At 42.6% G+C, this 72,089-nt stretch overlaps 4 protein-coding genes across 4 annotated transcripts; all 4 read left to right on the forward strand.

Moving 5' to 3' along the window:
* Window positions 1-4,568: 4,568 nt before the first annotated feature.
* On the forward strand, window positions 4,569-11,208 carry LOC146176513 (uncharacterized). The gene is made up of 3 exons (XM_084580989.1): window positions 4,569-4,644; window positions 9,315-9,397; window positions 10,559-11,208. The coding sequence occupies exons 2-3, from the start codon at window positions 9,337-9,339 to the stop codon at window positions 11,131-11,133; spliced, it is 636 nt and encodes a 211-aa protein (XP_084437115.1). The 5' UTR covers window positions 4,569-4,644; window positions 9,315-9,336; the 3' UTR covers window positions 11,134-11,208.
* Window positions 11,209-18,187: 6,979 nt separating this feature from the next.
* On the forward strand, window positions 18,188-21,428 carry LOC146176514 (uncharacterized). Its single transcript, XM_084580990.1, has 2 exons — window positions 18,188-18,269; window positions 20,812-21,428. The coding sequence occupies exons 1-2, from the start codon at window positions 18,194-18,196 to the stop codon at window positions 21,348-21,350; spliced, it is 615 nt and encodes a 204-aa protein (XP_084437116.1). The 5' UTR covers window positions 18,188-18,193; the 3' UTR covers window positions 21,351-21,428.
* Window positions 21,429-31,415: 9,987 nt separating this feature from the next.
* On the forward strand, window positions 31,416-33,321 carry LOC146176515 (uncharacterized). The gene is made up of 2 exons (XM_084581310.1): window positions 31,416-31,488; window positions 32,583-33,321. Exons 1-2 carry the CDS (start codon window positions 31,416-31,418, stop codon window positions 33,131-33,133), a joined length of 624 nt encoding a protein of 207 aa, XP_084437436.1. The 3' UTR covers window positions 33,134-33,321.
* Window positions 33,322-38,436: 5,115 nt separating this feature from the next.
* LOC146176516 (uncharacterized) lies at window positions 38,437-47,972 on the forward strand. The gene is made up of 4 exons (XM_084580991.1): window positions 38,437-38,544; window positions 45,136-45,250; window positions 46,245-46,447; window positions 47,577-47,972. The coding sequence occupies exons 2-4, from the start codon at window positions 45,178-45,180 to the stop codon at window positions 47,922-47,924; spliced, it is 624 nt and encodes a 207-aa protein (XP_084437117.1). The 5' UTR covers window positions 38,437-38,544; window positions 45,136-45,177; the 3' UTR covers window positions 47,925-47,972.
* Window positions 47,973-72,089: the final 24,117 nt, after the last annotated feature.

Below are 72,089 nucleotides of genomic sequence, written 5' to 3' on the forward strand. Positions count from 1 at the left end.
GGTCCACCGTCCGAAACTGTTGGAATAAAATAGATAATCGGTAAAGTTGTGTGACACCCTGTTTGAATTTAACTCTGGCCCATTAGTAACAAGCAATCCATGTCTATATATATATATATATGTATAATTGGTTCACAGGAAGGGAAAGGCGCAGTATCTGTCACGCTTGCTCTGTGGACACCTGATAAGAGATTTATTAATTTATAGGAAGGGAAAAGCGCGGTAAATGTCTCACTTGTTTTCTGTGCACACCGCAACCGCGCCGTAAGAGAAGGGAGGAAGGTGGGAGTGAAAGTGGAAAAAGAGAAAGGGTAGCCGTAGTGGAACCGCGCCGTAAGGAAGGGTTGAGGGTTGGAGTGAAAGTGGAAGGAGAGAAAGGGGAGCCGTAGTGGAGGGATACTTTCGACCACCTGGGGATATTTAACGTGCGCTGACATCGCACAGCACACGGACGCCCCTTCGTTTCGCCTCCATCAAAACGAAGCCGCCGTGGCCGGGTTCGAACCCGGGAACTCCGGACAGTAGTCGGGCGTCTTTCCACTGCAACACCCCGGCGGGGCAACTTTATGGTCAAGAATACGAAGATCGTGGGCGACTGAATCTCAGTGTGGCCCATACAAGGGGTGACCTCCAAAAACCAGTTAACAAGAGCTTATTTTGTTCTTTTCTCCTTCAGCAGAAGTTGTTTCCAGCTTTGTTTCAAGGGACCTGGCAGGAGCATGACAGGTGCTGGCTTGACTTGACACTTCGTAAGATGTGATCTTGGTTGACCAGCTTCTGGCAGTTTAGGCATGCTGGGATACGCCACCCGTTCTGAATAAGTGGCAACCTGTTGGGGCTTATGATGAATCTAGTCTAGATCCTGCTTATGAGCATGGCCTGTTCTTTGCCAAGCTCTGCATGCAGAGACGAATAAATCAGTCGTCTATATTTATCGCAGTTATATCATGGTATCATGGTACTTAGAGGAAGTATTCAGAGACTTGGAATGGGAGCAGTTAGGGATAAGGGCAGATGCAGATTACCTCAGTAATCTGCGATTTACTGATGACATTGCCTTGCTAAGCAACTCGGGGGATGAACTGGAAATAATGATTGATGATCTAGACAGCAGAAGTAGAAAGGTAGGCTTGAAAATCAATATGCAGAAGACTAAGGTAATGTTCAACAGCCTCGGGAAGGAACCGGAGTTCAAAATAGGTATGAAACAGTGTAAGGGGTAAGCAAATATATCTACTTAGGACAGGTAGTAACCGCAGATCCGGACCATGAAAAGGAAATAAGTAGGAGAATAAGATTGGGATGGAGCGCATTTGGATAGTATTCGTAAATTATGACAAGCATCTTACCGGTAGCGCTCAAGAGGAAAGTATATAAAAGCTGCATCATACCTGTACTGGCCTATGGGGCTGAAACGTGGAGTGTAACGAAAAAGTTTCTAATTAAGTAGAGTACAACCCAGAGGGCTAAGGAACGAAAAAAGGTAGGTACGTGTAATGTTACGTAATAGGAAGCGCGCCGAGTGGGTTAGAGAAATAACTCGAATTAATGACATTGTAGTGGAAACCAACAAGAAAAAATCGGCATGGGTCAGAAATGTAGTGCGTAGAGAGTAAACCCGATGGAAGCTTAGGGTAAAAATCTGTTTTCCATGAAATGAAAGCGCAGCAGGGAGCGGCAGAAAGTTAGGTGGGCGGATGAGGCTAATCAGTTAACAGCGGTAAACTGGATGCAGCTAGCACAGGACCGGGTTAATTGGAGGAGTATGTGAGAGGCCTTCGAATGTGCGAGTGTCTCGGTCCTCGCAGTCTTAGAGCCATATAGCGTAAGAGGACTCCAGTACAGCTTCCGACCTTCCTGTCGATCACGTTCCGCGTGACGCTGGTGGTAACCCAGGACATTTCACGTCCTCCGCCTATATAGCTTCGGGCAAGAAATGTCCGTGAGGGTGGTACTGGTGGCTGCGCTCATGGTTCAGTTACAAATAACCCAAGAAAGTACAAAGTTGGACAGCCATCAATGTAGCAAAATTTTGTTGCACCACTGGGTTCGAGGATCGAAGGCCGTAGGTTCGGTTCCAACTATCAGAGCGCTGTTACTCCCCCTTGTATTTAACTATTTCTCTGTTTAAAATAAATATGGTTTTTGTTATGGTTAAAATAATTAATAATAATTATAAACAAAAATTCGGTCCTATTATTTAGTCGACCTTTTGGCAATTGTCCGCCCTTTAAAAAAACTAAAGGTGCATGGTTTTTGCTTCACTTTTCATAGCACTGGAGATCAGGGTATTGAATCGGAGCCGGAACAAAACCAAAAACCGCAACTGAAACACAATTTTCGCCCAGAACCCGAAGCGAACCGAACCAGAACTCTTTCTGCCATCGCGGAACTGAACCAAAACCACAGGAACAATTCCGAACAGGCTTGTGCACGGTTTCAACCACATTTTGCTGGCAACCTATATTCATTATTGTTTTGTTTATCGCTGCTTGAAAAGCGCTCTTCCCGTTTATTTCCGAACGCCACTAAACACACCGCCAACATCACAACCATTTTGAAAAATCATTCATTGAAAAAGATGACAAGATCGAAGGTAAGCATATTGCCGCATGAATCTTTTGTCTTGGGGCATGTGCTTGGTTTGAGCTTCATTTCATTTCAACGTCATTTAGTTGTGCATGTACTGGTGAAGGTTTACATCTAAAAAAAAAATCACGTGAAGTTTCGCACCTTAAAAGCGCAGCAGGAAACATTTTTCACTTTCTTACGCCACGTGAGAGATTTAGCTATTTATATACCAATGAAAATAATCGTTATTTTCCCAAATCCCAATCGAATTGTCGGTCATTCATTAAAAACATTTTGCTGAGGTCGGTACAAGCAAGTGCAGCCCGTCAGATATGACGACAAAACAATAGACGGACTACTATATTAACTTTGAGCATTTAATATGCGGGAAGAGGAAAGAAAACTTGGTAAATAAATTGTGGAGTAAAAAATACGCCCGAACTTTCTTTTTTTTTAGCCTCTTCGAACTGGTTTGGCTATTGTCGAGCCGGTACGAGCCGGTTCGACAATAGGTTCGACAAACATCTCCTGTCAACTACGTAGCCGAGCCCGTTACGACCTCTGCGGACTTGCGTCGCCGTGGTCGCGAAATAGTTCATGTGGACCGAATCAAGCCATACTACGATCCGTCTGTCCTTTCGGCTCCATGAGTCGCCAGGATGGCTCCGTCTCTACCCGGGGGGAAGCTGTAGTGAGCTAATCTTCATCGTTATTGCCACTGACATGCATCCCGTGCTGGCGCTTTCGAGGACGAAGAAGTTGGTCGCTGTCTTCGTGATTCGGTACGTCTGACGCTCCGCTGCGAATTCATCCTGAGCAGCTGAATCCCTCTGCGTGGACTGAATAAACACACCCCCTACAGTAATATATATATATATATATATATATATATATATATATATATATATATATATATATGTATAAAGAAAGATAAAGTTAAAGAAAGGAAAAGCGCACAGATGGCCCAGCAGTCAGAGACCCTTTCCTGTTACTCCACTCTGGGATATTGTGAAGAGGGACGAAAAAGGAAGGTTTGGGTGCGAATGAAGATTGGTGATGTCAAAATAGAAATAAACTCTTTTGCGGTGATCCAGGTCATAGAGGAGCCCTCGTGTGCACTTGACGACAAATCCATAAACCCCAATTGCCCCTGTATACATTCGGGGCAGCTGCAGAGCAGGCGCTTAAACAGCCGCACAGCGCACTGCGCCAGAAATTGTTGGCACAGTTTCAGTCGACAGTATAAACTCACCAGCACTCTTGCAGAAGTCACATAATTAAGATCGCAGCTTCACAGCGCTAGCCCGAAGGAAGTGTGGGGCGGGTTCTCAAGTGCAGAACTACGCAGTATTAGAAAGCTCAAGAAAGGGAAGGTAGAAGCCGAGGTTATGTAAGCCGGTTTTCACACTCGACTCTTAGGAGCAGACTCCGATGTCCCCGCTAATCTCTGATATTTAAACACCAACTGGTACCGATAGCTACGCCAACACGTTTAGACTCAAAGCTGGGAATCGGAATCAGTGAAGTAGGCAGCTGCACCACTGCCTTGCTCCGAGCATTTTGGCGAAGACGTTCCACGTCAGGCGTGCAGGCAACCCAGTGTAAAACTTGCCCAGGTTCATATTAAGAAAAAATAAAAAACGAGGCATCGGGCTGTGCACCTGCACTATTGTTTTTAAAGGACGGTTAAAGAACGATAGAAGAAAATTTGGTTTCATTTTATGCACAAACACATAGGAGAAAAAAAAGCCACATCCCTAATTGTTTCCACTCTGCGTGGCTGCCTTTGGTGCTTCTTCCAATAACGCTTATACGCTCGAGTGCAGGCATTCAAAGCGGATGTGGCATGTCCGGTACACGTAAAGAGCGCCGGTATCAGAGAGTGGCATGAGAGTTAACAACTACCGGCGGCTTATCGGCGGTACCGTGGGGTCCTCGGCGCTTTATAACCAGCTCACCTCAAACCGTATCCTTACTTTATTACGCGTCATCTGGTGGTCTGGTAGCTATATTTGCTTTCGAAAAACGCACAACAACTTTCCAGCCACTCGCTAGCACTCAGAACTCCAAAACGTAAGTAATTCTACGAGTTATGCTCTGCAGCTATCGCATTCAGGAGAGTTGGTTTATCATGCATGTGGTGCTCGTAATTTTCAATATTTGTGCCAGAACTTCAGTACGACAATGACAAAAAAGGAAGAATTTTATTATTTTATTCTAGTTTATTAATTTATGTGTGCTAGAGATCAGGATTATAGACCATTTTGGTTTACGTGGCCGAATATCTCAACGTTAGGCATATCGACATTCGGCTGTTGTTAACCCGCGAAAACGTCAGCATATCTCGGTGTCATAAAACTGTTGCGAGATTCTCAACATTCCTCTGCTGTATTAGCATAAATAGGGTAAAGTTAATAATGCATTCATTGAAAGGTACTGCAATGCGCAGTGAGGAAAATATTTGAATAGCCCCTCAGTGGATATGCAGTGTTTAGGACTCTAAATTACTGTGCCCGAGGATACGGGATTCAATCCCTGCAGCGGCGGCCGCTTTTTGATGCAGGCGGAAAGCAGCGCACCCGTGTGGTGTGCGATATTAGTGATACAGAACATGTTTTTCGACGAGGCACTAACTGATCAGTGTGCACTGAAAAACAAAATACTCTGCAACTTCGTAAGAAAAATTCTTTCTCTAAAGTTATCTCACCTTTCTCAGAAGCCTCCTATTGCCGGGGCTGTTTATTTTTATGGCGTTCACGTCACCATCTATTTTCTTGAAGACTTAAACCTCTGAATTTGCCAAGTTCTAAAAGATCTTTAATTAAGTCTGTGAAATTACCTATTGAGATATCCAAATGCGGTACGAAATAAATAAAGAATTCCGGCTACCGCTGGCAAAAAGAGCCCTCGTTCGCACTAAAAACGCGAATGGCATGACGTCAGTCGCCGTGCTGTTAGCATCTCAGTTAGCCATTCACACCCTGCTCGCTATCATGTAATGTCCAAGAACAAACTAGGGCTTAAACGTTCCAACCTTCACGCAGCGCGCTTTCCCATGGCTCACATCAATAGATTCCACTCTGGAATAACTTAAAAAGGGTGGCTTTTTGGGCTTGTTGGTGCGTGAACATAGCGAGACTGTAGCGCAAAGCAGACAGGACACACGAGAAGAACGAACAACACGAGCGCTAACTTCCAACAATCTTTATTTCAGACATGCAGCACATTTATACGCCAAAGATAGGAAATCACTTGTGCTGACAGTATCACCGCCGGAGAAAAGCGAGTTCTTTATCGCATAAACTAATAGAAGGAGTGCTAACACAAGTGTCTCCGCAAGCATTTATCTTCTCAGCTTCAATTATCGTTCGCGTGGTCATGTCAAAATTTCTTGCTAGCACAACTGTTTGTTCCAAGTACGGTTTGCAAGTTTTCGATTCACAAGAAAGAATATGATCAACAAGAGTACTACCCTTCCCATTCTTGACGTTACGTGCGTGTTCCATTAATCGCTGATTTAGGCACCGTCCTGTCTGTCCGATGTAGTGGCCACCGCATGATAAAGGTATCTTGTACACAACACCTTCAATGCAACTGACGTAAGGCTTCAGATGACGAGTCGTGCAAGCTCGTGCTCCGTTACTGTTTGATTTGCCAATCTTGCACAAGGAAGCGAGTTTTTTTGGAGCTGAAAATACGACAGTTGTGTTTGCCCTACGTCCAATTCTCTTTAGATTATGTGAAATTCTGTGCATATACGGCATAACAACAAAGCGTTTTCTTCCATCGGACAACGGAGGCTGTTGACACTGATTACTATTGAATTTTCTCAGAAGTTTCTCGGCGACAGATACCTGGACATCGGCAGGGTACCCAGCATTAGTCAACCTTGTGGATTGCTCTTTAAAACTTTCAGTTATCTTGTGGGTACACGACTTTTTCAGAGAGTTCTGGAAACACATGCTGACGATGGCTCTTTTTACGAGTTTTGAATGTGCGGAATGATGCGGCAGTACAGGTTTATTACTTCGAGGCTGGTAGGCCCAGCAAATGCGATTAGGATGGAAGGTGAAGATGAGGTCTAGAAACCTGATAGTGTCATTTACTGGCAATTCAGTGGTTAAAACCAGTGGGTCAAAACATTCCTTCATGACGGTCAAAATGTTGATGGCCTTTGACTCTAATGAGCCAGAGTCACTGTTAACAAGAATTAAGAAATCGTCAACAAATCTAAAGATTTGCAACACGTCCATACCATCAAGGCGACTGATAACAGTCTTGTCAAGTTTAGATAAAAACATGTTGCTTAAAACCGGCGCCAGGCATGGACCGATGCATATACCGTCCTTCTGAAGGTATGGTTTACCTTTCCAGTTGATTAATGTTGATTTCAAGTAAAATGCTAAACGTTCAAGGAAGCTACCCACTGATACACCCGCTGTGTTTTGAAAAGCAACACACCCGAAATCTTCAATGCACTCCTCAACACAGCAGAGTACCTTGTCATTTGGCAACGAGTAATACAAATCCTTTGTGTCAACAGAAAATGCATTAATGTTTCCATCAGGCACGTCTCGGACAAACTATGATTTCGTCAGAATTCTTAACACTGAAAGGGTCGTCATTTCTTAACAGGTTTACTTTTCTTGCAAATATAGGGAAACAGTTTTCTGCCAAGTCCCAGTTTCAGATATGATAACCCTGAACGGCTGTTCAGGTTTATGGGTTTTAACGCTGAAGAAAACGTCTAAGAAATCTTTCTTTGACTCTGCTATTGCCTTGGCAAGCTTACTGAGGTTGAACTGGTTGCACATCTTCTTAGCTTTGGCTTTTACTTTTAGTATAGCCACATCCTCACGCAAGTCAAAAACGGATGGCACAGCCTCATTGGCCTTAGAAGAGTATAGGTCAAAAGAGGAAACGGCAAAACCACCTTCTTTGTCCGATGGAAGCACGGAAATCCATGCTCACGTATGTAATTCTCGACGCGCTTGAGAGGTAGCTTAGAAGAACCCGGCTTAGAGTGCAGCAGCACGTCGACTCCTTCAGATATACACCGGTGTTGTTCTAGTTGCGTAGCATGTTGTGACACTTGATGTGAGAGCACCTTCGGCATTTTCACAGGGACTTGGATCATGATGTATTCATGGTATATTAAAGAAAATAAAAGTAAAACTTAGGAAACGTATGGTCAGACTCCAATGTAGTATGGGACCTGCGGCCATATAATGAAACCATTCGCGTAGAGGATTAAGAAAGCAAAGAACATGAACTCAGACCGATAACCTATTACACACGCGTGCACGTCTCGAATATACGCAGGCCCTAATCGCGCTCCATTATTCAGCTTTGGGATCGAAATACTCTTGATCTTCTGTACTATGCCACTAAACAGTTGGAAGTGTAGACATAAGTGGAAAATAAACGCTGCATTTGCATCTGCAATAGAAAAATAAATTAGTCTCTTTCGACAAAATGCACTTTGTAGGTGGAGTCTAGAAATTTTTACCAATTCCAAATAAAGTAGGTTGTGGGCAACAACCGATGACACTGGAATTTACCAACATGCGCACAACACATGCTTCGTGTAACTCAGTGGTAGCTGCTCCAATGCACTAGGAGGCAAAGACAGGCTGTAGTTCTCATTCAAATGACTGTGAAAGGTAACTGTGGTAGCGTTTTATTCCTGTAATACTACAGGCCGAAGCGATTTATAACGGAAACTGCGGGAACACTGGCGATTTTGCTCAATTTTCATGCGGAACTTTCAGACGATCAAGGTAATCTCTTTACCATAGAGTTTGCCGAATTTTGATATTACAGATGCGCGACCCTTCAACGTTGCATTTTACAGTGGTGTGACTGCACTGCTACAAAAATTGTTTTAATTTGAAATAAATTGTTTAAGTTCTTGGCATTCCTCCTTCTTTATCTTCAAGTTCTCTGAGTTACTTGCGGATCTTCTAAATCCTGAAGAAAAATGCCAGAGGTGAATTTTTATACACATCTATACAAAAATTGTAGCCGTGGATCAATTTATACCCTGTTAATTTTCGTGAGTAAAGGTATCATACTTTTAACAAAGATTTATCTGAAGAGCCATAATATACGAGGAAAAGCGTGTTTAAAAGAATCATATTGTAACGAGTACAAGGCAGCGAACACTGAACGGATCAGTTCCACACACTCAACTCAGGTTCGTCCTCTTCTTGCTCGGTCCCGACAGGCACGCGGAAATATATCTAATCTGAGTAATTTAGCACTATAGTGCCTCAAAGTAACATATTTATGTAAGTACGGAAAGACGGTACAATAAAAATAATGTCTACAAAAACAAAATTAGCATATGAGAGTGGGCGTGATTGCAATAATTTTTAAGTACGGAAATTATTACAGAAAATAAGATAGCATATTCCAGCCGGCAACCAATGTTTGTTTTTTCCGAGATTTTTGAAGAAATGTCTCTTAGTGTGCCTAGTTTAACAAATATGACGGACGCTGGTCATGCGGACGATTGTTCTGCAAAGACAAATTTTCATAAAGAAACGAAGGAACCATGCGCCTATAACCCAAAATTGCGGCATGTTTCTTAATGCCACTAATCAGGCATCATCAGGACCATCAGCACGTCTTTCTGATGTAGATGTTGCCTCTCAAACCAAATTTCCCGCTAGATTTCTTCGAGGCCGCAGCGCGTTTGCTGCTCTCATACGACACTAACAGCAGCGCTTTTCTTCCTGTAGACAACAAGCCAGTATCGCGGCTATGATATTCTTGGCTGCTGCCGTTGTCATCGCTCTAGGCGTTGAAGCCAGTCTACTCCAAGGTGAGTCTGTGCACCACTGTATTCGTCTGCATATATAGAATCAGAAAAGTGTGAAACTTGTTCCAAGCTGTTTCCCGGTATAAATTTAGATGTAATTAGTGGAAATCTATTAGGCAGAAAGATTATGCCTACGTCGAATATCCTCCATACTTCAATGGTGGCGCAGTTATGCTCACTGCTCCGACCATGTTTTCAGCACCTTGTCTTCCATCATTTCTCAGGGACGCTGATTAAGTTTTTGTTTTTAAATATGGACGATGTACAACAATTAGAATACGTGAAGTTTTTAGGTAAAGCATGTGAAATGGTTTCGCTATAGCATTCAGAATAACGTCTTAATAAGAGATTACAAGTTAGATCTCCTCAATACGCCATTGAAGTACAAAGAACCTCATAAGGACATCATTATTACCAAATCTTTAGACCTCCGCTCGTTTCACCCACATGCTGTCGTGAGACATGCGATGCTACGAAGCAACTGTTAACGAGCAGTATAGGCGGTAGCATCGTCTTTTTGCCTTTAACCAACTCAGCCTTTGCTTACTACGTAGCGCTGCTATAGATAACATCAGGGCTGCTTCCCCAGCCCGATGTGATGCACTGGGGAGAAGTCTGAGCGCCTACTTAACTTCATTCAACCATTATATCGATAATTCAAATGCTATCACGAAAGGAGATGTACGCATCGTATTTGTGAGTTTAGGGGCCTATCAAAAACTCATCTGCTATATTTCGTCGATGCAAATAACGGCACAACACAACCAAGCACTTGGTTTGTACAGTCTTTGTCCTGGAGAGAAATTTTTCAAACATTATAGGGACCATCCTCAAGGATGCATTATTGTCCTTATGTCCGTTTAAACAATAACACAACAGTTTGCTATTTTACACGTGGTTCGAATATATTCTTTACGAGATTTGTTGAGTGGGCATTTTACAGAAAGCAAAATGTTATATCTTTGGTTTAAGCAGGTGACAGTTGAAGGCCTGCAAATTCAGTTTCTTGGCATCCACTATTTATGCTTAAAGCCCTGAACACAATTCGACGGGAGCCGTGCATGCTGTTATTTAAAACGACAGCTATAGAATCCTCGGAAAATAAAAGCAATTATTTTAAATGCTCCTTAACTCCTTAACTCCTTAACATGGTGTTATTTCCAGATACACCATGTAACCTACCAGACATCGACCTCGACGAAGAAATTGACAAACTGCTAGAGAAGCTGCCAAAAGCTTTTATTCCGATGGGCTCGCGAGGCTTCGACAATTTACTTCATGGCTTAGAAATCGGACACCTCAACGTGACTGGCATGAACAAGATTCAGCGATATGGGCCAGTGATTCCTTACTGCAGGAAAGGTACAAACATGGTCCAGGTAGATCTCATCAACATTGGAGCAGTCGACCTCACTGTTCTCTGGAGGATTTGTTCTGGACAAGAAGGCACTGCAACCCTACACGCTGAGTACTCGCGCTTCACAGCACATTTTGGCGTTGGTATGAAAGGCAGTCGTGGAATGTTTCTGGGGTTGAGCAGCGAAATTCCGGTGTTTCCTGTCATGACGTACATCGTCGAGTTCATTCTGAAGGGTTTTGGACAAGGTGGCAAAAGTTTGAGCTTTGTGATGAACAAGCTATTCCCAACAATGTTCCAGAGCTTGTGGGTGAATGCTTTCTCTCAGAATTTCGACTCCGCCATGCGAAGTGTGCTACGAGGAGACAATGAGGTGCTTTAGAAACTGTTACCCGGCAAACATGTGAGAGAAGAAGAGAAATTATACAAGATGGGTGCCTGAGCAATAAAATTTTAGTGTCTGTCGTTATGTCTTTTTGCAGTTTTTTGTGCATGTAATATAGAAAGTGTACATAAAAACTCGCCCCTTATATTCTAGTGCGTAATTTCCATTCTAATATTCTTCCTGCCGGCTTAGTTCCAGACCATAATTGACACAACCTCTTGATACACAATAAAAGAGCGTACAGAACGCAAAGATGTTCCGGTAGTGCTTGCCGGCTAGTATAAATCTGCTATCGGCATTTGCAGGAACACAATAGTCTACAACATTTGAAAAACATACAGTCCATTATGAAGTGCTGCGGACCACCTTCAGGGTGGAGGGTGCCTCTCCTTATACTCGCGCACACTCGTTGCGAGACTCAACAGTTTCAGAGGTTCGGTCTTCTTAGTCTTGGAGGCGTGAGAGGGAATGTGCTGGTTCCGTGACAGTCAGTGTCAAAAGCAAAGCTAGAGTCCCGCTAGAAACCCCCCAACATGACGCACCAACTTGTGGTCTCGCTGGCAGTCCAGTGGAGGGACAGCTCACAAAAAATGACGGAATTCCACACAGTATATCGTACGAAGTCCGCTGGGAGATCCTGGCCAGTATGCGATGCTAGCGAAATGGCAGAGGCTCCCTGATGCCGTTGCAATATTCCTTGACTAAACCGCAGGTGTCGTCCACCGAACGAGTCAATCTCGAGAAGATCCCGAGCTACTCGTCAAGCTGCTGCTAGTTGCCGACGCACGCTTTCCCACACAAAGTGCCCCTTTATCTACCTCCGCCCGGATCCGCAGACGTGGCAAATCCGTTTTGCCATTTGGCAAAAAAACGCGCAGCCTGTATGGCTCGAGAATGCAAGTGAGACGGTGCCGAAAAGAGCCGAGCTCAGAATAAAATTCAGTGGCTTAGGAGAGTCGAGAGCAAAGGCGACTGGAGCGACGTCACGTAGATGTGCGGTGAGGTCACTCGCATTTGGCAGGTCAGTTCAAGGGCAGCCAGATGCCGTTTGAAAACAGAGTACGGATATATGTTTGCATGTGCGATGCACTAGGACCAGTGGTGCGTGAAATTTGCTGAAGGAGCTCGCAGGGTGGAGCGCCGGGTTGCGGAAGCCTCTAGAGCGCATGGATCTCGCAAGACTGTGGATGCCTTCTCGAGGTTGCGTTCAGCAGTTAAGAGCTTCTCAGCGGTGGGTAGGAAGGCTGATTTTTTCGTCATAAGACGGTCGCAGGTCTTACCTAAAAGACAGAGCCCATCGACAAATTGGGTCAAATTGCGCTGTGAAGCTACTTGTAGTGTGGTTGGGTTTAATTGTAGTGTTGCTGATGTCCTGTGGCTTAGTTCGAGATTTCTTGGTGTATGATTAAGCTTTGCTACAATACGTGTTAGGCAATGACACCTCAGATGAGGGCTGCCGAGCCGTTCATCGGCCCTCTAGAGCGAGTGCAGAGATCGGGATTAAAGCCGATCCAGGGTGCGTATGCGAGATCGAAAATAGCAGGAATATGCATTAACATGCTATTTCCTTCGCTCTCCACATGAGCATAATGATTCCGACAGATGACGACTAGGCGAACCGATTGCGGGATATGCATATGGACTTTCAGCTGTACCTAAAAAAAAAGTGCCTGTAGAAGCGGAAGCTGCTCGTGCTGCACGGCGCGGAGGATAGCGAAAACTAGTGAGGGCTTTACGGGCATCGCTGCAACATCCGAAGCCAACAAAACCACTAGAAATGTTATTTTTAAAATTTTTTTTAAAAATATCTTCTCAAAATCTTTTATGTTTATCTGTTCCCATTGCCAATTACCGCACTGTCTACGGGGCATGCCACAGACTCAAGCACTTCTTCATTAGCATATCCAATACTGAGACACTATTCATCCCACATTAGTGCTATTCTCTGTAAAGAGTAGGCATAATATTTTTCTGTTTTATCGTTCATGCATACTTCGGGAAATGTGTTCACAGTACGGCATTGAACACTTAGTTTTTTTAGTATGAAAACAAAGCTGTCGTTCTCATTGACGATATGCCAGTGATAAACGGTGTTTGGTCATGCGCTATGCACGCAAATATCGTCCAAGTCCGTAATATTTAGTGAGTGCCTAGAATTTCCAGCATATGACTGAAGGTTTAACGAATAATGAGCTTTCATTTTTCTCAAATATACAATGTAAATCTTCGCTACATTTTGGTAATTTTATCACTTATAACTGTGTCTGTTCAACTGAAGGATTAATTTTTGTTACGCACCTTACCTTTATCTTTCAGACATCGATCCTAGAAAAGAAATTGCAGTGCTCCTAAACACTTTTCGACTAAAATATTTAGCCAGAACGTATTGTGGGGTCCCACGTTTTTGTTTTTCTTTATGTCAGAGGTGTACGTATGTCAGGTATGACCTAACGATGGCGCTGTTCAGATATGTGGTAAGGGTGGACTACATCAAACCTAGACCAGATGTACACCCATTGTCAAAAGTTTAGAGTCAAGGGGGTTGACTTCTGAGCCCCACTAAATGGTTCGTAATGCATTTCCAGGTTTACAAACTTCCTGAAGGCAAGAATAGTTTTCATCCTACCCTCCCTAATGGCTAGGACTTCCACGATTGTTAAAGAAGTCATAATACACGGCTTAAAAGCAAACTCTCTGGACTCTAAACTTTTGACAAAGGCTGTACCTTACCAGAACCGTGTCAATCACATTTGGGTCCAACCGGAGGCTCTGCCGCTTCAGCAGAGAACGTTATTATATTACGGAAGAAACGAAATGGTGTGTGTGCATGGTCCGCTGGGCTCTGCCGCGTTTGGTACAAAAGCCCTAAAAGAGGAGAGGGATTACGATATTTCTTATTTAATGTAGGCATGCACCATTGCCACAGTGGCAGTCTTACTGTGGTGCATGTAACATAGCGAAAGGTTGCAGGCACATCTAATCACTTATTGCTATCTGTCCCGGCTTACACCGCTAAAGCTGTCTCTGCTCTGCACTACGAAATAGCGGCCATTTGGCCTCCATTGAACGTCTCTCTAATAAAGCGTGCACTGAGGTTACACTAATGGCTTTATTATGACGAATGCGCCCTGTTTGATTGTCGTATTTCTAACTGTTCTCTTTTCCTGAGGTGAAGTTACGAACTTTAGTACAAGCCAGTGCTTATGACGTCAGATGAAAAGCTGAGATGCCGATAAACATTGAAGAGAAGGTTGGGTTTGCTTTAGCTGCTAACCTAAATGAACTAAGATTATGTGCACTACTGCCTTGAATACAAGAGGGTTGGACAATTCCAGCCTCTCAGTTCCTCCTCCAGTACTGCCCTGAATACTTCAGGGTTAGTATGGATGAATAAAGAACTTGTCGCCAACTTTTCCAATCGGACATGTAACGACATATCCACCTGGAGTCTTGAAATATTTATCTTAGTTCTGCATACGCCTAGCTTCCTCGCAATTTCGCTAACAACATACATTTTACCTAAAAAAGCATTAACATAGTTTCACTTCCACTGCCTAGGACAGAAACAACGGCTGAGAAATTTGACACGTCTAAACGTTGCACTCTAAATGATATAATTCATGTATCTATAGGCCATCATATGCATTGCGAGCTGGCATTTGCATCATGGCTGTGGCACAATCTTATTCTTCTTGTTATTTCCGTTTCATGGTCCGGATCTGTGGTTACTACCAGTCCTAAGTAGACACAATCGCCTGCTACTTCCAGTGCTTCGCTACCTAACGTAAACTGCTCTTTCTTCCCGAGGTTGTTGAACATTACCTTAGTCTTCTGCATATTGATTTTTAAACCTACCTTTCTATTTTTCCTGTCTAGGTCATCAATCATTATTTGCAGTTCATCCTCCAAGTTACTTAGCAAGGCAATGTCATCAGCAAATAACCGATTACTGAGGTATTCTCCATCAACCCTTATCCCTAACTGCTCCCATTCCAAGTCTTTGAATACTTCCTCTAAGCAAGATGTGAAAAGTACTGGGGAGATTGTGTCTCCTTGCCTAACACTTTTCTTTATGGGAATTTTGTTATTTTCTTTATGCAAAACTATGGTTGCTGTGCAGCCACTATATATATCTTCCAGCACTTTCACGTACGGCTCGTCTACCCCCTGATTTCGCAATGCCTGCATCACCGCCGAGGTTACAACTTAGTCAAATGCTTTTTCGTAATCAATGAATGCTATGTTTAAGGGCTTGTTATATTCCGAGCATTTTTCTATTACCTCGTTGATGGTATGGATATGATCAATAGTAGAGTACCGTTTCCGAAACCCTGCTTGATACTTTGCTTGATTGCCGTCGTTGTCCTGATTCTACTAGCATTAAAAAAATAGCAAGAATAATAAGATTGGGATGGAGCGCATTTGCTAAGCACTCGCAGATTATGACTGGCAGCTTACCGGTATCGCTTAAGAGGAAAGTATACAACAGTTGCATCTTACCTGTACTCACCTATGGGGCTGAAACGTGGAGGCTAACCAAGAGGGTTCTACTTAAGTTTAGGACAACTCATAGGGCTATGGAGCAAAAAATGGTAGGAGTAACATTAAGAGATAGGAAGCGTGCAGAGTGGGTCAGAGAAATAACTCAATTTACTGACATTCTAATGGAAATTAAGAAGAAGAAGTGGGCATGGGCATGAGATGCATTGCGAAGAGAGGATAACCGATTGTCGCTTAGGGTAACAAACTGGATTCCAAGGGAAGAAAAGCGCAGCAGGGGGCGGCAGATAGTTAGGTGGGCGGATGAGGTTAAGAAGGTCGCAGGGGTCATGTGGATGCAGCTAGCACAGAACCGGGCTAATTGGAGAAATTTGGGAGAGGCCTTCGCCCTACAGTGGGTATAGTCAGGCTGATGGTGATGATGATGTGGCACAAACGAGTTCTTACTCATTTTGGTCGAAACTCGTTTGTGCCACAGCCATGATGCAAATGTCAGCTCGCAGTTCTTACTCATTTTCGTCACGGCGCTCGACTACTGTTCCCAAGGACGCGGAATCGAGTCCCGGCCTCGGAGGCAGCTTTTCGATGGAGGCGAAAAGCAAGGCGCCCGTGTGCTGTGCGATGTCAGTGCACGTTAAAGAACCCCAGGTGGTCGAAATTTCTGGAGTCCTCCACTACGGCGTTTCTCATAGCCTGAGTTGTTTTGGGACGTTAAACCCCACAAACCAACCAGACCAACCAACACATTTCGGTCAACAAAATATTATTCAGAATATTAAACCGACCTAGAGCAGCTATTCGGAACTAGCACTGGACCCTTGAAGAGGAGCTTTTTGGAGACCTGAACGAAAATTTAAACAATCTGTTGCTCTTTTCCGAGCGCACGCTATCTCCATGTCAAGGAATCACAAAGATGCCGGACGTCTCGTGACTTGCCTTTTTTAAGCATATGAACGTCGGCACCAAGATGGGATTCTCTAAATGGGTTCCAGCATCCAGACAGCGCATCTTCTCACTACCGTGGCAATTTCATTCCGATGATGTCTTTTTTATGTTGTCGTGTCGAGCGAACGATATATTTTCGACAGGCCAATCAAATAGCAACACCCCCTTTCGCGCCTATTCTAGTATCAATTAATAAAGGAAGAAGTATCCCTAGATATGAGCTCTGCACTTCCCCTCAGCGAGCGTTTAAGAGAGGAGAGAGAAGATCCTTGAGGCTTGTCTTTTAAATACGGAACAGCCTGCACAATTATTTGAGCCACTTCCTTTCACGGGCGGATGTTTTTGATTGCCTGAAAATGATATTGCTACTTCAAAGGCACGTTGGAGAGACCCTATTTCTAGTACAAAATACAAGATAATTGCATATTTATTATCGCACATGCACTACAGCCATGGGACGCCTAAAGGATTGTTAGAGCTCTTGGAGGCGCCGGATGCGTTCTTCGTCGAGCCATTCATCCGATATGTGTGAAGGGCACTAGTACAAAGTGGCGTGCGTTTTTTTAGTCTCGTTTCTTAGTTGTCCACTGCGGAAACATTTCCTGAGTTGTGATATATACAGGCATATTGTGAGCCTGTATAGGCATATTGTGAGCCTGTATTCCAACATTTGAAGAACATCCACTGGAAAACAAGTTCAGCGTTCGGCGGCACTGAAGAAACTTGCCTGAGGAAAGAGCACCGAAAAGTGAGTCGTTCTAGCTGTTTAGCGCGATTTTTTATCACTTGTACGGAAGCTTAAAGCCAGAAAAGTCTGATTCTTTATTAGTGAGGAATATTAATGTAATTAGAGTGATTTCACTAATACCGTGTAGTTTTAAAGGTGCCAGCTGCGTTCTGCGTCTACACCAATATATTCATCACGCCCACAGGATGGCCTTAAAGTGTGCAAGTGCCGATTGCCACAAGGCAATCGTTCTATCTTGTTAAAAAAGTGCGAGATCTTACCACACCAATATTTGCACCAATAGAATTCTGACACTCTTGCTGTAGGTGCAAAGGAGGAATTGTAAGCCAGTGCGTACACCCAAAATAGGTCACTAATCGAGAATCGTAAAGTTACAGCGCTTGAACATCACAATGTTTGTGCGTGGTTGTTTGTATGCGCTTTAAATTACAATGCTTAACAAGCACCAACTTGCCCAAGAAGTTATACTAAGGTCACTTATTGGCTACTCCTCTAAATCCACCGCAAGAATATTTTCCATCGGATTGCACGTGTATGCGGCAAAGCCTCTGAGCGAGTAAATAATTGAGCGGTGGTAGTGCGCCATCTGCCGATCACTAAAATGAGAGCAAAGTACAGTACTATATTAAAGTGTATTCAAAATACTGGCTCAGTCGTGGAAACCGAACGTCTTTGCTGCAGGTTTTTTTCTGATTTGTTTCAGGGCTCAAATTCTCTTGGAAAAAAAAGTCAGCTAGCCATATTGATGAATATACTAAACCATGAGAATCAGAGTGTTATTTTTGGTTCGCACAATCTATTTTTAGTGATTCACATGCTGATTTTCAAATTTCATTCATTTTTTTCCGTAGGTCCATGACCGGCATGGTTCCTGCGGATAGTTTGGCTGTTCTTCTTTTCATGGCCTTAGGTGTTTCTCCGGGTCTTTTCACAACCAGCGGTAAGGAGATAGTCTTTTTGTTTGCAAAAACGTGGGGCAACGACATCATGCATTCCAGAATCGGAGAAATACCTTATTGATTAAATGGGTACAGATGTCTCCAGAAAGAAGAGTACCGGGTCTGCTGCTCTGCGCTAGAGAAGAGGAAGAGGAGAAGAACGAAGTTCGGTAGATGTGGCGATGTGGTAAGAAATGAGGTAACACACGATTGTACTGCATTGCCCGGTGACGACCGCGAAAGCTCAGAGCAATATTTTATATGTCCTGAGAACAGTGCAGTGATGCCTGATTAGGGTTAGGTTACACCACCTGTCGCCCTGCGCGGTAAATCTTTGGGACGCTAGAAAACTTCGTTTTGCGCTGTGATTCCCATTCAGTGCGATGATGTTGTTTCCCTGTCATTCATTTTAATCTACAGTCCTACACCTGCTCATATGTTAACACAGAATTTCAATCTTGTCTCGAAGGAATTTTCAACACGCACACGCGCCCCGCCCCCGATTCTACTGACGTGGCATGTTGACATTCGTCTTGAAGCAGCTACTCGTGTCACCGGACTGCTAACGCCGCCTTTTGTTGCCTATCTTGTTAGTTATGTTGAGATTTTGTGGTGCGAAATCCGCTATGATGCAAAAGCAGCTATGGGGCTATGATGTGCCGAACATAATGTCTTACTTCTTGGACGTACATCCTTGGTCAAAATTTCTGAAGCCAAAGGATTTTTGCCTTGAGCAAAATGAAGCCGGGACCGCGCCATTAATGTATAAAGAGCCGTTAAATGCTATGAGGCAGTTCCTCATTGTAATAAAAAGTCATTTCCTTGCATTTGAAATAAATTTGGCCTTTAATGATAGCGTGGCGGCTCCATTTTGAGGCCGAGACGAAAATTCTTTGGCATTAGGACATTTGACCAAAACTGTACCTCTGAGGGAACAAGCATTCTGTATTCGAGAAATTCAGTGGAGAGGTGCCCTTTGCTCTGAGATGAGGTTTATAGAGGTAAGATGCTGATAGAGTTCATGTGCGCGTTTTTACCTGCCACTTCGACTGCATGCGCTAACTGGACCGTTCAAATATGAATAGCGAACGAACTCAGCGGCCGATAACAGAAGGTGTGCAAAGAGTTTGTGAGTCATTCTCGACACAACACAACACTCTTTCAGGTGGCGGTAACAATACGATGACTAGGAGCATACGGCAGTAAAGACAAGCATAGAAAAGGGCCCTTTGTAGGTGTTGAAATTGCTAATTTGATGTGAATGAGGTTCGTTTATGTTGAAAGTATTGGCATTCTGGCGTGTGGAAAATTATCAGGTACAAATTAAGAACCTCATTTCACGAAAAATAACGAGCGTGCCGCCGTCACTTGGTACTTGCTCCATGAAAGGGCCGGGCAGTGATGACGTGTTGGTGGGTCACGTTACAGCTCATGGAGAGAGTTGAGTCAGATCCGGCCCTCATGGATCCCCAGTACTCTGTCCTGCAGGAGGACCGCCCAGGGACACCTCTACGGAGTTGTAAAGCGGGGCGTAAGACCTACGTTAGTATAGGCCTTCAATTGAATATGTAAAATGTGCGAAGTATGAGAGGCACATAGTAAGGGATTAGCTATAGAGGATGAAGTAAACAATCCGGACCCAAACAAGAATAGCCGTAGAAGGAAGCCACTATTAGTGTGGATTCATATCGATGAATGAGGAGCGCAATTGTTCCCATTTTTTTTTTGTTTTTCAGCTCCTCTAACTTTATTTACTTGACAGTGTTAGTATCACGCTGTTATCCTTTTTTGAACGAAAATATGTTTGCTGACTTTGTTCTATGGATCTTCAATTGCTGTGGCGGATGCACAGGGCTGCGAAAGAAGTGATGAGATAGACTGAATCGATATAACAGCATGCAAGTGTTCTTTGGCGCTGAAGCAGCTGTTTTCAAAATCTACATAGAGTACCTGTCATAATCTGGTTGCATGCTTGGCAGAGTACTTTTGTCGGGTTCCGCCTTTTCATAGAAAAAAGTAGTGATCGTAGCCGACCGTGTGGACTCTACTTTCGCGAAGCACTGCAGTCACTGCGTTGCTTTTTTCACAGAGAGCAAAAGTTACTTTGCGCATACATCGTAACCAATTTAGCCCGCAAAATATTATCAGGTTATCACACAAAAAAGCAAGACAAAATTGGTTAAATTTACCACGCGCGAGTTGTGCCACTGGCTGCCAAATTTGTGGTAAAATACTGCTGAGATGTTTTGTTGTACGGTACCTTATATACGCGCTTAATCAAAAGCAAAATATGGATGATTGGAAAGCAAGAAATGTAGGTCATTTTATCATGCTGCCCCTCCCCCGAAAGCAATACCAGACGAGTATCCTCGCTATTGTGCCAGTCCTCACGCCCTGTAGGTGTGCATCTATTTAGTCAAGGTTTATAGCAGTGCCTAATTCATTGCGGCAAGTATAGCGCTTATAACTTAACATTTTAATTTGTACATTATTGAGTTGGTAGCTTTGTAATGTTCGATTTTCATTCTTTTTTTTTTACTACAGAATGTGACTTCACGAGTATCAACCTGGAAGACGCAGTGAAAAATGTTATGACAAAATTGCCAAGATACATCCATTTCGGAGATCCGGACTTCACACCAACGTTTCCTGGCTTTGAAACCGCTGGTGTGAATATCACTGGTCTAGACCGAATTGACCGCTATGGACCTCTTATTCCCTACTGCCTGAGAGGGCACCGCATGCTCCAACTAGACCTAATCAGCACAGGTGATGTTAAGTTAAACGTCCCCTGGCGGTTTTGCCATGGACCGGAAGGCAGCGTTTCCCTACGCGCCAGCCTTTTCCGCTTCACAGTGCAACTTGGCATTGAGAGGCACAGCGTAGCAGAGGAAGAGGTTAAATTTGCCAATGTTGGCCCCATGGTGCCTGTTTACGTTTCCGACGTTCACCTCTTTGTTAATGGTTTTGGGAAAATAGATGGTGTCGTGAACGAAGTGCTGGGGAAGTTTATTCCACCACATATGTTCAGTGACCTCGTTCTTCCTTACATCAACCATGCTTTGCAAAGAGCCCTCGAGTGAAGCCATACTCACTCCAGTATAGTGTGATGGTATATTTTAGAACAGCCCTCAGCAGCACTTCAAGCGGGTCCACAGCTTAACGTCTTTAATAACGGCAACAAGAAATTCAAAAATGCAAGTGTGAATGAATAAAATCATCATTATAACTATATGCTAATTGCCTTTGCGAATACTTGTAATTTGTGCACTCTGGCACGCACGCAGACACAACACTTGTATAACAGTGCTTCATAGTTTTTGTAGGTTGTAGTTTTTGAAAGTGTAGGTTTTCATCACTGACAGAAGAAAAATACCATGATATCGAAAAAGGGACGCTTCAAATGCTATTATATTTCGTATTATAATTCTTGACCTCATATATGCTAAGTCAAAACTTCCGAAAGTAACACATGAGCTTTTTGAGAAACGAACAGCCATGAACATTCAATCCTAGAACGACCTGCACTCGAAAATTTAAATTGTATATGCTACTGGCGTACCGTTTTTTTTTCAAGAACCCATAGGCCATAGCACACTTTTTTTTTTATTAAAAGCTCTCCTCTAGGACTAACGTATTATACCATCTTACTTGCGCAGCCATGTGTCACTTTTCAAGCGGAAAAAAAAAAAGAGTCGTAATGTAATTTATGGGTGCTCCCGTGATAAGGTGAATAATAAACCCAGCTCATTCGGTATGCAATGATCCTGCCACACAGCTTTGAAGCAACAGTTCTGGCAGATCTCACGTGAATCATTACCTCATTTAGGCGACAGCTCTCACTGCATGAGCAAACGCTCCTGGTTAATAAAGCCGTCTCACAGTATTCATAAGGATATCTGGTGTAACCAAGCGTAATTCCGCAAATACTTCACCCGCAACAATGGCTACAGTGCTTGGCTGCAGCGTCAGGCGCCTTCTTTTGTACCCGTGTCGTAAATTTCTTATCAAAGCAAAGATATTTTTGCTTGTTTCCAAATGTGGCAATTGTCATTCGTGTTAGACATCTGCATTGTTTGTTTCGGTTTATTGGGTTTAACGTGTTAAAGCGGCTCAGGCTATGAGTGGCGCCGTAGTGCAGGTCTCCGGAATATTCGACCACCTTGCGTGTTTTAATGTGCGCTGACATCGCACAGCGCACGGACGCCTTGCCTTTCGCCTCCATCGAAAAGCGGCATCCGCGGCCGGTTTTCAATTCCGCATCTTTCGGCACAGTATTCGAGGGTCCTAACCACTGCACCATTACGGCGGCGACATCTGCATTGATTAACAAATGTTGATAATATGCTACGACCGACGAGGACACTAATAGCTACGGAGAAGACTACTGGCAAATTACAGAATGCGTATCTAACCCTAGGTTTATTTTTGGGGCACAACTACCTGGTGATTTAACAAATTTTTCTGTTTTAGCAGATGGTGCACCGTTTTCTCATGGAATAATAACTCAATGGAAGACACACACTGAAGGCAGAAAAAGGGCAGCGCCTGTTCTTTTTCTTTCAAAGCCTTCCATTATGCTACTATTGCCCTCGAAAACTTGCTTGGAGAAGAATATCACAGAAAATATTTTGACGCTTCGGTGAGTAGATGACAAAACCATTGTTTCGTTGCTGGCTCGGTACTTTGCTCTAAGGGTACTTCATGGAAAGAGAGACGCCTTGCCGAAATCCACTGACATTTTTTTTTTCTAGAAAGCTCATTGCTGGTTTGTTAGTCCTATGAGTTACAGTTCAATCGGGTATCCCATAGAGACCGGTGGGATACTTTGTGGCATCGCTACGGCCATACAAAACGTGCCTCTGGATCGGTTAACGTCAACGGAAATGTTTTCTTTCTGTGTGTGCCATATTCTTATAAGCTGCTGATTCAAAAGGCTTCGTTTCGGTGCCACCAATACTGGTGGGATAAAAGCTGATATCATTGTCATATTCCTCATAATGCTGTTTGCGGTCGTTTTTTTTTTTTATTGCGTTATTTGCTGCATAATCGTCGCTGAAATCGATTGCAGTTTTCCTGTTCTTGCACCCCTGGATTTCTTCTTTGTGTCCCACCCCTGTATGACCCTGTGTAGGCTTACAATATCTGATAACAAATAAAATAACACAGGCTTCAATAGAGCTAAGATAAGCAGGGTAATGCATCTGAGAATACATCATTTCCCTCGCCCGTACCATGTTTCTAACACCCTTCCCCTGGTGACCTTCTTCCCTCGGAGCTACTGAGGAGAGGGCGGGGCTGAGAAGAACTGCCGTAGCGTGTCGGGGTGCCACTACTCCCCCTTCCCTCTAATCTCAACGGACAGCCGCTGCAGTGGTGACGTATGATGCCGCGAAGCCGGAGCACGCTAATGCGAGACCGAGGAAGAACATGGCGAGCTCCCAATAAACAGCCTTTCCCACTGACTGTGCCTCGGTGCGTCGTTATTCTCCGCCCCGACGTTTCCTGAGCTAGAGCCGAGGTGTCTGACTCTGAAAATAGAGCCTGAGCCCCGTTAGAACCCCCCCCCCCCACCTCCCACAAAAAAGAACAACAAAATTTCGCGCCAACGAGGGCCCCGCTGACAGTACAATTGGGGAGGCAAGCCCACGAAAAATGGCGGTATTCCATGCAGCACGTCCTCTAAAATTCGCTGGGGGATCACGGCCAGTATGCGAAGCTTGGACAAGAGACAGAGGCTTCCCATGGCCGCTCTGATATGCCTCGAATGCAACCGCAGATGTGGTTCGCTGAACGAGTCAATCTCGAGGATATCACGAGCTAGTTGTTAAGTTACTGTCAGTTGCCGACGTACTCTTTCCAACCCGCTCAGAAAAGCAGGCCATTTGGTACAGCTAATGCTAAAGTGCCCAGTTCTCCGCCTCTGCCCAGAACCATAGAAGCGGTAGGTTTCTTTTGTCAGTTGCCTAAAATTCGCGCAGCCTCAATGGCGGAGAATGAGAGTGAGAACGCTGCCGAAGCGCGTCGAGCGCTTGTTCAAAGCTCAGCTGCTCAGAAGAGTCGAGAACCAGGGTGAATCTAGCTTTGTCGCAAGGATGTACGGTGAGGTCACTTTCATTCAGCGGGTCAGTTCATGAGTAACCAGATGCCGTTCTAAAAGGGAGAGTGAATATGTGGTCGCATGTGCGATGTCAACAGGAGCGGTTGTACATCAAATTTGCGGGAGGAGCACGCAAGAGTTAGCGACCTGTTGTGCAAGGCTCCAGAGAGCGTGAATCTCGCAAGACTGGAGATGCCGCCTCGAGGTTGCATTCGGCAGTTAGGACCTGGTGAGGAGTCAGTAGGAATACTGATTTTTTCTTCGTAAAAGGTCGCAAGTCTTAATGAAGAGATAGAACCCATCGACAATTCAGGCTAAATTGCACTATGACGCCACTTGTAGCGTGGTTGGCTTTAACTCGTGTTGTTGATCTTGCTACGAAAGAGTTGAAGACTTCCTGCTGTGCTATGATTACGCTTTGATACAATACGGACCAAGCAACGACGCCTCTGATGACGGCTGCAAAGCAGTTGTTCCGTGAAAAGGAGCGACGGCCGAGATTTGGATATAAAGCCACTCCAGGATGCATAAGCGAGATCGCATAACTGCCTGTATATGCTCTGGCATGCCATTTCCTTCGCTATACGCTCATATACTGCTAATTTACCTAATAATTTACTGCTAATTTACCACTAATCAGCATTGTATGCACAGACATTTCGTATATGGTTGCTGGAGTTCAAGGAATATCGCCTTCTTTATAATCGCCTTTAGATTCTTTTTCGCACCGGCACACTATCAAATCCGCTTAAATAAGCTGTAAAAAGCAGTCGGCTCCCACTGACTTCAGCGAACGCACTCCTGTCGCCGCACTACACGTAATCTATTAGTTTGCCTGTGCGGAGAGAATTACTGTACTGTATCATAGTGGGAATTACTGGAAAATACTTCGAAGCAGTGCAGGCATTGTCAAGACAGAATTGATGTGGAGTCACAGAGTGTTGAAAATCCGATTTGCAGTACGCTATCCGTGCTGTATATAAACGGTGTATATAAGTGCCACCTAACGTGTGTGACGCCATAAAAATATCAGTCGTCGAAATTTTCTGTGACCTCCATTACGGAGTCTCTCATAGCCTCACTCGCTTTGGTATGCTAAACGCCGCAAACCAAATCGAACCAATGAAATTATGAGGCTCTTGAGCGCTGAGCAACAGGAAACTGATGTCAAACTACGTCATAAATTTCAAACAAATGATGGTTGCGTGCCACGCTTTGTCTTTATTCCATGCTTCTTTTCGTCAGCATTGTCCAGTCTAACATTGTTTGCCCGAAATGCCACTATATAAGCAGTAAACCCGTCATACGCAATAGAGGTCACGTTACAAACGCGCGAAAACTGTCGACGAAAAACACGCTACATATTTTGGGAGTGCCGCGGACTCACAACCTACGATGTCTGAGCAACGGTGGCGACATCCATGCGTTCATATTGTGGTCAATTGCTCGACTTTCCCAAGAAAGCGATTGTGTAACCGAACACCAGATTGGAAAGAAGCTGCTACAAAATCATTATATACCGACTCACACACAGAGCAGCTATATTCCAAAGTCAGTCTAACTTAGGCTTCCCCTTTCGTCTCTACTAAACGTTCTTGCATCTGTTTAACAATTTGATGTCATGGAAAAGCATCTAGGTTGGTTAAGAGCTAGGTAATAATATGCAATGGGTAATTATTGTTTTTAGAAACAAGCAAATCAAAGATATTCATGCACATTTTTTTCGTAGTTTTTTTTAGGCCGCTTACAAATTAACGGTATTTACTTCTTTGCCTACTGAATCATTCCTACATACGTTTTGCATTCGTATACACACATTATCTTTATACTTATGTTAAGCGTAGAATAAATTGCAGTCTGAACTCGTCTCAGGTCACTCCTAAGTCGCCTGGAATAGCAATCACTGGATAACTAGTCTACCAAATTCCCAATTGAACTATCTCGTTCAGATTAAATGCATGCCGTCAACTTAAGAATGTTTACAAATAAACTGAAAATGGCACACAATCCTTACTAATGAGCCGCCATGAGGTGCCGAACGCAAGACATCAGCAGATTTTGTTGAGATATCTTTTCTTGGTAATAGGCGACTGCGAATACATTCTTGGACGTCCGTATTATTTTTAGTGTACTGATTTTCTTTTTAAAAACTTCGGGCTGCATACCTTCTCAAATTCATTTTTGTTTGTTGATCGCATTGAATATTACTGCAGAGCCTGCGAGGCACGACACGGCCTTAAGCTCTTCTTCATAATTTTTTGCTGTAGTCAGCACTGTTCTCTTCACATTATTGCTATCCTCGGTGGTGAGTGTAGGCATAATAGTTGTGTGCTGAATTGTTCATGCATACTTAGGAATATGCGTTGACAGTACGGCATTTAACACACTTTTTTTTTATTGTGAAAACAACGCTGTCATTCTCAGGGACGCTATGCAAGTAATAAACGGCAATTTGCCATACGCTCTTACATACAAAGATTGTCCAAGTCGCTAATATTTGCTGAGTACCGAAAATTGCCAGCATATGGCGAAAGGTTTCTTGAATAACGATCTTTTGTTTGCTTCAACTATGCCCTGTAAATGTTCGCTTCCTTTTTGAACTTTTATTACTTTTAAATCCTGTGTCTGTTTGCCTGAAGGATTACTTTTTCTGGCACATCTCACCGTTATCTTTGAGACATCGATCCTCCAAAGAAAAAACGATTCCTATGCTCCTAAAGAAATTCTCAACTGAATCATTTAGCCACCACTCATTGTGGGTTCACACGTGTTTGTTTTCCTATATGTCAGAGGTGTACGTACGACCTAACGATGACGCCGTCCAGAGATATCTTAAGAATGTACTACATCAAACCTAGACCAGATGCAGTTTACCAGAACCATCTCAATAAAATTTGGGTCCGCCCCGAGGCCGTGCCCCTTCAGCAGATAACGCTTGCACGGCTTGCATAGCTAAAGCGGGGCTCTGCTCTAAAAAATGAAGGCCATGTGACATCCATTGAACGTCTCTTATGGGAAGGGTGCACTGAAGTTACATTCACCGCTTTATTCTGAATAATGTACCCTGTCTGAGCGACGTATTGCTGCCTGCTCTCTTTGCCCGTGGTAAAGTTATGTTCCTTTTCACAAGCCCGCACTTATGACGTGACGTGAAAATCTAGGATGCCGATGACCATTGAAGAGGAGGGGGGGGGGGGTTATTAGCTGCCATCCTACATGAACTTTGAAATGGACAAAGCCCGAATAATGATCAGAATACGCAAAGCAGTGCGCTGGCCATAGGGGAGGGGGGGGGGGGGGGGGGGGAAGGGTTACGGGAGATAAGTATACTGAGAAATGAATCAGGGAGCATATTTAATTCAATTGCTTCCGCCTATGCTTGTTATTTTTTCAATAAATTACCTTTCCCGGGTCTTGTCAGGATGTCCCTCACGTTATATAGGACGTAAGCGGCCATCTGGTGAGACTTTCAACGCCCATTTGCGTTCAATTCAATTGCATATTCCCACAAAAATATAAGTAGACTGCTAAGGAATAAGCTTCAAGGAAGCAGCTTGAGACGCCTTCCACCCTATTAAGAGAAACGCCACATGAGCGATGCATTCATGATTGTTTAAAGGGGCGATGACAGTGCTCTTGCATGTATCGCTGTTTTGTACGCTTGTCAATAATAGACAAGTTTGTGATTCTACTCGCAACCTTTTATTGCCTAGCGTGCGGTGATACTGCAAAACAGGTTATAGAAATTGATGTCGAGGAACTCCTCCCACCGAGAGCGAGCGCCATTCTCATAAAATACCAGCGATAAGAATTTTTTAATCATGTGCGCCCTAGCACTTTCTGACAGGGTTGCCTCTCTAGACATGGGTATTTGTTGCTGTACACACCTCTTCAATATTTTTTTTAACGGTGGGCTTATAGCTGAGCCCATAGCCGAATACGTTTTTCTCAACGCTATTGACGGGTGCTAACAACCCTTCCTGCTTACTCCACGTGCGCGAAATACCGTAGGGCGCGTGTCTGTGAAGGCCGAATTTCCGGTCGCCATCCTTCCCGCTTGCAGTTGCCGCCAAAAGATTCCAGTTTTTTCTCTGACTTGCGCAATCGTGTGTCCGCAAACATAGAAGCTGTTTGTGCGCTGTTTCTTGCGCACACGTGTTGTCGGAAAGCGTGCGGACACGATTGCCTGCATCCCTTTCCTTTGGTTTAAATTTTTTCTTCGCTTTATATAGGAGCGCGGTCGTGCTTGGCTAGTGACAATGACATGCCTCGTGTTGTAAGGTAAGCCCTCAAACATTATTTGATCAAAGGGGTTTTTCTGTGTTAAGTGCCTTCTTGTTAATTTCAGCTTATTGAAAATCTTGGTACGCTCTTGTTATGCTACATTTAAATGGTACCAGTTCAGGTTAATCCTTTTTTTTCACCTTATTGGAGTGAAATATTTGTGTTTGAAACTAGATTTGTTTCCTGCACGTCTTTCTTTATCAATTGAAGAAGTCTATAACTAAGAACACGCGGCCCATTCAGGAGAATGATACTCATACAGCCAGTAACATGATTTTTGCTCCAATTGTATTGTTTTAATTTACGACATCAGCTATTGGCACCGTCGTTTACTAATATGTCGCAGGTTGCATTACTTTCGACATTCAAAGCTGCTGCAGACTACAGCAGCTTGATCGCAGAGTCCGAAAATTGAAATCCAGGGAGATATCAATCACAATAAATATGAAAGGAGATAATGAAGTTGCCCTGGCAGTAATCTGCAGTTGCATGCATGAACGCAGGTATCGTTCCGTTTGGTTCCACTTAAAGATAAAGTCAGAATATCACGCACATTTAGAAAAATAAGGAAGGGCAACTCTTCGTGGAAAATTGCAGTACACTATAAGGCATGTGAACGGTCAATAAAGCAGCCTTTATAGTTCTTTGATGAAATGGCGATTTTTCTAGGAAAGAAAGGTAGACGCTCTAGAAAACAATATAAAATGATGGTTTCGCGGTAGGGATGTTAAAAAAAGCATGGAAAAATGAAACGCCCGCTGTTATAGCTTGCTTTGAAATCATGAAATTAGCTATTGCCTTGCTTACCTAGCGTGGAGTTTATCTACAGATATCCAGTAGACTTTACATCAGTGGTGTCTTTAGAACCGACTATCAGCTGGTGACTCTGGCATATTCAGAATCCAGTAATAGAACATCAAAATCGCCATATATAACTGAATGAAGCGGAAAACTAGCTACCGTGTCTATACGCCCATTAATAATGTAACATGAGTGACTACCCCACTATAATAATGATCAACCGGACGATTTCACCTGTATGGACTTTTATAGGCGTGGAGAAATCTGTTTTGAATTGATTTTTAATATTTTCACACAAAATAAAGTTTTGGGAGTAGCATGTGAACCGAAAATATAAAATAAAGACATTGTTAAACTTCTCCATGGTTCTTTTGAAGATTTCGGTCTTTCCAACTGTGCTTCAGATGTCTTCGTCTTCATAGCCTTCATCTCCTTCGGGAATCTTGCGAAAATAGCTTAATTTGGCATCTGACTTCCTAATAAAACCTCAAAAGACGAGAAACCACTTAGATGAACATGACAAGGCGTCGCAAAGAAAGATTGAACAAAGCCAAACCAGTAAATTAGTGCTAATTAATATTTCTGAGGCATTTCACTTTTACGCCAAGTAAATACATGCGCTTAGATATATATTGAAGCTCATCAAGTTTATCATTGTGCCGGTTTATTTTCCTTTTTATGTGTACCTTTCATACAAGGAATCTGATAGCGGATCTAACTCTTGACGTTCCTGAGGCTGGATCGTTACCTTGATAGCTGAGGTACCATAGTAAGAATAAACAGTTTTCGAAATGTTGCAGAGTATATGAGCGTATTTTCGAAAAGCGTAATATAGTACAATTAACAAATGTATATAATTAGTAGCAGGAACCGCTTGACTTTCGAAATCTTACGTACTGCTTAAGAAGTACTGAAATATTGTGTATAAACTTGGAAGTAACAATTGTCAAGCCTATTATTTGGAGCTAAAGTCTACTGTGCGAAAAAAACTCCATGGCAAATAAATTCACGTGTTGCCATCTGGCACTCAGTGTTATGCTTTGAACAGCTGTTTTAGTGTTATTCCGAAGATCTCCACAGTTACTGTGACAGTGCTAACCTGAAAAAAAATCTAGGTATGTAAAAATGTCATCAATTAATCAGAATTGAGGTCAGAAGTTTTATGAAGATGCAAAATGCAGTCCAAGCACACTGCGGTGTACTTTGGAGCTGCCCTGTCAATCCCACCTCCCCCACACCTTTAATAGACCATTCAATTGAATCCTGGACACCTTGCAGAGCGGATAGAAGATATTTAGTATATTTACACTATCATTGTTTTCATAACATCGTACAACGCCTGCTGTGTTAAAGTAACTTCCTTTATTCCCAATTATTGATGACAAGCGCCACAAGTGCTATGAGTGCTGCTGCGACAAATGCAGATGTAAGTCGCTCGATGTTACTTGCGAAACAAAACAAAAATGAGATCGGAATAAATTGTAGTTGTGGTCACAACGAAAAGGAAACTGCACTTCCGGCGGAAGAATCTTGTGGACAAAGGGTAGCGTTTGGTAGCGGGGGGCAACTGTGTGGATCCTAAGATCGAATACGTAGACCGTGCTAATGCTGTGGGGATGCAAACGCGTCACACCTTTCATATGAGACGTGCCCTAATCTCGGGCAAAAGGGCTGCATCTCATTAGAAAGAGTAAATAATTAAAGAGCAATAGTAAACCATTTATTATAATAGGAATCAAATGGCGAGTTCAGTTATTTCCCACTTTTCTCAAAGTTAATTCAAGTTCTCTCAACATCTCATTTAAAACATTACAATTTAGAGAGACGACGTACCACACAACGAAAAAGCGACCAAACATTTGCACCAGGCCATTCCTATTATTGGTGCATTCGCTTGCATGATTTAAAGCAACAAATAATCAGTTTATGCACGCTTTCAGGTGAAATAAGTAGGAAGAAAAAGATGGTCCGCAATAAGGTACTGATTTTCATCGTGCTTGCATTTCTACAAAACGGCGCTGTCGAAGCTGTCGTAGGTAAGTCAAGTCAAATTTACAAGTTCTGCCTAGGTCCTTTGGGAAACATTGATCTGCATATATTGACACATTTTATAGTTATATAATATCTGTTTTTTTGTTTTTTTTTTTTCTTTGCAGACGTTTAGCCTCTAGCTATGCAACAAGGGCGTCCTGTTGCACACGTATACATTGATAAAGCTCCTGTCTCCTTTGAGAGCATTTTCTATCATTACAGGCTAAAAACGATATATTCGGCTACAAAGGTGGTTCTCAAAACTCTTTTATCAGGAAGCGTTTCTGCCCGACATATTAAAACGCGACCTACCTTAAATTTTATTCTATTAGAGAAGTGAGAATTTTTATTGTTGCCTTCTTTGTGCCCTTAACTCCTTTGTAAAGTGGGTTCATTTGCTGCTCGTGTTTACCCATTTCAAATCTTGCTGCAATAATTGGTGTGCACTTGTCACGGTGGCTGCACCTGTAAAGCGACCATCGCCAGCCGATCACTTGGTCAGGAAGTAAAGTCCCGTCTACTGCAGCTGTATTTTACGCTATAGCGTATAGTGCCCGCTCAGTCGAGAAGCTGCTGTCGTACTCTGTTTCTCCCCTGACGTTGTCGGGAGTTGTTAAAAGTGTTCGGAACGTAATAAGAAAAATTTCGGTAGTTCTCATCCTAGAAGACTAATGATTGGTCGATAAGTGCTAGTTAATAGGAGTTAGAGAGATGGGGGATTGGGGCTAACTAAAGCCAGGGCTGAATAGTTATTTACCGATAATTAAAAAAATAGCAATAAATTAACATTAAGAACTACCATGAAAAACAGAGGAAAAAAGAAACGAGAAATGCTTTCATTGCGTAGCAGTCTGTCGTAGCAAAAAGCGCGATCACGTCACTCTTAAAATAAGTCTTAGCGTTTCCCTAAATTTTTGATATCACACACTGAGAAAACGTGGTTGTGCTATGTAATGTCTTTCTACGTTAAGGAACACACGTGGGTTCAATACCTGCGTTGCTATTCAGTTTTTCTTTCTCCATCACCCAAGTATTTTACTTGATGGTAAACTCTTTAAACCACGCACTAATACAAGGCAACGCTTCTGCTGTTGGACAGGAAGCCGATGTCTCTTCTCGGACGTAGACGTGGAAGGCCTCGTTGACAACATGCTGGAGAAGATGCCCGAGGAGTGGACCATTCAGCCTGGCTTCACAAAAACCCTCATCCCTGGTGTAGAAATCGGGGGCTCGAATGTCACCGGACTGCGCCTCTTTCGTCGCTATGGTCCCATTCACCTTTACTGCGAGAAGGACACCCGATACCTGCACATGGACCTCGTCAATAGTGGAGGAGGGATTCAAATCACGTTTCCATGGCAGTTTTTTTGTTCTGGAAGTGGTGGCACTATAGGACTCGCCGTGGGCTTCATGCGGTTCACGCTTCCCCTGCGCATCGACGGAACGGCAACCGCCGTTAAACTGGCGTACGAAGGCCCCGCCACTCCTGTAGCAATAGAAGGCATACACCTGAGGCTGACCGGCGCGGGAAAACCGTTGGAGGAAGCGGCCGCTATGGTTGGCAAGTTGGCGCCAACGCACCAGCGAGAAGAGTGGAACCGCCTTTTTTTCACAACAATTTATGAAGTTCTGGAGAAAATCCTTGAGTAAGGTTTGTCATTTCTTTCGTGGTGCTCGGACAGCAGTGACGCAGGAGAAGAGGAGAGTGCTTTCTGGGATAATGAATTTCTGCTGACGTCTCAGCGTAGGGAAAAGGGGATATAATAAATATTGACAACAATTTTTCCTAACACTGTTATCATGTCAAGACGACGCTTTAAGTTGGTCGCAATGGCACTGTCAAGTTTAAGTTTTTGGACTACATCTATAACACAAGTGTCACTTCAATTAAATCACGTGCGAGCATGACTAATCCTGAAAAGTGACGTTGGATGTCCAGAAAGCCTTTTTTTCTCAACTTCTTACGCGCTCAAAGTTTCAGCAATCTTACCAGCTCATTGACAGCTAAAGCGCACCAGTCACTCAAAAGTGATCTATGCACCTGCATATTCGTTGCTTCTTTGTACAGACCACTCTGGAGTAGAATTATGTGCCTGCCAACCCCGTGCAGCCACATTGCTTCAAGACTGACTTTGAATTGCTCGTCACTTAAACATTATGAATAATACGCCTATCCCGCATGTAATACCTCTCACCAGGACCCTTTGTGATGCTAATAATGAATAAATTATTGAACATTTTCTGAAGACCTTCTGGTATTAAGAACCTTTCGCTGTGGGAGTAGACGCTGGCAATCTCGTGCAACTGCACATCCGTATTTGGATGTATGGAGATGCCCACTTCAGTTATTGTGTATCGTTATGTGCCTTAAACTTTCAGCACAAATGCATCTCATAATTTGCATGAACCGCTTGCAAAAGACATTGCATGCTTCATACACGACAAGTCTGTAATCCAAGCTATCAAGTGTTTATTTGGCGTGTGTGGTTAGTTGCAATGATCCAAGAACTAAAGTGGGTGAAAAGTAACGGTGATATTTAGGACATTTGAAATTAATTCAATTTTTTTAATGGGTTCATTCCTATTTATGTTTTATTTTGTAGGGGTTCTATACAGACAAAGCGTGGCCATGTATAAGGTGGAATGATGATTTCTATATGTGTAGAATATTTTTTTCAGCCTGAGAAAATGTTCCTCTAGGATATCGTAATTTTCTGAGGGCTTCATAAAATATGTTGTCAATATACTCGTATCGTGATAAGTTCTCTGTAAATATAACTCCTAGGTACTTATATTCGGACATCCTTTGAAGATGTACAACGTTAGAAGAGCAAAGAAAACGCAAAGTGAATGAGTTGCTAGAAAATTTCATTAGGCTGTTTTCGAAAAGTTATTATTCATCGGCTAATTTTCCTACCACGTGCAAAAAGGTTGATAAATATTCTACTAAGCGAGACTGATGACCTGAAGTGATAAAGAAATTGTAAAGTATGCGATCGTCAGACTACATGCGGATTTTCGAAGTAATCTTACAAGGGAGGTCATTGATGTACAGCACAAATCAAACGTCCTAAAAACAAGTCATGTGGCCCTCCAGAAGTTGTCGGGGCAACAGATGACTGTGCAGAACTGCATCTAATAATCTCTGAACAGGCAGTTAGAAAAACTGAAATCCAAGCAACTAGATTAGGGTTCTTTAAATGGAGGTTTTATTTGTACAATAATTTAGAATGATTTACGCTGTAGAATGCTTTCTAAAAATCACTGAAACATCCCCCAGTTTGAAATCCACAGTCCAGATTATAGGCAATACCGTGCACAATTTCCGACAAGTGAGTTTACGTGTTAAGCCCCACCTGAAGCCATGCTGAACATTAGATAAATTGTTATTTGACTCAAACTTCATAATATGTGCATGAATCATATGTTCGACTGACGATGTGAGCGAAATCGCCCTGTAATTGTTCAGGTATTGCCTATTACTGGACATGAATAAAGGAATGATTTCAGCCAGTTTCCATGACCTGGGCACAATACCGGAAGTAAAAAATTTGTTCAATATAATGCAAAGATATCAAGATTTCCATCGCGAGAATCGAACAAGAAGTTTCTTGGGAAATGATAGCGGCCACTGGATTTGTAAAAGGACGGAATGATATGGTTATAACAAATCAAAATGGACTGAAAGAACACATTTGAGATTGTTTCGGTGTCCTGAATTGGTTCTTCGTTTACATACAACAAGTTCAATGAAGTGGGCTTCGGAAGGATTGAACAAAACATCTTTAAAATATGGGTAAGTGTAGTGTGACTCGAAAGTAAAACTCTTTCCCAGAATTAGTTACGAAACTAATTGTGCTTTCGCTCTATTAAAACGAACAATGCTTTCAGGATTACGGCATGATCGTGAGCGCTTAAGCCTCTTTATACGACGTGGTAGGTGTACAATTTTGCGATTTATCCAGGGAACGTTTAATTTCACATTCTTTATCCCTATGGGGACAAAGCAGGCAACGTAAAATTTCCCACCACTTAAAAAAAATTAACCAAGGAATCAATATCACTTGTGAGACTAAGCGCTATTAATTCATCGAAATGATTTGCTACATATAGTACGTGATTGAAATATCGGCACGCTTGAAATTGGGGAAAGAAGAAAAAGCATATTAAGGCATTTGGGCAGGAGAAGTAATAAATAAAAGAACTGCTCTGTGCTCGGTGGTCCCATCTATTATTTCGCGTTTGTAACCTTTTTCAGCAAGCCCTGTCCTACACTTGCAAAGCATTACCCTCTGAACCATCAAGAAAATTGCCGTATGGAAAACTAGAAATGTACTCACACCTTGAAACGATAAAAAATTGAGTTTATAATGTGTTCTAACATAGAGATTGCACCCTTTTGTAACACTACGCAGCAGGTCATATGAATCAATAACTTGCCAAAATTGCAGTAAATATGTTCCAAGAGTAGATCCTGCATGTCTGAAGGCGCGGTCGGCTGTGCAAGTGCAGATTAAACGAGGCACAGAGTCTCTCGGGAGGTACGTTTGTATGAGCTTAATAATTCTGTCCTTGTTCTCCTAATAGTACTTCCTCATGTTGAAAATTCATTTTTGCAAACTCCAGTCCTGCCATCGCGTTGTTAAGAAACATCGTGAACCGTTTGCATATGCGAAAAGACTGCCTAAACTGCGTAGCGCAAGCTCGCCGAGGAAAAAGCGCTAATAAATAGACACCACAAAAAACGTGGAAACAAAACAAAGCCATTATATTTATATCTATTTTCATTGAGGGCTTTTAATTTAGCATTTCTGCTTCGTCTTGGCAGCACGAGTTATACATTAAATGTCAATCTTACTGATTCTTAGACCATCGACAATGTCTTAAAATACTAAAGACATTACGACACACAACTACTGGGTGAGCCCACAAGCGTGCCACGCAACTGATGAGGCGTTGCTTCCTGTTTCCGAACCCAGCATTCGGAAATATCTAAACGGGATGCGCTTGACACGTGCAGTTGGAAACGTCGGCAGGATCATTCCGGTGGGACTACTTGCAGTTCATTTACCCCTCGTACTTCTCGACTTCATATTGGTTATGTTGTTTTCGGCACTCTCCATTTTATGAACTGTTAGCTGTAGCGATTCGCTGCGCAACTAAACATGATTCAACTAAAAACAGCTCTGAAGACTGGAATGATCACCTGACAGGAGCACTGCAAACGAACTCTCAGTGGTCATCTTTCATGTCGAAGAGAAGCTAACTGAGAAACAACGAAGGGCTTGATGCTTCCTACAGCAATTATGAAATATATGGGGACGTATGGTGACATACGAGGGTATGGACGGTCGCAGAGTGTAGTATAATTTAGATCAAACATTCAGCTCAAACAGCCAATATAAATGCCGAGGGCCTCCAGCTGCTTGCGCCTCAGAGCCGTCTGTACTTGCTAGTGTAATTAAGCCTACAGTAAGAGCGACATCCAGGTCAACGGAATCTAGGTAGCAGCTACACACGAAGTGTTTTTCCGCATTGTACGGTTTTAAAATTCCCAAATTCATGATAACTCTAAGACAAACTCTCAATTTGACAAATATGAAAATGTAATGTAGCACATGTGTAGAGACAGCTGAAAACCAAAATGTTGCTCATTTTATAAAACATACTTTTATAAACCTTGTCTAAACGTAGTGCAGGAAAAATTAGCACGCGTGTCAGTCTTGCATTATCACACTGGCGGAAACTTTTCGCATTTAATCATTTTGTTGAAACATGAATAACACACGCCTTCAGAGTGACTGGAAAAAAATTGTGCAGATTGAACTAAAAGGTTTCTATCTAGTGGGTCTCTCCAACGCACCAAAATTTTCAGCTATCGAATAATAGTAGCTAAGGCGGAATTTAAGCTGCTATTACTGATGTGATTAAAGTGTGTATGAGGCTTAAAGCACTAGCTCACCAATTGCGCGATTGTATTCGGCAGTGAAGTGAAGTTAGGCTCTGCTTTGCCTACTGCTGTTAGTGACAAGGATTAAAGGCTGCACGTGGCAAACTGGGAAGGAAATTTTAGAGGGCCGGAAAATTTCATCAGGTAGCAAAATGCCTACTTAATACTTTTATACATAAATGACACATTGGCAAAATTAACTACCTATTTCATTAAAAATGCAACTAAGGCAAACTTTAGGTGTAGAATATTTTTTTCCGGAGAACCTTTTTAACGTTGAATAGGCAGAAAATATAAACAGTGCAAAAAACAACTTTGCTCGTTGATTGAAATCTACTTTGACAAGCAGTGCGTCTGGTCCACGATTATTGCTCTAAGTCTTGATCTTGATTATTTTTGCAATTTTCAAGGACACTGTAGACGTTAAAGATCCCACAAGCTAGGGTTATCATCCTACTGCTCTCTTTTCATGCTTTCCCAAATGCAAAAACTGTTATCAGCAAAGCCAGAGATACCCCCATAGACTTCAGTGGCACCTCCTAAGCTTGTAAGATCTCCAAAGTAAAGCCGCCAATACTTATATGAGAGTAACTTCCTCCCATGTTCTCAATGCGAATTAGTTGTTTGGTGTTACACTATGGGCACTGGCTTAACCTTACAGTGTTACGTTTATGTACTCCGTTGCCTGCCCTTAACGTGGACGAGAAACACAGCCGCCCTAAAATGAAACCGCCAATATAAGAAGGAGCAAAGTTTTAAAAATAACAAGAATTGAGTTCGCAATTATAGTCTTTCAGTAGCTCAGTCTTTGATAACGCATATCAGCTTCTTCTCAAGCGTCTGCGCGTGGAACTAGATCTCTCCAGGCAGTAGCTAACGTTCCTGGTGTGTTTTCTAAGCCGCCGAGCTGGCATGATAGGGCAAGCGTTTAGAATTTCACCAACTGACCCTCTTGATAACGCAGTAGCCTTCAAAACTGCCGCTGATATCTTCAAGCTTGGGCTTTCACGCCAAGCGGAATTCCCACTATAGGACTGGTCGGTGCTCAAATCTCCGCGACTGCTCCCTGCTCTCGAACTAGAATATTAGAGGTCTTGGTTGCAAGTGAAAGGTAAGGGGCGGCTAAAAACCTGCTAAAAATTAATGCTTGCTTTTCTTCTTGAGACAGTTGCTACCACAAGGACAGCTTTCTCACCCTTTTTATTAAATATATGAGAGGAAAGTGCAGATGTGCCCTTTTTTACGGTGCTCGCGGTCTAATGGGTAAAATAGTAAGATAAACTGCAGAGTCTATGTGTTATCGTGATGTGTATAGCTCACGATACCGCAGAAGTATACTAAGTGATTCGCACTTTTCAATCAAATATCTGTTTTTTAGTGCAAAACATGATAGAGGGCAATGAACATATCTGTCTGATTTTTTAGCTGAATCAAAAAATCTTCCTTGCAGCAGGATTGGCTTTATTTTGTTCTGCGAGCTGTCTCTACATATTGCGTGTTGTGAAATTATATCCGTGGCGCATGCCTAACTCTTTTCAGGTACAAAAAAACGAAACAAGGCAGATCGGTCAAATTAGGAGTGTCAGTTTAAAAGAGCCGAAGTTTTGTTTTTCATGTACACTGTAAACATCCGGGCAGTTGGGGGTCGGCATATATCCTAATTTAGATTATTTGGTGTGAACTAAACATGCATGTGCCTTACGAGGGACTAATTACACCTATGCCCATTTTTTATGCTGCCGCTCATTTACATTGTTTATTTTACATTGTTGATGGCACATCTGGTGCAAAACACAGCCCAATTGCTAGGAAACCTGAAGCCTATGTTGGTATATTTTTCTACCTTTCCTATTCGAGCACATGATGTGCAGGCTGAAAGCGAGTCTCGTTAACATACTTTGTTTAAAATATGAATGTATTGAGCTGTAGTGTTTCACAATGAAATGCACATGCTCGACCGCTGCAAATGTTTTGCGGTATCTAGGAGGCTGCCGTTTGAACATGTGGTGTAATAAACTAAACTCTCTCACGTTATTGTAATTTATTGCTTGAAAGCTTACCTTAGATCTCGTACTTATTTCTTCATATTTACTCTCATATAACTTATAAGGGCTTTGTACCTGCTTAATTTAGCGTAATTGTTGTCAGAAATCTTTAGCTTAAATTTTTAATACAACTTTACAAACCGTTTAGATTTATGGTATTTCAGCACAGACGTAATTCGCTTACATGATGCATTGTTTATTACCGCCAACTTTTTAGGGTATCTCGCGGAGGCAGCTTCTTAAATCAAGACTTATATTTGAGCAGATTGAAATTCTTGACTAATAAGTGCGAATCAGCGCTGTCGGGTCTGTCCGCACTTGTCCGTGTGTGTCTTCCTTCCGTCCTTGTCTAAGTTGCGCTGTTCTTCTTCCAAAAAGTATTCACTTTACACGCAATAATATGACCATAATTGTCCTAAATGGGAGGTTCTGACACATTTAATACTCTCCTTGTACACGTGCTTTTCAAGCATAAAGAAGATACAACACGTGTGTGTATATTTAAACTTTTGACTTCCTCTGGCTGCACATTGCCGACACCGCTTGACCGTAAGCGCCATGCCAAGGATTTGAGCCCTGAAACAAGCGGGATTATGGGCTTGTCTGAGGTTTTACTGACCTCGATCTTCCTTTGCTCAGCTATTTCCTACATAATGAAATCGCCTCTCCCACGGTTAACTGATAGCACGGCTTCCTGTCTGAACAGAAATAGTAGTGTCACTAGCACATCGACGTTGTTTTTTTTTCTATCCGGTGTCGTCGCAAGACTGCGCATACGGCGAAGGAACAAAAACTGTGAAAAGAATTAAAGATGACGCGAACTTTGGTTCGCTATACCAATTGTGAAATAGCTGCGATAATATTTTAGCTCTGGTCTTGCTTGGCCCAGCAGTTGTTCAACTTATCGTTTATTTGGGTATGGCAAAGATTTTCGCTGCCTTCGCTTATACGTTTCGTTCCTCCGTTCCGGATCTATCCGCAGTTTATCACTTTCAAGGCACTTCTTTGCCCCATATTTATGGTCATTATAATGGCATGCCTGCTGCCTTCGTCGCGACTCTTGCGCATTTGGTCCAACACGGTCCATGGCTGCAACTCATGACAAGGCTCTTTAGGGCTCACGCAGACAACACCCTTATAGCAACTGCTGCACAATGCTGCGGCACTCACACGGGCTAGGAGCGCCAACAGTACCAAAGAATGGCCGGAGTGGAGTTCTCCAATACGGAGTGCTTCTTCAATAACGACAGAGGCTTATAGTAAATGTCGGCTATATCGGCCATTAGAGTCCATAGCGCTGGCCTTATATAAGGCATCACGACAACCTCCTTCACACTCAAGTAAGCAGGAGTTTAGAGATGGCGACGACATCGAGATCCTAATGCGAAAGATTAGCAGCTAAAACACCGTATTTTGCTACCATCTCTCTAGAAGACAGACAATAAATGCTCTGATTGGATTCATATACATCCTGTAGCGATCTAATAGCCTGACCTATCCCTTCTTCAGAACAGTATTGAAGTGGATCTTACCCACTCATGCGTTCAATAACAATTTTGTGTTTGTTTTTAATTCCAGGCAATGAGCTTAACAGTAAAAAGGTGGTTCTTCATTAAGCAGACGTTTGCATGCGGTCTTTAAACGCACGTCTGTGTGAGCCGCCAGCGACGTTTCATTGTGTGTGTTTTGTGTTTGTGTTTTGTTGTGATGCCCTGATTTCTTGGGCACCCTTCAATGAATATATGAAGTGCTGCTGATATCACGATCAATGTATTACATGAATTAATTTTGCCTGGAACAAGGGTTACGTCATAAAGCTGCCTACTGAGGAACAGTTCAGTTTATGGAACATAATTACAACGAAGAGATTCAACCAAATATCACGAAAGAGAAGATTGTGCTTTGGTGTGCGGTATACTGAGGGAGAAAGGAGGGGGACGTATGCTACTCAAGTTACACCACTTTTTGATGCCTTTGTTTGATGATGTGTGTGCCTTCCGAACAATCGGATGTCAGGGCTTACTAACAAACAGGGGTAGGAATTTGTTCTACTGGTTTGCAGAGAGCATCTTGGTTCATTCTTCGCGCGAAAATCCCACACGCTCACCACCCCTGACCAGTAATCTTGTCCTACCTTTTTTGTGCCGTCTCAAGTTCTCCAGCCTAGAGAAAGAGTGATGCAGCCTACGACTGACCAGTGACTGACCACTTCATCTTGCAGTGCTCTCATACTTAAATGAAAACAATTGCAGTGGATTCGAACCGGTCGGGGTCAGTAGCCCAGCGTGTTAAGAGCCTGGTCACACTAGCGGGTGCTTTAGCGTCTTATACCTAGGCTTAGGTAAAGTTAAGGCACCGCAGCTTGATGCACGGCTTTAGGTGGCGCCACAATTAGCGTTAAATATGGCCTTGCATCGAAGGTTATCACGGAAAGCACGGTTAAACGTCCGCCATTTGACATTACTGCTCTGACGTGGCGCAAATGAAACTGCACTGCACCAGGCCCATAGCCAGTGAAAGTTTGTACCTGTTAAGCATTGTGTAAAGAACGGCAATAATACCAAGTTGAAATAATTAGGACAAAAAAATCCACGCTAGAACACTAAGAACACCTTAACATAGGTTAACGATGGCAGTATTACGTTCACGCGTGTCAGAATAACCTTTATAGGCTAAGAAGGACCAACATTTCAATCTTGCCTGGTTAAACCAAAATGCGAATTAAGAGTGCCACTAACTTTGGTTCTAATTTTGGTTTCTTGTCGTGCATGCTCAATACAGCGCAAATTTAATCGGCCACAATATGTGAAATCACATTCGACATAGATACATAAACTCTCTTTCATGCTCACAAACTGTGAGCATTTTCCGGGAACCAATACTGAACGTAATTTTGTTCACGTGGCATTTAACATCACATAAGACTGGATATATCAGAAGATCTTCCAATCACCAGCTTGTTGTTTTTGGTCGCTTTTATTTGAAACCTTTGCTTGGTGTTTATTTCGAATTTAGATATTTTTTTCTGAGCGTTCAAGAAAGTTGTGAAGTAAAATTGGCACCGATCGAAAGTTTGTATCATTTCATTGAATATGGTCATAAAGAATGTGATAATACTCTATTGGTGCCTTATATTTATTTTCAATATCGAGTCCACCATTCTTCTACTTCAGGCTTAACAGTTCGCTGTGGCCGTAGGAAATGCATTAAAAGCAAATTTTACGATACATCGAAAACAGATCACTCCGATAGTCTTGTCCAAAACCGTATCGTATAGTATCCGAATGTTTCCTAACGGTTAAAATGTGTCCTGGATCCTGGGCGTCTGCACCAGCCGTACGAATGTGACTACATTGTTTATAAGTAGCGTTTTAACTCTAGATGCAGGCATTCCAGCAGGTTGCATTTGCATTTCAAAAGTGCTGAGAGGATTGGTAGTTTTCGTAAATGTAGCCATGGTGACGACATCCGGTTTCATAATGCGATAACTTTCCGATACAGACTATCGTCGCTTGTGCACGAGCCAGGAGGTCTTAGACGTGACAAAACGGCTAAATGACAAAGTGAAACACTTTGAGCTAAGGCTGTAACAGCCACATGTTACTGAAATAAGGAGTGCCTACTTTAACTTTTATATTGTTCGCAGTGGCATAGCCTTCCCCTTTTTCTCATGTGTTACCCTCCCTATTTTTTACATCATGCATTTATTTAGTTTAAAAGTGTTGGTCATTGCTTTCCTGCGAGTACGCAATCCTGCGAGATACACTGAGGGATAAGCGATCCGGTTACTCATGCCATGATATCTCAGTTCGGTCACAAATATAAGCGGCCGGCAATCTTGTGAGGATCTAGGTCGAGCTACTAAGAAGAGTCAATACTTGCGACAGGCGATCTCTTATGCGCGGGTGCTTACTGTCGCTCGTTTCGCCGGTGCTCACCGCGATGAGGCGTCCTGATATTCGAGCTCTAGAAAACAATAATATAAGAACTAGATTTATAATTACCTCATAAACCAAGCACATACATGCAGCACAAAAAAAAAGAGTATGAGAGACATCATCCAAAATTATAGTGTTACTATTATCTATAATACCAACGGCCACACAGCAAATTGAAAACAGCACCTCCCCGGGGCTCATGAAGAGGCAGTTTCAAGTCCTGAAAAAAGGTTTGCTTTATGCGTAATGAGAAAATATATAAGCCTTTAGCAAAACAGATGACGTATGCGTGGAGGGGATCGTTGTTGCGCGGTAACCTTTTCAGCTGGCAACGAATCAAGTTCATTACGTTTTCAGTTACCCACTTATTGTTCAACTCTATCGGTATAATTTACCTGATATCCCTTCGTCTTTTCCAATATTTCATGCCAGGTGTTTGCTGTCTGATATCAGCTAACGTTGTTGCTAGTTTGGCATCTGCGTTAATAATTGTGTAAAATGCTAGGTGAATTGAACACATAGTAATCTTCTGCGGAAAATATTGCGTACTATTTTGTGTCCGTATATAGGCAACCAAACGGGATGCTGTCCACACCTGTATTCTGGTTCAGTGCAACTTGGTCTTTTGAATTTTCCCGAATATATAAAATATACAACTGTATTATCAACACAATCTTATGAATACCAGGTTTTGTTATTTGTCCTGATGTTAGTATATTTACATTCAATTTGAAGTATTAAAACTGAATTTCATTCTATTTAAACTTTTCGGCAGTATTCTTATAAAACCTCATTCTGCACTTATATCCCCATTACGAACTCCCATGTTTATCACAAAATGCTCTCAAATATATACTAACTTTTTACTTTCAGATCAACTCATCAGCATTCAGGTGGCAAAATGTGCGTTGTGTTCAGGTAGCTAGGAAATGTAGGAAAACTACCTCAGAAAACCGTTTTTGGTAGCTTATCATTAGCCATATTCTGCTGAGAGATTACACTGCTGCCATTATTGTCTACTTTTTTTTTTTATCTTGCGTGCTCTGAATCTATGGGATGCATAGTAAAACGGCTCCAATGGTATGATTTCATACATTGAGGTGTTTTCATATAAGCATTTTCATATTGATATGCATATCAAATTAATTTTTGTATGTACGTCGAAAGTTTTTGCTGGTGGTCTTACATGAAAAGTTCTGGCATATTGCATCTTGGCGCCAGTATACGTCCCAAATGAAAAAAATTGTATGAGGCAATAACTTCACTATTTCGCACAGAATCTCAATCAATTCACATTAGAAATCACATACAAGTCGCATATAATTGCATAAGGTCTCATAACTGCTTGCACATTATCATAAACTATTTACGATATTTTATGATAATGATGTGTACCGCATGAGAGTCCATGCGATTAGATGAGATTTTATGAGGTTATTGCCCCTTAGAACTTTTGGTTTTTCAGTAGGGAGGCCTATCCACCTACTCACGATAAATATTTATTTGCGATTAAAAATCGTGGATGACGCATATAAGATATTAGGAGTCACGGGATTACTTCTTAAATTTGCAAATAATGCTGATAGTCACGCAGGTAGCAGAAAGCTCCTGTGAAAAATTCTTTAGAAGCTGTAAACCTAATATACTTCATTCTTCGTAAATCTTTCTATACGGGACAATTTTCTGGGGTTAAAATACATTCCTCTCATTCTATTGCAGGCACATTTGTCCTCCGTACTTTGCCGTATAATCCACAGAAAAATGGCTTTCAAGGCCACACTGGCGGCCGTGACATTATTAGCAATATCTTCTGGTTTCGTCCATTCTTTCACAGGTATGTTTCACATGTTGACGGTAGAAGCAGGGGCACCTTCTATGGCTGCCTTAGCATTATGAAAAAAAATTCATAGTGTTCAGTATATAAATAAGCGATTTGTGAATAACCTTGGGCGCCTTTCCTTATCAGGCAGAGTATAGTAAATAGTTTCTTTGAAGCCTGGGTTGTTTTTTATTGTAATATTGATCCATTTGTTTCTTTTTGTTTTTTTTCTCAGTGCACTCTTATAACATAACTAGCTACACAGAAACTAAGTGGCTCATTGAGACATGTAGATATATAATCCTTATATCACACAAATATCCCAGCAAGATTATAGATAATGTTTTCGAAAGGAAATGCACATAGTGTCTTTTAACAAAGCTGTTGCTCTTATCAGATGAATTTGCTTTTTAATGTACGTGCACACATATACCTCTTATGGTCCAGACGAGAGTCGTTTTCGCTGTTATGTAATGAATACTGCAGAATGTCTTTATTGAAATGCCACATGGTAACATGACCAAAGCACAGCGCTGCTTCACTCAGGTTCTGCCACAAGTGCACAGAGAGCTCGTTATTGGCGTGTTTGGGAATTCGAGCTATGGAATCGAAATAACAGATTTTGCAGTTCTAAATATGTTTTAGATGTCAGAAACCGAAATTGAATTAAGAGTATAAAAAGCATTTCTAGGACTTATAAGCAGCCCGTTTGATCTAATGCGTGAGGACACACTCAGCGCTACCTCGATTAAAAGACGAAGCAAGACGGATCTATCTAGTTTTTGTTAAGAGTAAAGCAGGTGCGTCCGTGAAGATAGAAAATAACAGAGACTTCAACGCCAGTTTAGATATCTCAGGACGCTGCTTTAGACTAAAGTCAGCATCGGCTTTTATTTTGGCGGGATCCAGGACCTAATAAGGATCCAGGACGTACCACGTTTAAACTTGGAGATGTCAATCAAGCAGACCGTATTGTAGCATTTCTCCTTTCTTTCATTTTTATGCGCAGAATGGTGCGACAGCGAGCACGATCGACGCCTGGAACAGGCCATAGAGGCTGCACTCAGCGCGGTTCCACCAGGGCACTCATCTGTCGTAGAAGAGGGAACACCGCAATACAACTCTCTTGGATTCGAAACCTACAGGGTGACCGGTCTGAACCACCTGCGTCGCCGCGGACCGCTGCGAAGCTACTGTGGCAACGGCACACAGGTTAGAAAATGAAAGCTCCTCCGGCGCATTTCCATCTACTGCGGGTCGGCGGCTCTCAAAGCATCAAAAGAAGCATTTTATGCTTTGTGCCAGACGACTACGATGAATTTTCCGCCATCATCGTCTTTCGCGCCTATTATTGCTATTTCTTATACCTGGTAATGCAAAGACCGTTGGACTAGACGATGAATATACCAGTAAGTAGAGCAGTCTCTTGACATAAATTGAGTCTATTAGACGCATACGCCTCTGCCTGGATATCCCTCTCTTTATGTAAGAATTACTTCAGTGATGCGGAAAAAAAATAAAAGATCAAAATTGCTGCAATAAAATACTACCAGAGTGCAACATAGCAAGGTAAGCCAGATATTACGAAACAGTGCCGGTTATGTTTTTTTTTTATATATAAAAAAGGCAATGGTTGCTATGGACAAACCGCATCACGGAATCCTACTAGATGTCCTGGGAGAAGTAGACCTCACTTTAGCAGGAATGAAGAGGTATTAGTACGGATGTATTTCTTTTCCTTTCTACTTTGCACGTACCCGATGCAACCAGGCTATGAGTCAAATTTTCTGAGTATTTTGTTGCAATATACCCAAACAACCTCCTTCTACTGACCACCTTTATTCTTTCTTCCTGTTCTTTTTCCCCTTTGAAAAGTCGGACCATCGCAGGACCTTGTGGTCATTACTGATTACACTGCAAATAGAGTACAGGGGCTGTGAGAGCAAACCTCATTCTTGTGAGAAGTTTTGGCGCTTTCGACTGTTAAGAGTAAAGGTTCCTTTCTAGTTGTAGATAACGGATGCATTTTCCGTTCGTTTTCGTTCCTGAATCAACCAGCTTTAAAAATATTGTGCACTTCATCAAGCAGCACATCATCACCATCAGCAGCAGCCGCAGCACGACTATTTATCCGTTAAATACGTCACGAACTCCTTTGGTAAACATACCGTCATGCCACAGCCAATAACAAATTACTTAGAAGTTCTGGTGATACAGAGTTAATTCAAAAAAAAAAAAACGAGTAAATAGATTATTGAACCAGTAGGTATTTATACCACGTTAGCATTGCATTTTGGTGTGTTATGTGTTCATTAATGGCAAGCCGTTAAACGCTATGCAGATCGTGAACTTTGATCTCCAGTCCAATGAGCCAATCGTCTGCTCGTTCCACTGGACTGCTGGAGGAAATGGTTCTCTTGACCTTGCCGCTCACGCTATCAAGGTGAAGACGCAGCTCAAGTTTGTACATGAGAATGGCATCGCGGCGACTAGGATGCTGGACGAGCATGATGACTCAGTAACGATTTCAGTTCGCGTTGGAAGAGTCACCCTGCACATTGAAGACCCCGAAGGAGCCAAGACCAGGCCAACCGCTGGGTTCTTGAGGCACCTTGCGCTCGCTGCCGTGCAGGACTCCTGGGAACAGCTATTCGTTCCCAGGTTTGTGCAGGCGCTAAAGGAAGAGTAGTGCTCTCAATGCCTTGAATGTATAATAAAGATATATTCAAAATTCGTAGTACAAATATGAGAGTATTTCTCACCAAAGTGGAAACCAATGACGTAATATCACTCACAACGGCATCGACGATCAATTCTGTGTCACTTTGTTCCCAAATCCAATGCACTAAATTAATCTGCTCTATCACCTCTATAAATTTATCCTCGTTCACAGTAGCAAGAGACATTTTTCAGGGGACATTGGTACCAGATACCCCATTTATTGCACATTGAAACTAAAATTTGTAATATTCGACGCATAAAGAACTCTTCAACTACTTACAGATTGTCTACATTTTGCATTCTTTAACTGCTATCGCTTAATAAACCTCGCAACGTTTCAGCAATATTCATTAAAACTGTATACCCACGCGAAGTTCGAAGTTCCGTTATCAGGGACTCCGAAACCGAGGGGCGGTGGGGGGGCGGGCAAGGGTCGGCGCCCCCCCCCCCTTCCCACTGCTCACGCTAAAATCACTTTTATGAGCGCTCAAATTCTAGGACGTTAAAATGTAGACTGTGTTGTAAATGAGCTAGCATGGACTGCCAAGATTTTGAAAATGTTTTTTTTTGCGTGAACTAAATTAATACTCTCCAAAAAAAAAAAAAACAACAAGCATTGAATAACTGGCCACAGTTGATGAGCAAGACCAAGGGGATTCAAACAGGGCGTGCGCGAACTTCCTTAACTCAAGTGTATATTGTTCGCCTATATACTTCTTTGAACTAAGGTCTTTTTTATATATATTTCACATCAAATTAGGGCCCTTTTTCATTTCTTTCGCCAAGTTTCATTCGCTGGCTTGAAAATTGACAGATTGCAAGAATAGGGCACCTTTAATTTGAACCAACAACCACATTTCTTCTCGCAAAAAATCTGAAGGCAAGTTGTTGGGACCCTTAAACAACCTTTTGTTGGCTCCCTAAAGTTATGTATTCTCTTAAACCAGCTTTTCGATTGCTAGAACTTGAATTATCTTGGTAACTTTGAGTGAGTATAATAATTAGTATTTTGAAAGTATGAAGTGCGACAGTGTTTTAGAAGGCTGTATTTGCGATCAATGCATGGCCTCAATCTTCTTTAGGGGTAAAACATGCTTTCAAATCGCGTAAAACAAAATTTACAAAGTGTAAATTTGGGGCTAAATTTATTTAAAAATTAGGATAAAATAATAAAAAAACAATAAAACAATAAAACATAATTAAAACAAAAAATAAAATTAAATTACCTGAAAAATAACAATTATGACCGGACCAAATTTGCCCCCCACTCAAAAAAAAGTTTTAGGACCCTGTCCGTTATCCTGAATGCGATGTCGGCAATACACTCGCTGTGAGCGACAGATCAAGCATATGCTTCTGGCGAGTACTAGTTGTCAGGCGACAAGACTCTGCACTGACCGGCCATCAGGATGGGTTATATCGCTACAACGCATGGTACGAGGGGTTAACAGGATCCGCCAACACTGTTTCCTTCTTAAGTGTAAAGTTAACGCGTGTACCAAGTCCTCCGGAGTGCTTGGATCCAGAGTCAGACACTGATCTCAGGCCGTTGAGGGGCGGTCGAACCGCATGTCTTTTTAGCTTTTTTATAAGAGGCCCAAAATGGACGCCCTAAATAGATGTATAGGAGACGCCTACGATGGATGCCCAAAGGTTCAACTGCAGCCTGAACAAGTGACGGCGTCCCCGTTTGATCCCAGGAGGGCATGCCAAGGAGCGAGCTCTTCAAAGTGTAGAAAGTTTTAGACTACATTCACAAGCCATGTTCTTGTCCTCTGGACTCCTACAGAGTCCCAGAAAGGGGGCTGAACATATATAACACACCGTCTGGAGTAGCGCATTTGCTTTCTCTACTCTCACCGCGTTTAACTCACATCTCTCTGCGTGCGTTCCTTTTTCGGTAATCACGTAAAGTAAGCGCTTTGTTTAGCTTCATCATCGGAAGAGGCCTCGAAGTATCACATTAAAGCCAATGCTTTGGACCTGCTTCTCGCAACGCAGCTCAAAACATCAGTGGCTATATGTTTATGTAGGATTGTCTGCTTGCGTTCCTTTTTCGGTAATCACGTAAAGTAAGCGCTTTGTTTAGCTTCATCATCGGAAGAGGCCTCGAAGTATCACATTAAAGCCAATGCTTTGGACCTGCTTCTCGCAACGCAGCTCAAAACATCAGTGGCTATATGTTTATGTAGGATTGTCTTTCACATAATGCTATTGAGCGGGATTCTATACGAATGAAGGCGTGTCACAAAACGGACGCTAACGTATAGAGCAGTAACTAGGCAAATTACAAACTCCAGGAGAGGAATCGAGGGGATGGCGATGATCTGCCATGATACACGGAGAATGGAGCCATTATTTCTTCATTAATTTGCACCGTTGAAGACGGCGCTGAAGTCCCCTTCAAAGGTTTACACCGAATATTTCCTTCTTAATGGTATAATTGAAGGCCATATATGAACAATTTCGACGTATGACTCAGATGCCGTGTTTTTGTTTTCTTTTCCGCGCAACGCTTCAGGTTTCAAGTATACAAAATGCTTAATGAATGTTCCAAGTATCTTTGCCTCTCGTTTACGGGCTAGATATATTTCGATAGGCTGTGGAGTATATTAGTCAAAGTTTCGTCCGTAATATAAGCAGCAGAAATTTTCAACAACAGTGTACGTATATGAGATGCTATGCATGCATGAAGATTGCTTGGTTTGTGAAGTTTCTCGTTCCGAAGCAAATAAGGCTGTCAGAAACGCCATAGTGTAGAGCCGACGTCGCCTCCACGATCATTAACGGCAGGTGGGACGTGCGGAGGCCCAAGGGCCTGGAAGCTCCTACCTCTTCAATGAAAAAAAAAAAAAAAAAACATGTGATAACGAGGTCTATATGTCGTTGGTATGAATCTGTACTGCAAACCAACCCCGACTTTGAATAACTAATACGGTGTTCTGCAAATTTATCGGAACCGTTCTGCAAAATTTTCCCGCCTCAAACAAAGGTTCATTTGCGCTGAAACTTCGCACAGTGCTTGAGCGTTGCTGAACGTTTTTTTACGTAGCAAGTTTCACCATAGTGATTACCTCTTATGTGCGCGAGCGATTAAAACCAAAAACCTGTGCTACAAGATTTAGAAAACAAAAAGACGCCAATGCCAAATTTCCAGATGGATGGATGGATGGATCGATGGATGGATGGATGGATGGATGGATGGATGGATGGATGGATGGATGGATGGATGGACGGACGGACGGACGGACGGACGGACGGACGGACGGACGGACGGACGGACGGACGGACGGACGGACGGACGGACGGATGGATGGATGGATGGATGGATGGATGGATGGATGGATGGATGGATGGATGGATGGATGGATGGATGGATGGATGGATGGATGGATGGATGGATGGATGGATGGATGGATAGATGGATGGATGGATGGATGGATGGATGGATGGAACATAGGAGCGTCCCCTTTGAAACGGGGTGGTAGCAGTTGCTATCATGCTCGTGTTTTCCTCTATCTCTTAGTTATTGTTTTAGATCAGTTGAATTTTTGTTTCTATATTACTAATATTACTACTTTTCTGCTTTAGAGCCACCAATCTTGCATTCATTTTTTGCTAGCTTCCACCGCAGGTTCATTCATTAGGCAACTGGTATCTCTAAACCCCGGGGCCTCAAGAAGAGGGACTGCACCTGCATCGACTTCCGGATGAATACCATCACAGTCGTGAATAAGATGGTTAGTTGTTTCTGTGCATTTACCACATACTGCACATGTGCCATCGTAATGGTTAAATTTCTTTTTTGTAGCTGCGTGTTCTAAGATATCCTGATCTTGCTTCAAAAGGTAGGGCACTACCTCTTGAGTTATCAAAAAAAAAAAAAAAAAGCTTCCTTCCTGATCTGCCTTTTCCACATTGGGCATTGTTCCATACTCTGTTTCTGGTTTCTGAAAATTTTCAGAAACGTTTCAGAAAACGGCAGTTTCAGAAAACGGCAGTTTCAGAAAACGGCTTGTTTCAGAAAACGGCAGTTTTGGCGCCATGTGGCGCCGCTAGATGAAAGAAACGCGGTTCTAAAGTGCCCATGAAAGCGTGGCACCTTTTTCTAATGGTCCTAGCTGGCTGCACTACTCCATTTTCCGAAAAATTGGCGTTCGCGTTTTTGGCTCCGTCAGTCTCGTCACATATGGTCCTGGTTTCTCGTCATGCGGAGCCAAACTAGGTAAGTACCACTGTAAGGCTTACTATGCAATAAAAGAATCAATAACGCACAAGCTTTCAGTGCGGTTTCACCGCAAACGTGCTTTCGGTTGAGGCAGGATATTTTTAAGGCGAAAGCCTTCAATGGCTCATACTGCCGTTCGCAGAAGGTATCACACTTTGCGGCCACCCGTAATGCAACCCAAGATGTTGGCCGCCATAGGGCAAGGTGGGCCACCCTGGGCCAAAGAGGGACGTATTACACCTTAATACGCTTTCGTTACGTTGGAGGGGGTATAGCTGGCAGCTTACATGGTCGAGCACTAACTAGACGTAGGTCTTTCTGACATTACGTTTGGTAGGCGCTGCCAACTCCGCCATCTCCTTTGATATGGGAGGGTGATATCACAATGAGCCTACACTGTTAATCTGGTTCCACATAAGTGCCAGAAAAGTTCCAGTTATAAGTGGAACTTCCACTTACATAAGTGAAGTTCCACTTTTAACTGGAACTTTCTTAATGATATGCGCTCTTAATCTGGTTCCACATACGTTCCGCTTATAAGTGGAACTTTTAAAAAAGTTCCACTCGTTAGGCGCAACGTTTTCAAAAGTCCACTTATAACTGGAACCCATGTGGAACGAGGTTAAGAGTGTCTGAAACCAGATTAGGAGTGTACCATGACCCTTGAATCTACGTCATTCCTAGGCCACGCAGGCACGTTCATACAGCTCGGTTAAAGCGGGGCTTTATATGTTGGCTGGTACCTTACGCTATCGCGTCATACCGATCCAGGCATCCGTGTGGCACCTTTCGTTTGGTGTTTCCTCGAACGCAGCACCACACAGCCTACAGAAGGAGACGCTGTAAAAATAGAAATCAGCGAAGTTTCAGACAAACACTTTGGCCTTAGTGCACTTTAGTGGTCCAAGTGCTGTGCAATTTTTATTCAAAACGGTTCCGATAAAGTTGGAGAACACTGTAGACGCTAAATTGAGACTTAAATGCTAGGTAACCTGAGCCGAGGACTTCTCAAACTCTGGCTTACCGTAGCCGATGGAAGCCACCGCTTACTCGTCCTTCCTATTTAGGCACATTTAGAGGCACCTAATAAAACTGCGCAAAAGTGATTTGTCATGGGTGCAGCTAAAGCAGAACAATTTACTTGCAAGCCTCTAAGGCTTTATTAAAAAATTTTATTTCCTTATGGGCTGCAATAAACCGAAATTCCAACTTTTTTTTTGTCTGTACAAAAACGCTGTTCACACTCAAATGGGCTTATCAGTGAAGCAAAAATAGTATTTTGAAATGCTTCTAACCTGTTTATTTGGATGGAGTGGGGTCAATATAAAGCTCCTGGTACAAGCTAATGTGTATTGATCCTAGCTGCGCGACGTTTTCAGAAAATCAAATGATTAAAAAAAGACAATTTAATTGACATAGCATCTACTAGCTGTTTGTTTGAAACGGCTTCCCTGTCATTGTCACCGTAACTTAAAAGTCAGGCAAACGTTCTTTGTGCAGCTATGTGCAACCGTTTTTTCGTAGCGTTTAGTATAGCGTCATACCATTTCGCTTCGCATTCAGCATACCTCATCTAGTAATGTTCTAGAATAGCCTATGATAGCGATTCAAAGCATGTCAGTTTTTTCTTACACTCGTCACGGCGCTGTCTTAGTGCGAATGCACTATTTCAAGAGGTCTAGCCGGGCCTTCACGCTGTGCGCTACAGACACTGTGCCTTTTTTTCCCTATAAACAAATTATTAGTATATTATTCAGGTTTCGACAGAGATCTTGAAAGGTACCGCGCCTTTCCTTTCCTGTAAACCAATTACGAATGACAGAATTAGTAGGGTATGTAAACTGACAACGAAGTGATGTTAATTATTAACAACTACTAATAAAATAATAACCCCGTGATACGTAGTGCGATAAAATAATAGAATAAAAAACAAGAAGGGTTCAACGCTTCTTCTTTATCTTCTTATTTGTCTTCGTCGTAGTCGTCGTCTTCGTCTTCTTCTTTTTCTTCATTTTCTTCGTCGTCTTCTCATCCTCGAGGAGCAGGGAAGTCCACGGGCCACAGACCACGCGATGAGCGGTTAGACCTAGCGTAGTATTGTTTTCGCAATAAAACTGAAGTAACAATAAAAATTAACAATATAACGTCTTGCTGCGCGCCATGGTTGCCTGCATAGGTGCACCCAAAGTTGGGCGCACCACACAATTGCTGCGTTCTCAGGCTAGCCAGACCATGCCATAATGGCGACTGAACCTGATACTTATACTGTGTGCTATCGGAACGGGAGAGAAGACTCTGTAAACATGAACACGTTGCCTAATGTGTGCATATTATAGAGCGTAACCAGATCGAACTTAGACAAAAAAAAACATAACAGAGACCGACACCGAATGAAACCGTAATTTCGCACATCAGGCTTGCTAATTTTTTTTCTTTATTTACAATGTACAAGCTTTACATTTTACTGAATCTCAGTGTATATAGAGATCGCTTTCTCTTTCTATGCCTCTAATTATTAGGTATTAAAATAGGTGTTTTGCTGCTCCTACACCGCTTGTAAAATAGAAAAAGAAAAGTATCCGGTGGTGCTCGCGTGCCAGCGGTGATCAGAAGAAGACAACGTACCAAACCGCGAGCTGGCCCATCCCACATCCCTTCTTGGGCCTCGTCTCGCGAGCTAGCCGCTACCCGTGATCCCAAGCTCTGCGTCTTTTTGAAGAACCCCGGTACCCTTCTTCTTGATCGAGCTGTCCCAACTGTTGACTGCGGAGCGCGGTAGCCAGACCCCAAGCGCATCCTGTTGTTGTCGCAGTCCCCAGGTAAGCTCATCAGAAAGGCGAAATAGGCGCCACTCTTTATCCCTTCCTTAGGAACCATTCCTTTCCGCCGCAGAGCTGGGTAACGTCGGATTATTCCGAAGTCGTCCCGGTTAAGCTTTTTCGCTGGGGGCGCCTCACAGACAACCTGCATCTGATTCACAGACATCAGAGGTTACCAAAACGCGTCCCTCAATTGCATATGTACAAGTGTAGCACAGGGCATGCAATGCTCCCCTGCTTGAGTAGTTAGCTTTAAATGTTGAGGCTTTATTTTCGTGCCCATTTTACGCGTGTTCGCCTGCGTTATCTGCAAAAATAACTTCTTCAATAGAGCCCAACGACATTTGAGGACGTGAGCACCCAAGCCTTGGGCTCTACCTGGCGATATTATTTAGCTGGAAGTTGGCACATGTTTAATTGCAATATGAGTATATAATGCTAATCCTAGCATAGCTATGCCCCACTGTGATGGCGCAGCGGTTACGGCGCACGATTTCTGACCTCAAGGACGGGGCAGGGGTACTGACTACAGCGGCTAGATATCGTTGGAGGAATAAGCGATATGTTCGATTACTGTGTGACATTTGCACTTTAAATGACGGAAACTGGTCACTTCTTGGGCCTCACACTACGATGTTCCTCACAGTCTGTCACTCTAGGATATAGAATACTATAAACATAACTAAACAAGAACAGTGGCTGCGTACTGCCTTCGAGCCGTGAATGGAGTCCTGTTTTTAGGCAGGCTAACAGTTTTCTTCCTTTCTTCACTTCAGAGCTGTCTTATAATGCCCCTTAGAGATTTTATAGGGCGTAATAATGTAGGTTCCACTAATACTGCGATGAATGTGTATCACATTCTGTCTAGTTGAATGTATTTTCGCTATGATCTCACGTAATACCCAGAAATGTGACGCAACAAACACAAACACATGCGAGCAGACACAACACATGCGCACACTACCAGCTGTAATATGGATCTGAACACACACTTCCTCTTCCCCACTCCTCTTCTTCTACACCCAAGTACAAAAAGATGTACTAGCACCAGCACGGTCTTCGCAGGGGCTATTCATGTGACACTCAACTCGCAGGATTTACTAACGACATAATCTTTGGAGTAGATGCAGGATCACAGATTGATGCCATCTTCTTCGTCATTGTTAAAGCTTTTGATCGCATTTCTCATCACATGCTTTCAATGAAATTCAGGAAAAATATTCACCCAAGTTTTGCCTGAATAAAAGAAGTTCTCTACAGATGAGAACAATTCACAAGCGTCAATGACCTTAGCTCCTTTTTCTGTCCCTATAACATCTGGAGTCCACCCGGGCAGCGTTATTTATCCCCTGCTTTTCTTAATTTTTATTATTGATTTTCCCAAATTTGTCACCTCTCAGATTAGCTTTTTCGGAAATGACTGTGTTATATATAATGTTACTAATGATACAGACCGGCATTCTCTGCAAACTGACCTTGATGCTGTCGATACTGTCTTTTCTTGGTTTTCCTGCCGTCTAATGTCTCTTTAAACGCGTCTAAAAAAAACGATTGTCGTTTACTAACCGTTCCACAATTCCTACAGCCTACTTCCTTAATAACGCTAGCGTAGAACTGACCACAACTTGCCAGTCCATTGGAGTTGATATTCAATCTGACTTGACATAGCGTTATAATATAACCCCTATTTTAGCACCAACCAACAGCACCCTCAGTCTTCTTAGACATAACCTCAAGTACGCACCCTCACACTTAAAAAAACTCACTTATATTCCTGAACAAGCGCACTTCGTAAAGAGCATTGAATCCCTGCAAAACTATGGTGTTAGCTTCTTCTCTGATTACTCACATTTGAGCAGTGGTACAGCACTAGAACGACGTGCCGCGTTAGAACCACTATCATATAGAGTCACTTTGCTCGCCTAACCTTATTTCATAGACCGTAACATCAATATACGTTCCACGATGATTCTTTTTGCTGCTCCCTGTATTCTTCCCACGGCGTGGTCACAATAAAAAACTAAAGCGCATAACTTTCCGCTCATGAATGTACGCAAGATCATTTATTCCGCGCACAAAATAGACTGCAGTAACCTGCCATGACACATTGTTACTGAAGAAAACTTACAATCATTTCAAAATCTTTTACAACAAAACACTGTGAAATAGCTTATTTGATACTTACTATTGTAATGATGTACGTCTTCGCTATATTTTGGTAGCAAGTGTGTTGTATAAATTTCAATGTTCAAGTGCTATTGCTGTATTTCTATTATATGTGTTCGTGTGAACCCCCCCCCCCCCCCCCCCTTTTTTTTCCGTAAGTAATAATCTCGCAAGAGGGCCTTAGGGGCACTGGAAATAAACAAATAAATATCTAATAACATAAACTTCATCAATGGATACGGACATATCTGCTTTGGCCAGTGGACTGCACATGTCAATGTATCTGGGAGACATTTGGCTGCTTTGCGCAAAAATGTAATCATAAAGATTTCATTACTGAAATTGGCTTTAAGGTGCACAACATCCGCTCATTTTTTCACGGCTTTGAACAGGTACCAGCTGCGTACATTTTTCTTTCTACGAACTTCTTGACAAGCCGTCCTAATCATGAGTAAGTAAATTGTTACTTATAAACTGGTAGTCATCAACGGCTTTATGGGCATGTTGGAAAAATGGTCTGCTTTCCGTCGGTTGGAGAATAAGGACCGAGACCGTGCTGAGCCATATAGTTGATGACATCTGTTAAATGAAGTTAACAGGGTACAGGTGCTGGAAACAAATAAATACTGGACATCCTTTTAAAGGAGACGTAGAACCGTTTTCGTTGGCACCGATAGCAAGCGAGTTTAAAGGAGACCAGTAGGATGCGTAAAAACGTATTGCTACATCACGCCCAGTCATCGGTCGATTTCAGATAAAATTTCGGACAAAATACTACTTATGTAATTAACGCTGAAATCTTCCGCGTTTGACAGGAGAATCTTCTACCGCGTGCGTGTCCATTTCGGGGCCACGTATAAAAAAGAAATTCTGGGGGTTTAACCATGGAGTGAAAGCTATGTTGCAGCAATAGCCTGTACGCCGTTTTTTATTTTTTGGTTAATTGATCATAAGTTTTCTTTATCAATAATTATAATAAATATAATAATTGGTTCACAGGAAGGGAAAGGCGTAGTATCTGTCACACTTGTTGCTGTGGACGCATTAACCGCTCTGTAAGGGAAGAGGGAAATATGGGAATGAAAGTACGTTTTGTTTTAGGGAACGGAAGGTGCCTTAAACTTGTGGGTGGGCAGCAAGGAAAAGTGGACAGACTCATAACCAAGTCAAGGTCATGTTCTCATTATTTTCTTCTCCGATAATAAGAAAGGAGAGGCGCAATATTTGTCAAGGTCACTTGAAGGTCAAATTATCGGACACGCGAAGCACGGCTGTACTTAGCGTAATGAAATATGATGTTTGTAATTATGGTCACAAGCCCTAAACAGCCTCAGGTAATTGTTTAGCACCCTAAACAGGCGGATTTACAGGCAGTAAAGGTTACGTTTCAAACCGCCTTATGTTTCTCCAGATAGTGTAGCCTTAAGTGCTTCTTTGGCCATGAATATTTCCTGTTGAAGAAAAGGCGTTGCTCTTTTGCGTGCGCTTCAGCGGAAATTGTACTCAGTTTTGGAAACATTGGGTGGACTTCGTATTTATGTGTCTTGTGGCACCACACTGCTTACGCGGACATTGAGGCGATAGATTTGACTTGCCCATTTCAATATTGGTTTCATTGCATATTACCACATTTACTTTGGCGTTGAGATGAAAATATTGTTTCCTCACATCTCTGCCTTTTGCTGCTTATCATCTGGTGTTTGCATTTTTTTTTTCAGGTGATGCGTCCCAGTTCTCTGCGGTTTCTGGTAAGACAAAATTTTGTTTCAGAAATGTCCACTCATTTTAGCTAAATTGCCGTCAGTGCCTCTCCTTTCTATGTTGTCGTCCTGTTGCGCCCTCTCTGTATATAAATATCGACGTTTCCTCAGAAATAATCATTATATAGTTTTTTTTGTCTGTTTATCTGTTCTGAGTTCTTCTGTAGTGCAATTCATTTTGGGGTAACTTTGTTGGCTTTGGTACGTGGCATTTTTCAACAACTGGTATAGCACGTTACAGTTTATCGCCTTTCCATAAAATGTGTGGCTATTCTTTCTCCTATTGCTCCTTCGAAAACCTGACGGGACACCCGATATTAGAGAGATTTAACATACCGTGATCCGCGATCCGCCAACGTGACCCTCTACCGCTCGTGGGCGGATCGCACAAGTTGATTGGTTCCGATGCGGCAGGTCAATGTGCCGACATCAAGCATGTGGCGCCATCTATCGGCATCAAAGTGATCTTGGCATAAGCAATGGAACGCGCGATGGTGGATCACGGTAGCGGATGGCGGATCACGGTGTGCTAAATTTCTCCATTATATCCCGCATTATTGGGTAAAGCAGTCGAGTTCCCTTACCATGAACCACCATGACGGGGCTGACTGCCACTTGCCACAAAAACCTAGGGTACACGATAGAAATAATGTACCCTGGATCGTACAGCACAGGGCGTAATTACACACGAACGCATGCTTAGAATGTTTTATGAACTTTCGGGATGAGCTATCTTTACCCACAGAATGAATAATAACAAACTTCATGAATGGGTACTGACACTAGGCAAGACGAGAAAGGTAGACAAACACTGTTCTGTGTTTTTCCTCTATTTTCGTCTATGCCTCGTGTTGTCGCGCCGTATCATATGAAGCTGAGACTTTCAGAGCCATCACTCCATTCAACTCACGCGCGTAGTCTGCCGCGCCACGTGACAAAGAGGGATTGTGTTCTCCGTGGTATTCTTCCGTGAAACAAAAGCTACCCGAACTGTTTACGCAAATCTAGCTTTTCCTCGCGCTAGAGAGCATAATATAAATTGTTACAACTTATTGCGCAGCTCCTTGAATGCATATCTCGCGGAATGAGAAAAGCTCATTAGCTTGCACAGAGTGCTGCTAAAACAGGCGGCTGCAAACATTTTTTTTTCTATAGATTGATTGCACAAGTAGCGCACTTGGTAGAATGATAAACAATGAAGATGTGCGCAGATGTTGTGACCACGTGAGTTCTAGTTTCTAGACGGCCCGCACGAGCTCATGGTTGCAACCAGAGACTTACCCTAGATAAATAAAGAAACTGGATGGCATATCGAGAAGAGACTGTCATGTCTCGTTGCCAATAGTTTATTAATTATAAGGCTATGCAATAGCGGGGGATATCCGGAGTTTTGTTAAAACGGGGAGTACTACATACCACCCTTGTTCCACGTTTCAATTCTTACTACGTTTTAAACCGTGTTTTTAGCCCAGTTCAAAAATAAACCACACTTCTGTTATTGTCTCTCGCCATAACAAAAGTTTGTTTTATTTTCTTCTAGACGACTGGCTTACAAAAATGCTCTCGAAGGAGTGACAGCTGGAGCACGCAAAAACAGTTATCTGTAAAATGGGGAATAAGTAGGAATAAGTAGGATACAAAACATTGGTCAGTTTAGAGAGCGTTGGCCCCTTGCGGCTGCTTTGATATCCTGGGTAAAAGTTCATGTTCTCCTTTTTTGATATCTCCTGCTCGAGACTTTCAAAATCGCAAATAAGCTCAACTACAGGTTATTATCTTTGATGAGAACAGCTGAATAATGTTCTATAGATTAATTAAGCTCTGTGGCAAGAAGGGCAGCCGATTATAAACATGCAATGTGTTAAACACATATTAGTGGGTTTGTCGCCTCTTCCTCGCAGTAATTATTGAGCATTTTGTTATGCGAGAAAAATAAAGTCATGCACCAAAATATACTGCCAGAATAACAATTCTGGTTAATTACGCAAACATTTTCAAAATAAAATTTTCCATGCTGAAGTCTGAGCCATCCACATCCCCCATGCACCATGTCACGCAGAAAGAAGCTAAACACTGGACATGAGGCTTTTCTTATTGATTGAAGAAATCTGGTCGTATACCATAAAATGCATGTACGCGTATAGGTTTCATAGGAGTTATTAATCATACGCCTCAAGGAAGGTGTCACGTAGGTGTCACTGCGGGTATGTAGTACAGGAAAATTTTACATTAAAAATAGAGGTCGTGAACAAACGCGGCACCGCGTAGGCGGCAGCGTGTTCAATCAAGTGTGCCATGGCTGGACACAAATACTTGGAGAGGAAAGAAAAAAAAAACATTTCAAAATAACGTTCGGATAAATTTAGGCCTCAATTATTTCGCCTTGCCAGATACCTGGAAGAGAGCTTCGGGTGTGCTTATAGACCGAGTAGAAACCTCACAGTGCTAAGGTGGCAGAGGGCAACCTTCGATTCCCGATAGCACCGACTATTATTGCCATTTTCTTCTACATCGGAAATAGCTCCTCTCCCTTAACCTTTCCGCGAACCCACACCGAAATGCATTAGAGCAAATCCTGTACGTGCTTTTTGTTCCAATTGCCCAAAGAAATAAAGGAGAGTTTGCTAGTAGAATTGATTTGGAGTTCTTATTTTCTAGGATTCAGCGAGGTGCCAGGTAAGTATTCGTAGAGTCAGAATGTTTGCCTAGTGTCACACCTGATCGTTGAGGCGCACTCCAACTTACAGGTGTTAAATACCATAACAGATACGCGGAATATTGACGCAAATAGTTCTAAACAAAAATATACAATAAGCATATGCAGGCATTATATGTCTGGCGGATAAAATTATGGGTGCTCCTTAATAGCTGTCCTTTCTTTTCACAGACAACCAATATTCCGCCCATAAATCGAGTAGCAATAAGTTACCACGCATAAGATAATGTTTTAGCTGGTCGACCACAACTACCTTTGTTTTGTTGCTTAACCGCGAAAGCTACAGGCGCTTGGTATGAATAGTGATGTTCACAATAACCACAAGACTTGATGGTTTAACAACAATGGCAGTCTATGCATCCGTAAGGATTTGATTATTCGAAAAAAAAGAACTCAAACTTATCTGTTTTAAAGTGAATTGTGCACACGCACTTTTCCCAAATGCACTGAGAAGTAGGATTGATTTGGAGTTATTTTTATTTTCCAGGATTCACCGATGTGTCGGGTAAGTATTCGTAGAGGTAGTACTTTTGCCGAATGCCATAGCTGCCTGCTTGAAGTGAACTGCACCATATGGATGTTCCATGCCATTAGAGAAAAGCACGTCATTCGCGCAAATAAATATAAAAGGAAATATAACTCAAGCATACGTAGGATTTATTTGTATGGCATTACGGGTGTTCCTTAATGATTGTGCTTTCTTTTCCACAACAATGAATATACTTCGCAGAAATGGAGTAGTTATGGAGTAGTAGTAAAGTCACTACCCACAAGAAGATGCTTTTGCTGACAACGGATATCTTGTTTTTTTTTTTTTTTTTTGCGTAGCCTTGAAATATACTGCAGCACAGTATAGATAGTAAAGCTTAAAACTACCACAAGATTTGACGGTCTAACTACAGCGGTAATGCATGCTTCCACAAATCCTTTTTTTTAAAACGAAATAATTTACCAAATTAACTAGGCATTCGAATGAAAGATTTTGACCAGCAGATGTAAAATAACATCAAAACATTCTATAGGACGCCATGAAACATGTTGAATTCCACTTGCTCTTGACGGTGCTACATAAACTAACCAAAGCATCTACATACCACACTACAACAAGCATTGTGTAATGTGAACTTTATATCTCAGAATAAACTTTTACGGTAAACAAGAACGCAAAAAAGTGAGGATTTGATGTGTCAGCTCATTATAACCCTTATTCTGCTCTCTGGTGCCATAGTCCAGCCTAAATCTTTGACGAATCATTATAAATTAATAAGATGGAATAGTATACCTGTAGGTTCAGCGGTGGCGGTACCACAATGAAAATGACGTACGATGCATTTCAAGCTCTCGTTGATGTGCACCCAAAATATAAGCCTATGCAGATCGGCGCCGTTTATTTATGCGCGTTTTTGTATGTTCTTTCTTTTCTATGCACCTTTTTTTATGATATGAAAGAGTATTTCAAATGCAGAAACATGTGTGGTTCTCAATTTCGGGGTAAACTTTGCGCCTCTTAAATCTTTTCAGATAAACTCTGCTTAGAGGGCAAACTGAAACATGAAGTTGTGACAAATCGTCTTCTTATTATACAATTACCGTTTTGAGGTAACAGGGTGCTCACGTCTAAACGAAAGAAAACTCCGTCGTACAACTGTTTCCGCTCGAGCTTCGCAAATTTCAAGTGGGTCTATTCTCAGTTCTTCCATGGTGCAAATATGCAAGCATGCTCTCGTAGTACACTTTGCATGAGGATATAGAGCAAGAATATTTAGTTTTGAAAGGGAAGGTGGTGGGGGAGGGGAGGTGGCTTTCCCTACCATAACCAATGCAATTGCAGCTGTTTTTTTTTTTTTTTTTTTTTTACAGGAGTGAGCCAGTTGTCGGGTAAGTATTTCTCGCACTAGCACTTTTTAGCTAAGGAACGAAATGTGGTTTTCATCGTTCTACAACCCAGCAAACGCTCAGCCGTTCAAACCAAATATTCTATATTTACACTTGCAATACAAACAGCAAGTGGCACTCATTCGTGCGTAACATTCCCACGTTCACCAAATAATGTTATCCTCGCTTTGAAGCCGACAGCTTTCTTTTCTTGTGTTGCAACACAGTATGAAGCTTTTACACAAGTAGTTGTGCAAAAACCAAAATAGTGTTTGTTGCCAGCAATATCTCCCACTCAAAAATTAGTTATCTCACCTTTAGATACCGCCTTTAAACTTTAGGTTGGAAGTATTGCTGTTGATTTTTATTCTTTTAATTGAATCGAGAAAGTCAAAAACATTATTTTGCGGATACTACAAGAAAATATTCACGCTTCCAACAGTATACACTAAAATACACTCAGAATTGCGCTCGCATCTGATAGTTATATTTGGGTACATGCTCTTAGTTTGCTGACTTTAGTATCCGTTGAGACGAAGCAGTGAAGAATTCACCATTTATGCTCAGCCATAAAAGCGCATACACGGCATCTATGGTAGGTGGAGCCGACGCGCCTCTTAATGCCGCTTTTTCAGCTACATAAAAGATGAATCCAGGCATCATGGGGAAACAATATTACGTCTGTCCCAATTCAGGAGTTCTCGATTAAAGCTGGTGTCCGGTTGAGTGCACGTTGATGGTGTTCAAATGAAGTAAAAGGAATCAGATGTGTATGGAGCAGAACTAATATCTGATGAGAAGTTATGAGCTCAATTTATTGGAATCTAAGCTGGCGCCACTCAGGCTTGATAGAAGTGACAGGGGACAGAAGGAGGTCCAGAGCGGAGAGAGTGAGGGGTGAAAACTTATTAGGGCGAAAGCTCTACTTAGCTAACTAGTGGTTGCTGACAGGAATTGTCCACAGCGAGAGGCGCAAAATTTCTATAATACCTGGCTAGTTGCCATAGCAACTGTAGTGCTAGCTGTTTTTGAGACAAAAACAGTGAGTGCAATGACGGCATGCACGTGACCCAAAGCAGCGGCTGTAGTCTATGGAGGAGCGGAGAGGACGCAGTGAGATAAACAGAATGTGTACAGAAGGAATCGCACTATCAGTCACGCTGTGGCACGCGCAAAGCATGAAGCTTACAGCCATTCTCACATGTAAGCGAAAACACTAGCAATTTCTGCTGCGGCGACGTAACAACTTGTTTTCAGCTGTCGCGGCGACAGCAACGAAGTTCCAACAGTTTGGAAATTTTTCGCTCGTGTTGATGCCGCTCGCCGCTCAGTTCGCTCAATCGCTTGTATGTGAACCAGCCTTAAGTCATTGAAACTCTGAAAGTACCGCAGCTGCTTTCTCTTCACCACCGCACCCCTTATTGGGAAGCTGCAATCACGTGGTTAGACACATCCATAGATAGTCTATTCGCTTGAGTAGTTGACGTGCGTGGTGCGTCCGCAGCGTCTGTGTGGCGTGTTTCACTAAGCATTTTATTCACTATTACCTGATATGCCTAAAGCACGCATTATGATAAATTTGAGCTCCAAAGAATGTCGAAGTGCTAAGTATTCGTCTACAGCAAGAGGAGAATTCGACAGAGCGCTAGTTACAGGCGAACGAAGCTCTGCGTTGGATGCATCGCGTTCGGCAGTGAAAAGGCGCCCAGCTGCATGAAATAAATGCCAAGTGAACTTGTCGCCTTTCACCTAAGTCGGCATTTTAATTTATCTGGAATTTCACTTGTTTGGCATCACTAGAACAGGACTGCCAAAATATGCGTGGTTCCGTCGATGTTACTGTAAGTTTTGTTCGTTTTCGGAGACCTCGACATCTTGTTCCTTTACTGCTCAGTGATATCACCTCCTCCCTCTCGTAACAAAATCATCTACACTATGAGATACCGTCGCTCATGTGGATTACTTCCTTTGGATCGGTATGTGTCAACAATTTTAGAATGTTTCAGGAAACGCACATTTATATATAAGGATAGGTATCAACGTATTGCACATTAACAAACTAACGGAAACTTATTTCCTAGCGGGGCCCTTACAAGCTGATACACCACAACCCTAAGTGCTTTACAGCGCATGAACACTGGAGTCAGCCTAATAATAGCCTCCAAAATTAACGATAAAATTGCAAGCCTACGCAGCCATTTTATCCTATCTAGTCTGTTTCACTTTCGTCTGGTTATAAAAGCTAACAAGCACCAATCACTGATAGCGAAAAAGGTCCAGCCAATAATGGACGCCGTTTCTTGCAAGTAATCGTTAGCTGATTGAACGGAAGCAGCTTTAGGCGACGTAGATACAGCAATGACTTTTTGCCCTAGTCATTCTGGCATCTTTCAACTACTCCCCACAGAGTGAAGAAGCAAGGAGAAAGAGATATTCATAGAGTAATCAATTTTTTATGGGTTCTGTAAGCAAGGTTATTCATTCAATGTGCATTTGCAAGCCAGTCAGCATTGCACGCTACAGCATTATCATTCGACGTCACGTGCGCAACTGATATTGAAGCGTTAAGATACGCGAGAGCCAGACGTCTTTTGACGTTCTGAAGTTTGGTTTCACCAGCACGCTAAAATCACTAAAAACACATAATTTAAGCAGCTGGATTGCAACTCTTCCGATGGTTTCCTAAACCCTCATCTAAAGAATTTTTCAGTTTTTCCTTTACCAATCTTGTAATCCTGCGTTTCTTAACCAGAAGGATAAATTAGCCCTGTATTTCGTTCGCTACGCATAAATGAAGCCACAGTCGCTACGTCGGACAATGTCAAGCAACAACTGCCTAATATCGACGTTATGCTACCCGCTGATTGGCGTAATTTAAAGATGCCATTGGCTTTGGGGAAAGTGTAGGATTCAGGCGTTGCGGCAGCACACTGCGCGTACGAGCTTCTGCCTTTATACACGGAGGCGCTCCTACGTATTTGTGCAGAACTTTCTCTGCTTCGGGAAGGTATGATACAGTTCTTATATTTTCCTTAACAACGGCATTACACTGATTTATTTTGAAAAAAGTGAAAGATATGTTCGTTTTGTCTTCCTAATTCAAATTTTCTCCTCATAAATGCACAATCCCAAGTCCTCTCAGATGGGTTTTACTTTTGACTCGTTAAGTAAATATAACGAACAGTTTGAAAGGCTGTTGTTTGGCCCTAACTCTCAATGATATGTCTGTAACCTTAAGCTCAACGTCGTACAATTACGAATAATATATGTCCTCAAATGCTTACTTAATAAAGAAAATTCAGAGTATTCTCGCGTATACTGTCGAGCCATTTATTAGCCAGAAAAGTTTTCTGGACGCCCTGCGTTTATTGTGAGTACTCACTGGTGTTTCTATTGCTCATGCTTTTCTTCCCCTTAACAGGCTTCGATCAAAGTGGCGTCAGTGGGTGAGCATTATTGGTACTTTTTCTTCTCTTCTATGAGATGAGGTGTTCCTGTTTCCAGGCAAAGCACGCTTTTAGAATGAAGCTAGTGTTAGAAGACTGCATCGCAGCAATCTCATGACATTAAGCTCATGACACTAGCACCGACTGACTGATGCCGATGACGGCGCTGCGTAGAAAAACGGGACTGCGTAGAGAGAGAGAGAAGTGGTTCTTTTTGGGGAGGATGAAAGGGGGATCGGCGCGTTCAACTAGCCCGTTATACCTACTGGCACGGGCAGAGGCGCATTATTTTATGTTTTTTTTGGGGGTAGCCTCACCATAATATATGTCTCCTCAGGTATGAGGCATCACCGCCGTTGCGCCGAACTAAGGGGGAGGGGGGTAAAAGGATGGGAGGAGGACTGCGTAGAACACCATCACTGCCATGCAGAAAGAGGAGGAGGTGGTCCTCCCCTCTTCCTGCGTGGCGACGAGGGTGCTTTCCGGTTGCCGAAACGCCGGCTTTCTCTCAGCGGATCACGGTGCGTGCATCCCATTCTCACTCGCTTCACTCGCAGCAGCGTTGGTTTACGGTTACAAAATCAGGTTACAAAATCGACAATCTCGTATGTGGTGTATGGATTGGCTGCGTGAAAAAGAGCTGTTTGGTATTTATTCGATACGAGCTGCCAGCAAGGAGGAGGAGGAAAAAACTTTATTAAAAAAAATGTAAACACTCCCAGGAGGACCTCTTAGTCCAGGAGCCCTCTGGCTGTTCCTTCTAGCTTAGCCCGCTCGACCAGCAAGTATATGAAAGAAGGCTTTTCTTTTGAAACGCTTCAGGCGGATATAGTGCATTTTGCTTATTCATCAAACAAAGCGGGCCACATGCACGCATGCTTTGTCCTGTGCACTTTTGGCAAAGCATGCTTCACTCTCTGACACCTGCCGCTGGCTTCACGTTTCTTGAAGCGTCCAAGAGGGAGACAGCAAGGGGTTCCTTTTCTCCATCTTGGGATGCTGCGTGCTATTTCTCCTCGCCGGTATTGTGCTCTCCGTCTTCCTCACAACTCAGGATGGTGAGTGAACAGTTCACAGCATCTCGTGTCAAATTTGTCTCTCGGCTTTGCGGAAATCCGATTAGAGATGGACGCCCAATAATAACCGGAAACATAGCAATGCGCAAACTGTGAGTGTGATGAATAATTTTATAAAATGTTTTGATTTTTGCTTCTCTTCTAAATTCCCTTGCTTAAATTGTAATTTCCCATTGTCAGCTTAAAGTGCACGACTACATGCGTTTACGGGACGCGTCACCGACATCTTCCCTGACATCACCCGATAATGTGGAGTCAGCATGTAAAGCTATTACCCCAAAGCGAAACGGAATGCGAAAGCCACGCGACATCAAAACTAGATACTTCCCTTCCCATGTAAAATAATGTAAACGCTGTTTTCAAAAGTATTCAATTTTGGCCCACTTTTTAGAAATATAAACCATGTCGTTGACTTAAATCTATGGAGATGGGGTATTTGCTGAATAATGCTCGACGATTATAGACCATCCTGTATTTTCCCACCCGTACCTTTTCTATCTCGAACATATACACAAACATCCCCTCCTCTGCACACACATAAACTGCGACCACCAGAGGGGTTCTAGGTGATTTGCCGAGACCAGCGATCAGAAAAGGCCATCCCGTGCCTTGTGACCGAAAAAATTAATCCGCAGATAAAACTCCCTACGTGCATCCTTTCATTGTTCTCTGCTAAAACAGGGCATGATGTGCGTGGTCACAGCGTCAAACGTCGTCGTTCGTGATTGCAACACTTGCCACCTCTTTTACATCTTGTTCGCATATTGTACAGCCAACACAGTAAAGCTCAATTACCCCAGGGTGACTTCAGCTCTAGAATACTCTAGTAAAGTGTAATATGGAAAAGCAAATACTACGAAAATTGTCGTCTAGCCTGTTACCATAATGAATAATGCCTCATGAAATCTACACTAAAAAATGGACAGTATACAAATAATGCTAGTCTTTCGAAGGGACTGAGGATCACAGTGCCAAATCAACCTTCATAGGATTTTTTCTGCGTAAATGTTACCATCGATTGTGTAACGTAAGAGGGCAGACATTCCTGCTTCACTATTATTGTTAATAGAGGTCTAACGCCACAATATTAGTCAGGCTATCTGGGCTGCTGTTGTAGAAGGATCTGAAATATTTCATCCACCTTGAGCGCTTTAATAAACAGTGATAGGCAAGGGTGCCATGCTCTTTGGCCCCGAGAAATTTCGGCCGCCGGGTACTCTTTCGAACCCGGGACCCTCGACTAACTGGTCGTGCGCCTTGATCTATGGTAAATCACTGTGGGGCTCACTGTCAGCCGTTCTTGTTCCCGTGATGTTCAGCGGCACTGTGACATAAGCTATCAGAAAACATTGATATTTTTCTTGTGGCAGTTACTTACAATTATACCCAGTAATTTATTGTAGCGTCTACGACATTGCATTTTAAAAAACGCGATGATTTGTCGAGTTTTTTCATATTTCATTTCGAGACAGGATCAGATTACGTAATTAATTGTCCTCAATATCAATAGAGGCGGTGTTTTAATTGTTGTGATTAGGGAGTGCGGTTGAAAATGGCAAATTTGATAACCTACGCTCTTACTGTGTTTCTTAATGCGCAATCTTATCTGTTTTTTATGTGTTAACAACCTACCGACGTATTTACCTGACTGGTCGACTCAATATAGCCAGCCTACGTACCCCACTATTATTTACGTCCCTGCCTGCCTACTCTGAAAAAGAACCATTACTACGTATTTACCGGTCTTTGCGTGCCTGTTTACTCCTGTATAATTTGTGGGTCACTCCCTTCATAATGTTTTTATGTTTACTCAACGCTAGACCTCTGTACTTACCAGTACTCTTTTTTTTTCTTGCAGAATAGCATAACGATTGTCTAGAAAGCCTGGTCGGTGTGGTCAATACGTGTTACGCAAAGCTCACGCAACCTTTGGTGCCATCTAGTGATAACAACGTGTTTATAACGAACTGCCTGCAAACACGAACAGCCATGCTCGTGGCCTTGCGTGATCTTGTCTGGCCTCTGTGGGTGCTGCGCTGTCGTTTAGCCTCTGCCTTTGGTGCTTCCAGCGCGCTGCATGGGCTTTCCCAAATCGTGTTTTCTTCTTAGAAGGGTCTGTGTATGACTTGGGATACATTTTCTTTTATTATTCTATAACAGCAGTGACAAGCGTTAACTCGGAAAGTGAACTTGGAAGACTCAAAACATATAGTTAGATTATATTTTCATCTACGCCTCTATATAAGAAATGTCGTGCGAATGTACAACAGACTTACTACGTGAGAAAGCTTACTACACTAATACAGAACGTAAAGCGCAGGCAGATATGCACATTTAACCAGAATTCGCATTTGATTTTTCCTCAGCCTTGGCTCATTGGTTAAGCCAGTCGAATACTCAGTCATGCGGACAGCATTCGATCTCGTCCTCTCGAAACTCAAGGTGCACGCATAATGTGCTCTGTCAGAGGTCGCTCGAGATTCCCGGGTGGTAGAAATTGTCCGGAGAGGTCCACTGTGAAGTTACTCGTATCCTGAATAGTTTTGAAACGCCAAATCACCGCACAAGAAACGATGGGATCCTAGCTCTGACTAGCTACGTTTGCACGATCATGGTAGAATGAAGTCGGTCTCCATTTTGTAGAGGAAGAAGTGACAACGAGTTTTTTATGTAGCGTGTTTACGTTTCGAAACGCGTCTTTGTCTCAAGCAATCAATTTGAACCGCAATATGCTGGGGGTGAAGGTATACACAAATCGAGGTTTAACATTCTGGCGCTCTTTCTGCAAATATATGTCACTAAAGGAAAATAGAATTCTGAGTACAGTGCTGCAATGTGGACATAAAACAGTACGTGACAATGTCTTTTCGTTCGGTTGAAAAAGGTTGCTTCATAATGCGTAATATTATTTGAGGGCACATTTAAAATGCTGCCGATGATGTTAAGCTCGCCGTCATGCTTGGCAAAGTGCAAAATATGGACGGGCTACAAATTAATAGCCTTCGATATCAAACTTTCTATTGGTACGAGATGAAATAGAAATGATGTTTCACAGTTCTGTTATCATTTGCAATGGTACTTGTTAGCAATATTGCAATGTGTACTTCTGAATCGTTGGCACCAGAAAGTGAAGCCTTGAATAAAGTGTTTACCTTCGAACGGCGGAAAGTGAAATCATAATACTCCTTAAGAGATGTTGATCATGACCCCCATTTAAAATGTTACAAAACGTTTGTCTTGCGCATTTTCATAATGATGACATTCATCGTTTGAAGGAACCAACCGCGTATAGCAACCATCTTGTTACGGCTGCAAATACACGATTGACAATATCCGTTCACGCGCGGCAGTTTTAGCGTCAAAATTATGGTCGAGACATGCTTATCACGTCTGGTATTCGATAGTTGTATTCAAGTGTGTAGTTCGTAATCGTGCTACGCTTCGGAATGCGATGCGTGCAGTACTGGACATGGAGGAGGGGACAGAGACCGGTGGCGATGGCGGTGGCAACGGTGGCCCTTCCGGTCCCACTCGAACTATCCCTTCCCGTCGGCCCATTGGCCCAGGTGGTCCTTCGGACTCAACTCCATCTGACCCTGACCATGGGACAGGTGGCCCAGACGGCCCCTCCCACACTCACACTGGCCCTGACCATGGGATAGGTGGCCCAGATGCCCCCTCACATACTCATCTTGACCCTGCTCACAGTCCAGTTCATACAGCGATAGGCTCGGATGCGACGGCAGCGCCAATGATTCCGGTGGCACCTGTGGAAACGACAACGACGACAACGACAACGACGACGACCACGACGACGACTACGACGACTACGCCCGGTCCACGTAAATATCAGTACTCTCAAGAGGCTCTCATGAACGCAAAACACTTGAACGCAGACTTCCGGATAGAAGTTGCCTTTATGAATTAGGGAATATGAATGAGGAAAAAAGTGATAAATATCTGCACGTTTTTTTAAGCTGGAAACAGTACAGACCAGTGGGTAAACTGCGCAACCTTGTGCAAAAAATAATAAGAAGAACGGGTAAT

This window comes from Amblyomma maculatum, chromosome 10 (assembly GCF_055883805.1).
Source record: "Amblyomma maculatum isolate TAMU_Amacu chromosome 10, ASM5588380v1, whole genome shotgun sequence".
Taxonomy (NCBI): Eukaryota; Metazoa; Arthropoda; class Arachnida; order Ixodida; family Ixodidae; genus Amblyomma; species Amblyomma maculatum.

What these genes read in the sequence shown, in the direction of transcription:
- LOC146176513 (XM_084580989.1), top strand. Translation starts at nt 9,337, where the DNA reads ATGATATTCTTGGCTGCTGCCGTTGTCATCGCTCTAGGCGTTGAAGCC. An exon ending in TGAAGCCAGTCTACTCCAAG is followed by an intron (nt 9,398 to 10,558) that starts GTGAGTCTGTGC and finishes TGTTATTTCCAG; the next exon opens with ATACACCATGTAACCTACCA.
- LOC146176514 (XM_084580990.1), top strand. Translation starts at nt 18,194, where the DNA reads ATGGTTCCTGCGGATAGTTTGGCTGTTCTTCTTTTCATGGCCTTAGGT. An exon ending in GGGTCTTTTCACAACCAGCG is followed by an intron (nt 18,270 to 20,811) that starts GTAAGGAGATAG and finishes TTTTTACTACAG; the next exon opens with AATGTGACTTCACGAGTATC.
- LOC146176515 (XM_084581310.1), top strand. Translation starts at nt 31,416, where the DNA reads ATGGTCCGCAATAAGGTACTGATTTTCATCGTGCTTGCATTTCTACAA. An exon ending in CGCTGTCGAAGCTGTCGTAG is followed by an intron (nt 31,489 to 32,582) that starts GTAAGTCAAGTC and finishes GCTGTTGGACAG; the next exon opens with GAAGCCGATGTCTCTTCTCG.
- LOC146176516 (XM_084580991.1), top strand. Translation starts at nt 45,178, where the DNA reads ATGGCTTTCAAGGCCACACTGGCGGCCGTGACATTATTAGCAATATCT. An exon ending in TTTCGTCCATTCTTTCACAG is followed by an intron (nt 45,251 to 46,244) that starts GTATGTTTCACA and finishes TTTTATGCGCAG; the next exon opens with AATGGTGCGACAGCGAGCAC. An exon ending in ACTGTGGCAACGGCACACAG is followed by an intron (nt 46,448 to 47,576) that starts GTTAGAAAATGA and finishes AACGCTATGCAG; the next exon opens with ATCGTGAACTTTGATCTCCA.